At 44.5% G+C, this 60,948-nt stretch overlaps 7 protein-coding genes across 7 annotated transcripts; 3 read left to right on the top strand and 4 right to left on the bottom strand.

Annotated features, from left to right (window-relative positions):
* Positions 1 to 221: 221 nt before the first annotated feature.
* On the top strand, positions 222 to 8,830 carry LOC130109127 (dual specificity tyrosine-phosphorylation-regulated kinase 4-like). The gene is made up of 14 exons (XM_056275868.1): positions 222 to 244; positions 582 to 639; positions 1,532 to 1,703; positions 2,305 to 2,468; positions 2,874 to 3,010; positions 3,618 to 3,758; positions 3,975 to 4,107; positions 4,378 to 4,462; positions 4,750 to 4,922; positions 5,224 to 5,284; positions 5,382 to 5,511; positions 5,862 to 5,980; positions 6,362 to 6,492; positions 8,600 to 8,830. The coding sequence occupies exons 1-14, from the start codon at positions 222 to 224 to the stop codon at positions 8,828 to 8,830; spliced, it is 1,758 nt and encodes a 585-aa protein (XP_056131843.1).
* A 15,428-nt stretch (positions 8,831 to 24,258) lies between these two features.
* LOC130110080 (histone H2B 1/2-like) lies at positions 24,259 to 24,663 on the top strand. The gene has a single exon (XM_056277060.1). The coding sequence runs from the start codon at positions 24,270 to 24,272 to the stop codon at positions 24,642 to 24,644; it is 375 nt and encodes a 124-aa protein (XP_056133035.1). The 5' UTR covers positions 24,259 to 24,269; the 3' UTR covers positions 24,645 to 24,663.
* Positions 24,664 to 25,734: 1,071 nt separating this feature from the next.
* On the top strand, positions 25,735 to 26,193 carry LOC130110058 (histone H2A-like). The gene has a single exon (XM_056277038.1). The coding sequence runs from the start codon at positions 25,754 to 25,756 to the stop codon at positions 26,135 to 26,137; it is 384 nt and encodes a 127-aa protein (XP_056133013.1). The 5' UTR covers positions 25,735 to 25,753; the 3' UTR covers positions 26,138 to 26,193.
* A 655-nt stretch (positions 26,194 to 26,848) lies between these two features.
* On the bottom strand, positions 26,849 to 27,187 carry LOC130110092 (histone H4). The gene has a single exon (XM_056277073.1). It carries the CDS (start codon positions 27,167 to 27,169, stop codon positions 26,858 to 26,860), a length of 312 nt encoding a protein of 103 aa, XP_056133048.1. The 5' UTR covers positions 27,170 to 27,187; the 3' UTR covers positions 26,849 to 26,857.
* Positions 27,188 to 28,661: 1,474 nt separating this feature from the next.
* LOC130110052 (histone H3-like) lies at positions 28,662 to 29,106 on the bottom strand. The gene has a single exon (XM_056277031.1). The coding sequence runs from the start codon at positions 29,092 to 29,094 to the stop codon at positions 28,684 to 28,686; it is 411 nt and encodes a 136-aa protein (XP_056133006.1). The 5' UTR covers positions 29,095 to 29,106; the 3' UTR covers positions 28,662 to 28,683.
* A 943-nt stretch (positions 29,107 to 30,049) lies between these two features.
* LOC130110077 (histone H2B 1/2-like) lies at positions 30,050 to 30,482 on the bottom strand. The gene has a single exon (XM_056277056.1). It carries the CDS (start codon positions 30,469 to 30,471, stop codon positions 30,097 to 30,099), a length of 375 nt encoding a protein of 124 aa, XP_056133031.1. The 5' UTR covers positions 30,472 to 30,482; the 3' UTR covers positions 30,050 to 30,096.
* A 1,408-nt stretch (positions 30,483 to 31,890) lies between these two features.
* Positions 31,891 to 32,663, bottom strand: LOC130110048 (histone H1-like). Its single transcript, XM_056277026.1, has one exon. The coding sequence runs from the start codon at positions 32,616 to 32,618 to the stop codon at positions 32,007 to 32,009; it is 612 nt and encodes a 203-aa protein (XP_056133001.1). The 5' UTR covers positions 32,619 to 32,663; the 3' UTR covers positions 31,891 to 32,006.
* Between the last annotated feature and the right edge of the window lie 28,285 nt (positions 32,664 to 60,948).

The raw sequence follows: 60,948 nt of genomic DNA, 5'->3' as shown, positions 1-60,948 counted from the left end.
TTCTAGAACCCGCGGCAACTATATATAGTTCATCGGAATTTGGTCTTCATACCGACTTTCACCTTCATTGCAAACGCACAAATACTAACTACAGAGCATTGTTTGAGCCTTGTTTGAAAAAAAACCCTGATAAATATCGATCGAGAGACTTTCTTTTTAGTTTTTCTCTCAAAGTCGCACGTGGGATTTTGCAGTTCACAGCAAACCTTTACTTTGGCGACATGAACAGAGAAGAGGAGAAGAAGTAAGTGTTTAAATCTGCCTAGTGGTTCCCTCGGAGAGGAATATGCTACGGGAGTAAAGCCCTTTTCTTGCCCTTTAGTATCTCTCTTTAAGTGGGAGAGTACTGCTGTGTGGCTGCCGCTTACTCCCTCTCGTAGCCCCCCTTCCCATCCACCCCTGTATGTTTGTGCTATGTTTATCTGTTGTCTTGTCTCACCCCGTATATTGTAAAGCCACTCTGAGTGTTAGAAAAGCGCTATATAAGTTTAATTCATTATTATTATTATTAAATGTTGAGGCCATTTAGAAACGTGATCCTTTAAATGTGAAGCCAACCTTCCCGCTTCCTCCCAAAGAAGGTGGAGGAAGAAGGAGGAGAAACTTCTCTACGAGAAGAACGGGCGGTCACAACAAAAGGTTGGTATGCATTCTCACTCCTTTTCTCCATCCGTCACTCTCTCACACTAATTCTCTCCTTTTCACACTTATCTTGTGCACTTTCTCTCATCCACACTCTTTCTCATGATAATGCTGATACCTTTCATTTGTAATGCACATTTCATTACAACTCTCAAAAGTGTTACAGGGTGCCCCGGGTGCATAAAAACAAACTCATTCACTCCACCTTTCTTCCTCTTTCATCCAATTGGGGACCTTAACAAAATCCCTTTGGGCAACATAATGATGCTTATATGGAGCATAATTTAGATTTAAACCTTGACCTGGGTTCAAACCAGGTCATCGTTACAATCAAACAGACATGTTAAGAATCCCACCCTTTGGAGTTGATCACAGGATATATTTCTCTTTAAAACACAAACAGAAACACACATGTGCACACACAAACACACACATACATGCAAACAGTATGAAATAGTCTCTATCTCTCTTTTTTTTATACACAGAAGGAAAAGCGTCCACACTTTGTCCCCATACTGGACTCAGACACTCTGCAGCGTTCCTCAGACCATCAGCAGTCCAGGCTTCTATCCATTATCCAAACTGCTTATCCAACTCAGGGTCGCCGGATGCCGGAGCCTATTCTAGAAGTCATCGGGCGGCAGATCGGGAGACACCCTGGACAGACCACCAGTCGATCACAGTCGAGGCCTGTCTTGCCAAAAATAGACAAGTGCCAGTTGAAAAAGCATCCCAGTGGAAAGCCTGTGGTCAGTGTCATTGATTTTCACTTCACCTGACGTTTTGTCTGTCTTCCTGTCTGTTGCGGTAGTTGTAGCAGCAGTAGCACATCAACATCATGATGATTGTGATTATGTTATCTGTAAATGTCTCAATATTTTGGGGGTAGCAGCAGCACAGCAAGTCGAAGCAGAAGCACAGCGAGTTGAAGCAGCAGCACAGCAAGTCGAAGGCCCCTTGCCCAAAAGAGGAGAAGACAGACTTCAAGCCAAGCTTGGGCAAACAGCGAAAGCAGAAACATCGCTCCTTTATGGGACTCAGGTTGCCCATGTCCCCTGGAGGTAAATTCTCATTTCCAATTCAGGGTCTTTGTAGCACACATTTCACCAGAAAGGTCGGAGGAAGCTAGTAAGCCATGTTGCTAGAGATCTCACACACACACACTCACTCACACACACACTCACACACACACTCACACACACACACACTCACACACACTCACACACACACACACACACACACACACGTGTGCACCTGCTCTAGAGGCTCAGTCTATGTGGGGTTCACACATCCCACTGCTGGTCCAAAAGATTTCTGGATTCTCGGGGGGGGGGGCAACACAAAACAAGAAGTTGTTGGGATAAGAGTTAGGAGGATGAGGTTTCTTTCATAGTGTTAAAGTGTGTAGAGAAGGTGGAAGGAAAGAATACAATAAAACAACTTCAGAGACAACTTAAAACAAATAACTGCATTTGAACAGACTGCCTCTTTTCTATTACAGACATTACATGATTGTTAAGGGTTTTTGATGTGTCACATTTATTAAGAGAAACGTATGTTACTTGTATTGTCAGGGACACTGTAGCTTTGACCTTCCCTTCCTCAGTGTGTAATACACCGAGAAGAGAGTGTCTCTTTCAGTTTTCCTTTCCGTCCTCGCAGAAGTGTTGGAGGCCTTTGGTCATCGCTTGACAGAGTTCGAGCGAGAGGAGATATTGAATTACTCAGAGATCTGGTACCTCGGTCTGCATTCCCCTAAGATCAATGGTTCAAAGAGCTCCCCACACAACAACGGCTATGATGACCCCCAGACGTACTATCTGCAGGTAACTGTTCAGCTGTGTGATGTAGAAAGTGGGTAAATCTTAGACAACAGGGTGTCATGGGGAGCACAGAGGTCATCCTTCGAATGGAAAGGGTTGAGGCCTCCATGACAGTGAGCAATATTCCTGTTGAAGGGTCCCTGAGCAAGGCACTGAATCCCTGCCAACAGAAAGTATGCTAGTTTTGTATGTTATTTGACCATCCTTCATCCCAGTTGGTCTAATCACAAAAATACCTAATTTAGCTGGTGGCTGGTACAGAAAGTTTGTCTACTCTTCCCATAACATTGGCAGGCATAATGGCAACTTGTTGTCTAGATCAATAATTAAAATCTCTTTCCTTGTTGCATGTTTGTCTTTTTCCTTTGGTTTTAGCGATCAGTCAATGAACCAACCTTTTGTCCACAGGTCCTCCATGACCACATTGCCTACCGTTATGAGGTGCTGGAGGTTTTGGGTCAAGGTACCTATGGGCAGGTCCTGAAATGCTGGGACGTTAAGGAACGGGAGTTTGTGGCTATGAAGCTGCTGAGAAGCAAAAAATGGTGAAAAAAAAAAATCGACAACTCTTTCAAATGCTTTTACAACTGATATTGAAAATGCAAATTTTAAGACACGTTTATCAAATGCATTTGTACATGTATGCAAAATCCTGGATAACACATGATGCCCTCAGCAGACCTCGTATGGGGAAAAGCTAATGCATCTGTGGGACTGTGCATGCACAACAGCATATATATTCATGCACAGACACCATATACATTATAAATATTCTCATCAATATCCATATGGAGATTAATAGGTCCAGACATACTGCGGTGTCCCATAGTTAGTTTATCTAACATATCCCTGAACTTGTGTTCTGATAACAAATGGTTCTACTGTTGTATTTGTACACATAGCGCATGTGCATTAGCGAACGTTAGTACGTTCTAACTTATTATTTCATCTATTTACATAATATTTTTACTTTACCCTATTTTTCCCTTTGGTTGTTCTAATGAATGCTGGTATAATGATCCAATTCTGATTTGGACCGGTACCAATTTCAAACTAATGAGCCACAATTAAGATGTTATGATACACATAGTGTAGCAGTCACCTTTATGACCAGAGATCTCATGTTGTTCCCGGTGGTCCTTTGCCGTCCAGCTATTATCAGTTTGGGAAGAGAGAGGTCAAGATCCTAGAAGCCCTCCGAAAGAAGGATGAAATGAACGTCTACAATATCGTCCGTAAGAAGGATCACTTCCACTTCCGGAAACATTTGTGTATCACCTTTGAACTGCTGGGGTGAGCTTAAAAAAAAGATTGTTTGTTTAATTTCTAATGAGTCTGCAGCCTGGCGACTACCCAGCCACACGTCATTTAAGTGTGACAAACGTTGCTCACTGCCGTATGTGAGACATAATGCCCACTGTTTACCTGAACTGCCCCACATAACTGAATCTCCCTTGGGATAATTGATGGTATTTAAACCTGTTTCCAATCTGACTTGTTTTTCCCCAGAGAAACCCTGTACAGGAAGGCCAATGCCGACGAGAGCCTCAGCACAGCAGAGGTGAGGAAGTACGCCTCCTCCCTCCTGAAGTGTCTCTCGCTGCTGAAGAAAGAGAAGCTCATGCACTGTGATCTCAAACCGGTACGGCTCATCGTTACATGTCTACACCGGGAGCACCACTCTTTGGTTTAACACAGCCTGGGTGGTGCTAGTTAACAGAGTAGGATTTGTTTTAGCACGGCACCGACACTTGTGCAACCACGTCTCTGTCCCAAGTTTTAAGCACACATTCAAAAAAGTTGATTAAAATGCAAATCAGGTGCATTACGAACAATTTTAACAATCCTTGCGTTGACTTGCGGACATAAAACAACATGGTCCTGCTCATATGTGTGTATGTTTCTCTTTCAGGAGAACATTGTTCTGTCAAGCAGAAAGCCACACAGACTCAAAGTGATTGACTTTGGCATAAGCCGCTATGAGAAAGAGGCTAGAGGTGCGTGTCCGTTTGTTTTTATGGTCTTGTGTAAATCATGTTGTAAAGTTTAATACGAAACACGGTGGGGAACAGACACAGCACTCTATAGGGGCAGCTGCAAGCACTGGTTCCTTATGGCAGTTACATGGACATGCACTACACAAGGCATGTACGTATACAGTACACAAAATACACATTAAATGAGATTAACAGTCCCGAAGGAGACTTACTATGGAATTACAACACAAAACAATACTCCTTCCATCTGACATCTCTCTCTCTCTCTACTCTTTTCTCTCTCACAGCCAAGTCCTACATCCAGACTCGGCCCTATCGCGCTCCGGAGGCGATCCTGGGCCATGTCTGTAGTGTTGCTGTTGACATGTGGAGTCTAGGCTGCATTATATTTGAACTCTGCACTGGACAAGAGCTTTTCCGGTGTTGGGACAATGCAGAACATCTGTCCCTCATGATAGAGGTAACAAGAAGAGTGGACTATATATACTATAACACTAACTGGTTCCTTGACCATTTAATGAGTTGAGATTCAAGTTCATTTAAATTCATTCTCCAAAATAAAATGTGATCGTGTTTTGTGTTTGTGTTAGATAGGATAGATGAAGCAGGTGAAACAACATTCACATTGCATGCACTTACACCTAACCACACATAGCAAGAGAGGGATGAGTGCCGTATGTGTGAATTGTACGTATGTATACGTATGACAATTGTATTGGTTTTGATGTATCAGTCCCTATTGGTTTAATGTATATTTTCAGGCGCTGGGTACACCACCCCAAGGTCTTCTTGCATCGGCACCAAATAAGAAGAAGTTCTTCGGTGAGCAATTTGATTCCTTGACCTACATTGTGATAAAAGTGGAAGGATTTCCTGCCATCCAGTTGTCAGTGTGTTGACATTGTTACATGTGTATCAGACTCCAAGGGCGTGCTGATTCATAAACAGAAGAGTGAAAAGGAAATGCAGCAGCCCAGAAGAAAAGATCTAGCCAGCATGTTGAGGACCAAGGAACCGCATCTCCTGGACTTCATTAAGCGCTGCTTGGTGTACGTCAGCTCCCTCACAAACACTGTCGATAGAAACTGAAAAGTCTGTGTGCAAACCGTGTATTATTTTCAGATTGTGGGTTAACTTATCATTAGTATCCTTCCTGCACTTTTGTAAGCCCTTCTTCTTAAAGTGTTTGGATTATTACATCCTAAGTGGTTTCCATTCACCTGACAGCAGTTAACATCAGGCCTTTAATAACTTTGTAGTACAAGTGGACATCAAGAAATTCAATGTCCACAGTTCTGAGTGTCTGTAGTTTGTTTCTAAAGGTGTTAAGACTGCAAAACGTATCTAATTATCAGTTTAAGATAACTTGCGATTTTTTTCTAAATGTGTTATCCGCTAGATGGGACCCGAGCAAAAGGATGACGCCAGACAAGGCCATGCAGCATCCTTGGATCTTGCAGCATAAGGAGAGCAGTGGATCTAAGTTCGGCCTCAAAAGACAAGTCACAACAACAGATGGTAAGAGGAGACATCTGAAAAGAAAAGCATGTTTGTAAAACTTTATATATTATTTGTGGAAAAAAGAAAGCATTGCCTGAAGTTCAACATCAATATAGCAATCAATAAATAAAGATCTGGTCTGTAAGCAAATCATCACTTTGTCAACAAGGAACTTGTGATATCCACTATTCCCATTATTCTATTCCAAATAGTGGCCATCTCTTTGTGGAACAAGAAACTTTATTTACAAATACATTTTGATTGTTGTAGGCAATTAAGGTGTCTGATTATCATTAAACATTGCATATATAATAAGTCCCTGACCCAGGTCTCTTGTTTTGTGGTTCTTCTCAAAGCATTTTCAAGATTTGTTTTTATTGACTTGATTTTCTCACACAGTGGCCAGAAACTCTGTTGTTGGCATGGAAGCCGACCTGCTCAGCCGAAGGAAACTGTGCCCTGCACGTCTGCCCCGGTTGGAAGCCACCAAAAAAGCCCAAGTTCAGCAAAAGGCCAACAGGGCAGAGAAGGTGAGCTATGTCGTTTTGAGCCCCCCCCCCCCCAACTAATGGACATCAGGTCATCAGAATACAGCTCTCTCTTCTTCTTTTTTTTGCACGGTGATGCTGGTCGCATGGCTTGTGTCCTGGGCTGTTCCAGTGGCGTCTGGACACTGCTTGGCATCCTGTGCATCATATTCTTCATACATTTTATAATTCCATCTTAATTCTGTTATCCTCTTTCAGTGTTGTATTCTGTAAATTGTGTAAACACAACATCCATTGCACATTGTCCATCTTGGGAGAGAGCTCCCTCCTCTGTTGCCCTCCCTAAGGTTTCTTCCTATTTTTTCTCCCTGTTAAAGGGCTTCTTTTTAGGGAGTTGTTCCTTATCCGATACGGGGGTCTAAGGACAGGATGTTGTGTTGCTGTAAAGCCCACTGAGGCAAATTTGTAACTTGTCATGTTGGGCTATATAAATGAAATTGACTTGACTTGACTCTCCCAGATTCCTCAGGTGGCGGCAGCTTCGGTTGGGAGCTTCAAACTACCCGGGCCGATGAGTGGTAGACCAAACAGAACAGCTAGTGAGATTAAATGCAAAACTCACCCACTGCCATCTTTTGCAAGGGTAGAACAGCCCAACCGCCCACTGCTGCCCAACACTGCAGAGGTGCCAGTCACAACGGTCAAAATCAGCCAGGCAGGAAGTGCCAGAAAGGATGTCACCACAAAAAGAAAGACCCACCTCACCAGCAGAGAGCCATCCCTGCAGATCAGGGGTCACCAACCTTTTTTGCACCGCGGACCAGTTCGATATTGACAATATTCTGGCGGACCGGGGGAGAGACGGGGGTGCGTTAATAACTACGGGGATATAGGTTAGGCTTATAAGTCAGTAGTATCATAACATTTTTTTTTATCACTTTAGTTTTTATTGAAGTTTTTAGGTCAATACAAACATGGCATCCGTATTCAGAAGTAAACATTGAATTATCTACATTTACTTGCACACAAGCCCAACAGGGCAACTCAAAACAAACAAACAAAAAAAACACACAAAAAAATGAACTAAAAGAGCTTCCTGTGGGTCTAACTTTCCAGTCTTAAGTGTTGTCATGAATTATGTTGTCACGTGTTTGCTCCTTAAACCATGTCCATTTCTTCCACTGGTCTTCCATCCGAGGTACTGTAAGTCTCAATCAATGAGTCAGTTTTTCCATCGTATGAATGTCCTCCTTTTGTGTATAGTCTTTTTCCTGAGATGTTGACTGTAGATGTTGACACTGGTGTTTTGCGGGTACTATTTAATGAAGATGCCAGTTGGGGACCTGTGAGGCGTCTGTTTCTCAAACTAGAGACTCTAATGTACTTATCTTCTTGCTCAGTTGTGCAACGCGGCCTCCCACTTCTTTTTCTACTCTGGTTAGAGCCTGTTTGTGCTGTCCTCTGAAGGGAGTAGTACACACCGGTGTAGGAAATCTTCAATTTCTTAGCAATTTCTCGCATGGAATAGCCTTCATTTCTAAGAACAAGAATAGACTGTCGAGTTTCAGATGAAAGTTCTCTTTTTCTGGCCATTTTGAGCGTTTAATTGACCCCACAAATGTGATGCTCCAGAAACTCAATCTGCTCAAAGGAAGGTCAGTTTTGTAGCTTCTGTAACGAGCTAAACTGTTTTCAGATGTGTGAACATGATTGCACAAGGGTTTTCTAATCATCAATTAGCCTTCTGAACCAATGAGCAAACACATTGTACCATTAGAACACTGGAGTGATAGTTGCTTGAAATGGGCCTCTATACACCTATGTAGATATTGCACCAAAAACCAGACATTTGCAGCTAGAATAGTCATTTACCACATTAGCAATGTATAGAGTGTATTTCTTTAAAGTTAAGACTAGTTTAAAGTTATCTTCATCGAACAGTACATTGCTTTTCCTTCAAAAATATGGACATTTCAATGTGATCCCAAACCTTGGAACGGTAGTGTAAATTAGGTACCGAGAATCCCCGAGCCTCAGGTGTCCAGAGCCTCAGCTAACCATTGTCCCAGAGCCTCAGCTGCCCAGTGCCCACGAGTTCGAGAATGGTCGGCATGTTGGCCGTCTTTGCCGACATGTGGTCTGTTCCCAGGCTGTCGGCCGCCCTGCCTCCAAAGCCTGCTCCACGAGCCGCTGCCTGGCCGCCTCCAATTCTGCTAACCGAGCAGTTGCCCCACCGCCTCCGAAGCCTGCTCCCCAGGCAGCTGCCCCACCGCCCCTCCTGCTCCTTCAGCGGCTGTCCCGCTGCCTACGAAGACCCCAAATGGCTTCCCCGCCGCCTCCGAAGCCTGCTCCCCGAAAGGCTGCCTACGAAGTCCCCTAGCGGGTGACCCGCAGCCTCCAAAGCCTGCTGCCCCGCAGCCTCCGAGCCTGCTCCCCGAGCAGCTGTCCACCTCCCACCACCGACAACATTATGTCCATGCTTGATCGTTACTTACTACTGTGCTTGAAAGTCTTAAAATAAACCAGCGGACAATGCATTTACTGAACAAGTTAAACATTTGTCAGGCTGTTAATCAGAGATATAAAAAACAGGTCCAGAAAGAAAATGTCAAACCGTGCATTTGCTTCAACCATGTTACTAAACCAGCTGATTTCATTAACTAGTGTAACAAGTTCTATTTGGGCCAAGATATCTAACCAAGTAATTCTTATCAGGACTCAAGCGGTTAAACAGTCTAGTAAAGGGTTTAAGACTCTAGGTTGACTCTATGAGTATAAAAGGCACACTGACGAGGTTTTAGAAAAAAAAGTATTAAATGCCGGTCTTTTATTATCAATATGATCAATATTCAAATCCCTTCTCAATAAGGTCAACCATATCAAACATAGTATATACAGTACACATTATAATTCATATGACTAAATCGGTTGCAACCTTGAAAATAAAATAAAAGTCAATAAATGTCCCATCTACCCGGGTAGTGTGATTTTGGAAAAGAGCTCAAGTTTGCTTAGCTGGATCCTGCACGTTGTTGCAGCCTGGCGCGAATGATGGTACTGCTCCTGGCGCGTGCAGCGTGCACAGTTGAGAACTTGAACTTGAAGAGAGCATGCAGACTCGAGCAAGGGCGCTCGGGCTCGGGGGTCCTGGCTCGCCGTTCAACACTTTTCAAGTCCACAAAAAAAAAAACCCTGCATATAGCAGGGGTTCAGTTAGGAGTCTTCTCTAAACCTGGACTGTACAGTATAACTTCTATATCAATTATAAATCAATTCAGCATCAACTCACGTTACCTCACATGAACACACATGAACCGAATGCTCAAATGAATCAAATGACTCGTTCACTAACGTTACATAGCTACAGCTTAGCTATCAGCATCGTGAGCTAAACATCATTCAAGAGACTCATATCAAATATATAACTTGGTCTCTGATTGGTTTTTAAATATCTATATGAAATATGAACTTTACTATCATGAATATGAAATGTATATCGCGAAATCAGTAAAAGAAAACAGTAACGGCGCTGCCGTTTGATGAGCTAGCAATACATGAAGCACCCAATATTTTAGCTAGCGTGACTCGTGACATGAGGAACAAATGTAACTCACCGGAGCTTTCGCTCGGTTAAACTCAGAAAGAAAACAATAAAGGGTGGACTGTTCACAGTCGGACACTTCTCCTGTGTTAATACAACAGGTTTTATGAAACAAACTCGAAGTTAAAGGGTTATATTTATCTTAAATCTTTGTCGATGTCTGGAATGAAGTCCTCTACAGAAATCTGCTTTGCTGATCAACTCCAGACTGATGCAACATAGGAAAGGTGACCTACATAAGCGGTCGCTCTATTGGCGATAGGAGGTATTACAAGTAAATAAGTAAAATCATGGGAAATAATACAAGAGGATATTAACTGTAATATATGTGGTGGAAGCCATGTCTAGTCAGTCAACGACGTTTTTTATTCTGTGGTCTCAATACAAACACAGTAACACAACAGCAAAGTTACAGTGCCTCCAAGCAGTCACACTGAGTAATGCACTTCTTATTCAAATACACTACATCTCCTTTTCTCAAGTTTTTTTTTTCTTCTCTACTCAGTCCAGATAACGCCTTGGCACTCTAACAGGGCTTCTACAGCGTGTTGTTCTCACAGGACTGTTTGTGGATACAGTATTGTCAGTCACTACTCTTGGACTATGCGGTACAGTGGAACAGTCTGGAGTAGGGCTGGGTGGATCAGCACTTGGCAGAGTGTCTTGCTCCACATGATATGAGTGCTCTAGTGTGATGTCATCAGGTGTCCCTGGGAATGAAGTCTCTCTTGTTTTGACCAGGTGTTTCCAATATCTCCTGTACATTTCTCCACTTGTGGTTTTAACAATGTATGATCTCGGCTGTATGGGTTTCTGTACCACAGTGGCTGGTTCCCACTTGTTGCCTTGTCTATCCTCACATTTTCACCATCTTGGAGGTCAGACAGTGTCCTGGTTCCGTGGTCAAAGTATTGTTTCTGTCTTTGTTGTCTATACATGAGGTTGCTCCTGGCATTTTTATAGACAGCTGGCTGCACCAATGTCTTTGTCACAGGTAACTTTGATTTGAGCCTTCTTCCCATGAGCATCTGAGCAGGTGAGAGGCCAACCCCACCCAGTGACGTGTTCCTGTATTCAAGCAGTGCTAGGTACGAGTCACCAGCACTGTCCTGTGCTTTTCTCAGCAGGTTTTTTATTGTCTGAACTGCCCTCTCAACTTGCCCATTTGACTGCGGGAAGTTGGGACTTGAGGTGGTGTGTTTGAAACCCCACTCAGCACTGACGTCCACCATCTCTTGGCTCACTAGCTGTCTGCCATTGTCGGATAATAACTCATCTGGCACACCATGCCTTGCAAATATAGACTTCAACCCAATGATGACGTGTTTGCTTGTGGTTCCATTCAGTTTGAGGATCTCAGGAAACTTTGAAAAGTAATCCACACACAGTAAGTACTCTGCATCATTGAAGTGAAACAAATCCACACCTATCTTTGCCCATGCTCTCTCAGGCACTGGATGTGACATAAGCGGCTCTCTGGGATTATTGTTCTTGTGTGTGTTACATACAGCACACCGATCCACGACTTCTTCTATCTGTTTGGCCATGCCCGGCCAGTACACTACATCACGGGCTCGCTCCTTGCACTTAACCATGTCCATGTGTGACTCGTGGATTTTCCTGAGCATTTCACTTCTCAATGTGTGTGGTACTACTAACCTTGAGTTCTTGAATATGAGTCCATCTACATATGACAGCTCTTCCCTAAATGTCCAATACTGTTTGATTTTGTCTGGAAGCTGTCTCTGTTTATCTGGCCATCCTCTCTGAATTGCATTTGCAACCAGTATCAACTCAGCATCCTCTTTTGTTGCTTCTTTGAACTCCTGCAACTTTTCCTCTGATACTGGGAGTTGGTGATTTACAATGTTGACTTCCAGCTCTTCATCAAGGAGTTTCTCATGGTGCTCTTTTAGAAATACTCTGCTTAGAGCATCAGCAATATGCATCTCCTTGCCTAGCTTGTACTTGACCTCAACACTGTACTTTTGTAGTCTCATGAGCATTCTTTGTAGTCTGGCTGGCGCGCTGAGGAGTGATTTTTTGAATATTACTTCCAGTGGCTTGTGATCACTTTCTACATGGACATGTCTTCCACATAGATACTGATGGAATTTTTCACAGCCGAACACGATTGCAAGCAATTTTTTTTCGATCCGTGCATATCGTTTTTGACAGTCAGTTAATGCCCTGGAGCCATATGCTACTGGCTGTCCATCTTGAAGTAGCGCTGCTCCCAGACCCTCAGAGCTTGCATCAACAGATAAGGTAACTGGCTGGCGGACATCATAGTACTTGAGTACTGGTGCTTGGCTGACGAGAGCTTTTAGTTTTTCAAAACTCTGTTGTTGCTCTGATCCCCAATGCCATTCCACATTTCCTTCCAACTTCCTTAGAGGAGCACTCAAGTCTGAGAGGTTGGGGATGAATTTAGAGGGGTATTGCAGTAACCCTGTGAACCTCTGGAGGGCGGCTTTGTCCTCTGGTGCATGCATGTTTTGTATGGCTCTGACCTTTTCAGGATCAGGCTTGAGTCCTTTCTCACTGAGCACATGACCGATGTAACTGATTTCTGTCGTCCTTATCTTACACTTACTTTTGTTCAGTTTCAGATTGATGCTTCTCAGGCGGTCCAGCAGTTGTCTCAAACGACGATCATGCTGCTCTATGCTCTCTCCGCAGACCAGGATGTCATCTATTACATTGACTACACCCTCTAGCCCTTCTAGATGTCTGGCTATGCACCTCTGGAACACCTCAGGTGCTGACGATATACCAAATGGAAGTCTTTTAAACCTGTATCTCCCAAATGGTGTGTTGAATGTACACAGGTGAGAGCTTTCTTCGTCCAGTTGGATTTGCCAAAATCCGTGGTTAGCATCTACAACTGAAAATAATCTGGCATTTGGCATTTCAGCTACCACTTCTTCTATTGTGCGCAGCGGATAATGTTCTCTTTTGATGGCTGTATTCAGGTCCTTTGGGTCGATGCAGATCCGAACTTTGTTAGGTTTTGTTACAGTCACCATACTATTCACCCAATCTGTAGGCTCTGTCTGTTTGGTTATCACACCCAAGTTTTCCATTCTTTTCAGCTCTATTTCAATTTTGTCTTTTAGGGCAACAGGCACTTTCCTGGGAGCATGAACTACTGGAGTGACATCTGGATTTGTCACAATGTGGTATACTCCCGGTATGCAACCTAATCCAGTGAATAAATCCTCATATTCACTTAGAATGTCACTCTCTGTTTTAAGCGCATGCAGTCTTTTGACAAGCCCCATTTCTTCACATGCTTCTCCTCCTAGAATTGCAGGTGCATTGTTCTTTATGACCTCAAACTCCACATCATACTTTTTATCTGTGTACTGACATGTCAACATGATTTTGCCTTTAGCTGGAATGTGGTGGCCTGCATAAGCAACAAGCTTGGAGTGAGATTCGCTCACCTTTTTTATCCAATCTCAGTTTTCTGAGGTCTTTCATGGAAATGACGTTGCAATCAGCTCCAGTATCCAGCCTGACTTTCAAAACTTTCTTGTTGACAATCAGATCTTCATGCCATTTTTCTTTCTTTGCATCCACCGCATTGATTTGTGAGACTGAGTGGTCTTGTTTTTCTGCTTGGATTGAGCAAATAAAGAATTCTTGATCATCTTCCTCTGCCTTGTTTAGATGCTGCACCTTATGGTTGTTTGTGTGCTTGCGTGAGTTGCACATTTTCGCATAACGATGTTTCCCGTGGCAGGCTTTGCACACTTGTCCATAGGCAGGACACTTATTTGGCTCATGCCTGTAGCTGCATCTTGTGCAGTTTCCTTGATTTCTCATCTTTACCCTCTGTGCTGTGGCACCACTGTCTTTCTGTTTGCCACGTTGTTTTTTCTTGGTGACTTTATTAACAGGAATTTCAACCTCCTCATGTAGACTTTTTAGCCGACTCCGACTCAACTCACTGGCTCTGCAAATGTCTATTGCTTTTATTAGCGTGAGGTCCAGTTCTCTCAGTAGTCTTCCTCTCACTTGGTCATCCGTGATTCCACACACGATTCTATCTCGTATCAGTGAGTCGGTAAGGTACTCAAACTCACAGTCTTTCGCTGTATTCTTTAAATCAGTCACATATGCATCAACAGATTCTGATTTTCCTTGCTTTCGAGTGAAGAACAGGTGCCTCAAATATGTCACCTTTTTCCTTGGCTCACAATGTTGGCGGAATAGCTCTTTCAATATATCATAGTCATTTATGTCTTCATCGAAGTCAAGCGTGTTATATAACTTAATTGTTTCTTTTCCAGCCACATGTAGGAACGTGGCTCTTAATTCTGTTATCCTCTTTCAGTGTTGTATTCTGTAAATTGTGTAAACACAACATCCATTGCACATTGTCCATCTTGGGAGAGAGCTCCCTCCTCTGTTGCCCTCCCTAAGGTTTCTTCCTATTTTTTCTCCCTGTTAAAGGGCTTCTTTTTAGGGAGTTGTTCCTTATCCGATACGGGGGTCTAAGGACAGGATGTTGTGTTGCTGTAAAGCCCACTGAGGCAAATTTGTAACTTGTCATATTGGGCTATATAAATGAAATTGACTTGACCTGACTTGACTTGACTCTCCCAGATTCCTCAGGTGGCGGCAGCTTCGGTTGGGAGCTTCAAACTACCCAGGCCGATGAGTGGCAGACCAAACAGAACAGCTAGTGAAATTAAATGCAAAACTCACCCACTGCCATCTTTTGCAAGGGTAGAAGAGCCCAACCGCCCACTGCTGCCCAACACTGCAGAGATGCCAGTCACAACGGTCAAAATCAGCCAGGCAGGAAGTGCCAGAAAGGATGTCACCACAAAAAGAAAGACCCACCTCACCAGCAGAGAGCCATCCCTGCAGATCAGGGGTCACCAACTTTTTTTGCACTGCGGACCAGTTCGATATTGACAATGTTCTGGCGGACCGGGGGAGAGACGGGGGTGCGTTAATAACTACGGGGATATAGGTTAGGCTTATAAGTCAGTAGTATCATAACATTTTTTTTATCACTTTAGTTTTTATTGAAGTTTTAGGTCAATACAAACATGGCATCCGTATTCAGAAGTAAACATTGAATTATCTACATTTACTTGCACACAAGCCCAACAGGGCAACTCAAAACAAACAAACAAAAAAACACACAGAAAAATGAACTACAAGAGCTTCCTGTGGGTCTAACTTTCCAGTCTTAAGTGTTGTCATGAATTATGTTGTCGCGTGTTTGCTCCTTACACCATGTCCAATTCTTCCACTGGTCTTCCATCCGAGGTACTGTAAGTCTCAATCGATGAGTCAGTTTTTCCATCGTATGAATGTCCTCCACTATTTCCATCCATTGTCCTTGTGTGGGGGCGTCCACCTGGCACCATTTTCTTGTGATTGCCTTCTTAGCCGCAATCAGCAGTATCTTAACCAAACATCTATCACTTGGCCCTATATTGTCGTTTTTAAAATTACAGAGATAGAGGGTCATATAGCACTTAGGGAAGTCATATCCAAGTACCTTTTGTATTACATCATGAACCATCTCCCAAAACATCGCTAGCTTATTACATTTCCAAAATATATGCGAGTGGTCTACATCCTCTGTTCCACATTTCCTCCAGCATGACAGTTTGGTGCTGGAGTATCTATTTTTGATTTTTGGTGTAATAAAAAAACGTATCAGATTTTTCCAGGAGAATTCCCTCCATATCCGCGAACTAGTGGAGGATTGATGAACTTTCCACATATTCTGCCAGTCCTCCTCTGTAATTTCTGTGCCAAATTCTAATTCCATTTTTCTTTTATATATGTAGTTGAGTGTTTATTAGTTGTGAGAGCTTGATATAGTACAGATATAGTCCTAGATTTTCTCCCTTTATATGCGTTGATTATAATTTGAATCACACTGTTCACCTCCATGGAGGGTCCTCCCCTGATACGTTTGTTGTAATAATCCCTTAATTGTAAATATCTAAAGAAGTCATGATTCTCCAAATCAAACTTGTCTTTCATACCCTGAAAACTCTCCATCTCCCCCTTTTCCTCTAGAGTGCACCATGCTGTGATTCCCCAGTTAACCCACAGTTTAAAAACTGTGTCATGCCTCGCTGGAGTAAAGTCTCTATCATATGCTACCCATCTCAATAACTGTATCTCATCTTGTAATTTGTTGATTTTAATCAATTTAAACCATAACTCCAGTGTAAATAATGTGACTGAATCCATATTGGTTTTTGTTTTCTTGTATACTTCTTTATCCCCTAAAATATTCTGGATAGGGTACCCAACATATTCCCTTTCCATGACTTTCCACTTGGCCATGTAATCTTGCCTACACCAGTCAATAGCATATCTCAGCTGGGCAGCTTTGAAATATTATTTTAGATTTGGTAAACCCATACCTCCCTTTTCCTTTGAGAGTTGGAGAGTTTCATACCTTACTCTGGGCTTCTTCCCTCCCCAAATAAATCTAGATATTGTCCTATCCCACATATCAAATTGAGCTTGAGTCACCTCTACAGGCAACGATTGGAATAGGTAAAGAAGCCTTGGTAGAATATTCATTCTAACTGTCTCAATTCTTGAGCTGAAGTCAAGTGGCAGAGTGGACCATCTATCAATATCCTTTTGCATCACATCGTTGATCTTGCCGTAATTTGCTTTATGTAATTTAGACAATTCCTTGGTAATGTAAATTCCCAAATATTTGATTTTGTTTAGATTTCAATTAAAGTCAAATTTTCCCTTGAATTATGTGGTTGGAGTATAATTGAGAACTAGCACCTGTGTTTTTGACATGTTAATTTTATATCCAGATAAATGACCATATAGTTCTAGTAGCTTCATTAGTTGAGGGAGTGATGTATGTGGTTGCTCAAGATAGGCTATGACATCATCAGCAAATAGCCCCACCTTGTGGACAGTGCCATTCACTGTCACTCCATTAATTCCTTCATTTTGGCGAATGGCCTCCGCTAAAGGCTCAATGAATAACGCGAACAGTGTCGGAGACAAACAGCATCCTTGTCTTGTCGACCTCTGCAAACTGAACTTGTTCGTTAAACTCCCGTTTATTTTAATCCGAGCATTAGGTTGTTGATATAATGTTTTAATGCACTGTATTGACTTATTACTGAACCCTAGTCGTTCCAATACTGCATACAAAAAATTCCAAGACACCCGATCGAATGCTTTTTCTGCATCTAAACTTACTAATAGTGTAGCTTGTTTTCTCTTACTCGCTTGATCAACAATATGCAATGTCCTTCTGATATTATCATGCGTTTTTCTTTCTCTCATGAATCCTGTTTGAGCTTCATCTATCAAATCACCTATGAATGAGTTTAACCTTTTGGAGATAATTGTCGTATATATTTTATAATCTACATTTAATAATGAAATAGGTCTGTAGTTCCCACAATATTCTTTATCCTTTCCCGGTTTTGGAATGACTGTGATTATTGCCTCTGACCATGATGGTGGTATCTTATTATTGTGAAGTGTCCAATTGAAGGATCTCAGAAGTAACGGTGCCAGCTCTTCCCTAAACACTTTGCACCATTCTGCAGGGTATCCATCGCTGCCCGGGCTTCTATTGTTTTTCAAAGAATTTATTGCATCTATCACCTCTTCCATCTTGATGTCAGCTGTTAATTTGTCATTTTGAGGGTAAATCTAATGAATTCAAAAAGGTATTAATTTCCGCTTCGGGTGCAGGTGTGGGTTGTGAATATAGCTCTTTTATAATATCCCAAAAATATGTCCTCTATGCTTTCTGGTATATTCGTTAACTCATTTGAATGGGGTCTCTGATCTTATGTATATGGCCAACTGCTTGCTGTTTGCGAATACGTTTTGCCAACAGTTTAGTTGCGCGCGGGCCTGTTTCATAATATCTTTGTTTGAGAAACAAGCTTTTTTTCTCAACTTCATCTATCAGTTCTTTATTAATGTCTGACTTAGCCGATTTGATTTGCTCCAACACCACGGGGTTTCCCGCAGTTTGGTATTCCCTCTCCATTTCTCTTAACCTGTCCGTATTCTTTCTGGATATAATTGATCTTGCCTTTTTGATCAATGCTGAACGCGCTATTAACTTTCCCCTGATGACCGCCTTCATGGCATCCCAAAATATTGTTGGGTCTACTTCCCCATTGCTGTTTTCTTCTCGATATGTCCGAATATCCGTCTTTAACATAATCTTACTCTGCTCACTATTCAGTAGACCCACATTAAACCTCCAAACCGTATTTCGTTCTCTACAATTCAAATTAATTTCTAAATATACTGGATTGTGATCTGAGATATCCGCCCCTCCAATCCCACACTCCTTTACTCTGTAAATATCGTCTTTGCTCACAAGGAAATAGTTTATCCTTGAATGAACTTTATGTACAGCTGAGTAATGTGTATAGTCTTTTTCCTGAGGGTGCAATTGTCTCCACACATCATCCATCCCCATCTCTTCCAGTGATATATTTACAAATCAAGTGACCTGTGTTTTAGTACTTTTGATACTGGCCGTATCCATTTTGTGATTCAAAACGACATTCAAATCTCCCCCACAAATTAAGACCCCCCCTCTGACTCGTTTGCTATCTCATCAAACAAAGATTTAAAAAATATTTTATCACTTTCAGCAGGGGCGTATATATTTACCAATGTCACTGGTTTGTTCTCTAACCTCCCCTTCACTATAATATATCTCCCCTCCTTGTCTCCAATCTCCCTATCATAATCGAATTGAGTTTTGTTTGATATTAAAATTGCAACACCTCTCCTGCGCCCTTCCTTGTAGGAGCTATAATATGAATGTCTGTACCCATATTTCTTAAGTTTCCCATGCTCTATCTGTGTTAAATGGGTCTCTTGGAGGAATATGATTTGTACATCCTCCTTTTTTAGCGTAATCATAACCTTTTCCCTCTTCTTTAACATATTTAGACCATTAACATTCAGCGACATTATTTTAGTAGTGTGAACCATCTAGACATCTTGATACTCTTTTTCCATATATTCCCACAGAGCTCCAAACAAAAAAACTACAAATATAAAACACGTTAATCAACAACAAAAATAACTTCCAACTAAAGGGGCCTAACCACCCCGGTCCCCGTTGGTAGGTGAAGGGGAAATCCTTTTCAGAAAGGGCCCCACTCTAGACTTGACAGTTTGCCCATCACATGGGATAGGCCTACAGCCTTGTCTAGGCATGTCCAACGTTTGGCAACCGTATAGCCTACCTCTCTCAGTGGCATGTGATGAAAAAGCCTTTTGTAATGGAGCTCAACTCAGTCAGAACGATACCAATCCTACTTTCTCCGATAGGCCCGGAGCTTCTCTTTCGCTCGTTGTGCAGCTTCACGTCCTCCTTTCGCGCCTTGGACTCGTTGCCACCCTGCTCGCATCCCAGTCGCCTCCACCTGCTCTGTGGCCGTGGTTGCCGTGTCATCGTCTGGTATCTCGATGTCGCAGCCTCTCGTCTTCATGTCCATCGCAGCTTCCCTGGCATTGTCGTATGTCTTCGTTCCGTTGTTCCAGTGGATCCTTATTTTGGCGAGGGGTGTCTGGAAACGAATTCCTTTACCCTTGAGCACTTTCTTAATGCCCAAATATGATTTTCTTTTCCGGACCACTTCAGCTGCGTAATCGTGATCAAAGTAAATACGTTTGTCCCCTATCTCTATCTTATTCTTTTCCCATGCTTTCTTGAAAATCATTTCTTTTATATCAAACTGTTGAAAGGTCACCACTGTTGACCTGGGGGGAGCTGTCGGAGGGGGTTTCTGAGCGAGGGCTCTGTGCGCTCTTTGTATCTGGAGATTGGTCCCTTCTTCTAAGTCAAGTTGAGTATTCAAGAATTGTTCCACATACTGGGTAATGGAGCCTCCCTCCGTTTCCTCTGGCACACCAAAGATTAGAATATTGTTCCTCCTTGACCTCCCTTCCAGGTCCATTATTTTTTCTTGCATCTGGAGCGTTTGGGTCGACATGTCCATCAGTAGTTCTGTCGAGTCCGCCTGCCATTCCTCTAGCTCGGCTATGCGCTTCTGGGCCTCACTCATGTGCGCTTTCTGCGCCTGTATTTCGCCGTTGCTCTCTGCAAACTTCTGTGTCATTTCTTCTCGGAAGCAAGCAATCTCTTCCTTCACTTCCCTTTTCACCTCATCTTTGAGTCTGGCAAAGTCACCTCGTAGCTCTTGTTTGAATTCTTGTATCTCTTTAGCGATAGCTGCTAATCCGGCACGCAATGTCTCAGCTGTGTCCGCCGCCATTGTAGCTTCTTCAGCCTCGTGTTTGCTATTACCTTGCTCCGACTGTTTCTTCGCTCCCTGTGTATCTGGTGCGCTACCCTTTTGGATTGTACGGCTACCTTTATTCGAATTACCTCCTCTTCTCATTTCTCCTTTTTTTGCGTCGAGTTTAGTGTTTTAGGGGATTTATTTTAGCCAACTTGCGAGAGGCAGAAAGTTGTGCTGCTATTCAAGTCGCCATCTTACCGGAAGTCCAGTATCATAACATTTTAAGTAACGTTTGGATATTAAACACACAGCATATATTTTCCTCGCATTAACATAACATACATATAACAACATTGCAACTCACCAGTTTCATCAATTCTCCTTGAAACTGTGGCAGCTGAAAGAGGAACATTTGCCACCTTGTTAGCTGCAGCTTCCCCCAACTGTTCATGGCACGTGTCCTTGGCAACAGGCAGAATCAATTCTTCGCCGACAGTGAAAGGCTTCTTAGCCTTAGCAACACGACTAGCCACTAAGTAGCCTTAGCAACACGACTAGCCACTAAGTAGCCTTAGCAACACGACTAGCCACTAAGTAGCCTTAGCAACACGACTAGCCACTAAGTAGCCTTAGCAACACGACTAGCCACTAAGTAGCCTTACCAACACTACTAGCCACTAAGTAGCCTTAGCAACACGACTAGCCACTAAGTAGCCTTACCAACACTACTAGCCACTAAGTAGCCTTAGCAACACGACTAGCCACTAAGTAGCCTTAGCAACACGACTAGCCACTAAGCATGACACTCTCAGAGCAGCAGCATTTGTAAAGAGATGGTGGCTCTCAGCACGCGCTTTTGTCCCGCTGGCTCGCGTTGTTTTCGCCCAGAGAACTCCCCGGAACAATGCTTTGATGCAAATTTTCACGTTACTATGCTGACATTAAGTATCACTTGTATGTACTCATTTTATTTACTGGTTGTTGCACTTTTGCAGGTTACTGGCACTTACTCTTGTGAGAGGATGACGTTGGCCCATGGTGATGTTCTTCAACATCTTGGATGTGTTGGTCTACAACGTGTTTGTGATGTGGATAGATTGAGGTAAATCCAGACTGGAAGCAAGAAAAAACACAATTATTTGTTATAGTTGAAATAATCCATACACTGTTTTTTTTTTTACTAAAACATTAGTTGCATTAGCTCAGGTCAATGAGCCCTACAGGCCATAAATAGCAAATAGAAGTTCAAAACTTGTAATGCTCACAAGAACTTAAGTTTATATTGATCTAAAAAAAATAGGTGATAATATATGTATTATTATGGATTTGTAATCCGCTATAATGGAGCGGTCATTTTGGACCGGGAACACACAATTAATGTGCAAGGAACAACAGGAAGACTACTCTAGTCCAGCGGTCGGGAACCTATGGCTCGCGAGCCATATATGGCTCTTCCGGTGACGGCATATGGCTCCCAGACAATTTTGAGTTGAAACATTTTTTTTTTCAAAAAAATCAGTTTGGAACTGATTTTAAAATACTTGTGATATTTCTTAATAATACTGTGTCATTTTAAAGTAAACAGAAATTAGTTTTGAAGATAAATTTCACGGGTCACGGGTCACCCGTGGGTCGGGTCGGGAACCAATGGCTCGCGTGCATGTCCGGGTCATTGTAAAGGTGAAGAAATCAATTTTATCAGATAGCCAACTAGTTTATCCGCTTCAACCCTTGTAACGGAAAAGCTGGCGAAAAGAAAAAAAAGACGATGATTACCGTGCATTCCAGGCTGCGTGGACAGAGGAATTTGCATTTGTGGAGAGAGCAGGATCTGCGGTATGTCTAATATGCAATGATAAAATGCAACGATAAAACGGTCAAATATAAAGCGGCACTTCGATACGCACCATGCTTCATTTGCACGGAAATCTCCAGCGGGGGACAGACAGCAGGAAAAGGGCATGCGAGGAGCTACAGCGGAGAGTGCAGACGAGTCAGCAGCAACTACGTGTGTGGACCAAGCAAGGTGACGGGAATTCCGCTAGCTTTGCGGCTGCTTTGGCAATAGTAAGGAATGGAAAGTCATTCACAGATGGCGAGTATGCCAAAACATTCATGCTTGATGTGGCCAATGAACTGTTTGATGACTTCCCAAATAAAGACAAGATTAATCAAACGAATAAAAGACATGCCCCTGTCAGCAAGAGCTGTGCACGATCGTAGCATCATGATGGCAAATCAAGTCGAGGTAACACAAATTAAGGAAATAAACACCGGGACATACTTTTCTCTCGCGTTAGATGAGTCAACAGACGTTAGCCATCTATCTCAGTGCAGTATCATTGCCAGGTATGCTGCAGGTGACACACTGCGTGAGGAAAGCTTGGCTGTTTTGCCAATGAAAGGGACAACAAGAGGAGAGGATTTATTCACGTCTTTCATGGAGTTTGCTAAAGAAAAAAAAACTACCGATGGATAAACTTATTTCTGTCTGTACTGATGGCGCACCCTGTATGTTGGGGAAGAACAAAGGATTTGTAGCGCTTCTCCGTGAACATGAAAAGAGCGCCATCCTAAGTTTTCATGGCATCCTGCACCAGGAGGCGCTTTGCGCTCAGACGTGCGGCCAGGAGCTTGGTGAGGTGATGTCGCTGGTCATTCGAGTGGTCAACTTTATTGTTGCCCGAGCTTTAAATGATCGCCAGTTTAAAGCTCTGTTAGAAGACGTTGGGAATCATTATCCCGGTCTGCTTTTACACAGCAACGTGCGTTGGTTGTCAAGGGGGAAGGTGCTCAGCCGTTTTGCAGCTTGTCTGAATGAAATCCGGACTTTTCTTGAAATGAAAGGCGTCAAGCATCCTGAGCCAGACAACACTGACTGGCTCCTGCAGTTTCACTATCTCGTGGACATAACTGGCCATCTGAACCAGCTCAATGTGAAAATGCAAGGTACTGGAAATACAATCTCATCCCTTCAACAAGCAGTGTTTGCATTTGAAAGCAAGCTGAAAGTCTTTCTCAGGAACATTGAAACAGGTCGTCTTCTGCACTTTGAAAGACTGCAACAATTTAGAGATGCATGCTTAGCAAGTGACTCCACTCAACATCTGGATCTCCAGCAGCTAGCTGGCTTTACGTCCAATCTCCTGCAGTCATTCAAAGCACGTTTTGGAGAATTTCGTGCGCGCACTGGGCTTTTCAAGTTCATCACTCATCCACATGAGTGTGCAGTGGACAAAATCGACCTGACATGCATCCCCGGGGTCTCTATCGGAGACTTTGAGCTGGAAGTTGCTGACCTGAAGGCATCAGACATGTGGATTAGTAAGTTCAAGTCACTCAATGGAGAGTTGGAAAGTCTTGCGCGACAGCGAGCAGAGCTGGCGAGGGAACACAAGTGGACAGAAATGAAAAATCTTCAACCTGAAGACCAGCTGATTCTTAAAACTTGGAACGAGCTTCCTGTGACATACCACACAATGCAGCGTGTGAGTATTGCCGTATTGACCATGTTTGGCTCTACATATGCATGTGAGCAGTCATTCTCGCATATGAGGAACATTAAGACCAACCTACGCTCACGTTTAACTGATGGAAGCCTCAACGCCTGCATGAAGCTCAACCTCACCACGTATGAACCAGACTACAAGGCCATCAGCAAAACCATGCAGCACCAGAAGTCGCATTAAAAGTAAGACATATTTAATTTATTATACGTTAAAAATACTATATGGCTCTCAATGAAATATATTTAGAAATATTTGGCTTTTATGGTTCTCCCAGTCAAAGAGGTTCCTGACCCCTGTTCTAGTCCAAGGAGTCACGCGACACGGAGCATGCGCAGTCAGCTGACAGTATTTGACCAATCTTACACGAGGACCAGCACAGTAAAATTTGCATCAATTGTGTAGAAATACAGTATCTGAGCGAAACCGCCATCATTACTCTTGTAGAATTACGAGTGTAGCGTCATGCCTGAACCCGCCAAGTCAGCGCCCAAAAAGGGCTCCAAGAAAGCCGTGACCAAAGCCGCCGGCAAGGGAGGAAAGAAGCGAAGAAAGACCAGGAAGGAGAGCTACGCCATCTACGTGTACAAGGTCCTGAAGCAGGTGCACCCCGATACCGGCATCTCCTCCAAGGCCATGGGCATCATGAACTCTTCCGTTAACGACATCTTCGAGCGCATCGCCGGTGAGGCTTCTCGCCTGGCGCATTACAACAAGCGCTCCACCATCACCTCAAGGGAGATCCAGACCGCCGTCCGCCTGCTGCTCCCCGGGGAGCTGGCCAAGCACGCCGTGTCTGAGGGCACCAAGGCCGTCACCAAGTACACCAGCTCCAAGTAATCTGCCCATTGACACCAAACAAACGGCTCTTTTAAGAGCCACGCACAACCTCACCAGAGAGCTGTTCTGTTATCAGTGGTACTTTATCGTGTGGTGTGACGTCAAGTAGCACTTTCGGCTGCTTCCCGTTAGGGGTCGCCATAGCGGATCATCCGTTTCCATCTCTTCCTGTCCTCTGCATTCTTCTTCCACCTGCATGTCCTCTTTCATCACATCCATAAGCCATTTTGGCCTTCCTCTTCACTGGCAGCTTCATATTCAGCATCCTTCTCCCAATGGATGAAACGGTGCGCAACAGAAGACGCCTACAGGCATGTGGTGAGCATGGGACATTAAAGACAACCTGTGAGTATACAGCTGAAAGACAATGCTCAGCCATATGCTGCACACACAGCACGGCGCCTACCTCTCTCCCTATGCTGAAGAAGGTAAAGGAGGAGCTCCCGAAGATGGAGAGAAATGCCCTCATCCAGAGGGTGACACAGCCCACCGACTGGTGTGCATCCATGGTGCCAGTCTCGAAGAAGTGCACAGCTTCTGTGTTGATCTGAACGAGGCTGTGAAGACAGAACATGCATATTATAAAGATGCCACAAATACCAAGATATTTTTATTTTTGTTAGCAAGAATACAAACGATACAGGAACGTTGTGTGTGTGTATATATATATATATCATCAGACCAGTCAACTATAAACAACCTTACACCTTTACATGGTCATTACAAAAGTAAATAAAGAAAATGAACTGTAGTATTAACAATAATGATGATAATGTTAAACAAAAACAAAGCACTTTTGCCAGAGTAAATTTACAGTGTATATTAAGAGAACATTTTATAATATAAGCACAAATACCAAGACGGTCGAGAGGCCGAATCTGTTAGAGTGACGTTATAACACCACCAGCTCTGATTGGTCTAAACGTTAAGCGCTCGTTTAACAGATTCTCTATAGCTCATTGGCGAAGACCTCGCGCCAATTTCATCAGTTAAATACTCTTCTCTGATTGGACCGTGTTTTATTTTCGCGTAGCTCCGTGTATAAATACCGCCTGCTGACCGGACGCGACTTTAGCTTTCAGCATTTAACTGAACGAAGAGAATCAAACATGAGCGGCAGAGGAAAGACCGGTGGAAAGGCGAGGGCCAAGGCCAAGACCCGATCCTCCCGTGCCGGGCTCCAGTTCCCCGTGGGCCGTGTTCACAGACTCCTCCGCAAGGGCAACTATGCCGAGCGTGTCGGTGCCGGAGCCCCGGTCTACCTGGCGGCTGTGTTGGAGTATCTGACCGCTGAGATTCTGGAGCTGGCTGGAAACGCGGCCCGGGACAACAAGAAGACCCGCATCATCCCCCGTCACCTGCAGCTGGCCGTCCGCAACGACGAGGAGCTCAACAAGCTGCTGGGCGGAGTGACCATCGCTCAGGGCGGCGTGCTGCCCAACATCCAGGCGGTCCTGCTGCCCAAGAAGACCGACAAGCCCGCCAAGAAGTAGATCCACATACAGCCTTCAGCCCAACACAACAAAGGCTCTTTTAAGAGCCACACTAATCTGATAGAAAGCAGTGCTCCTGTTTCCATGCCATGTTGCTACCATTTCACAGCAGATCACAAACTGGTGACTGTTCTCTTATTCAACTAGAAGAGAATCTGGGAAAAACGCTGACTTGAACCAACTTCTCAAGCTATTCTATTTAAATGTTGCAGCCACTTATCGAAAAAAATAACTACTTTCAAGTGTCCGAATAACGTAAAGATGTCATCACATTCAAGATGTACATGACAGGTGCTTAAAAGGATTTATTGAGAATTTTTTAAAATGGAAGGTTTGATGATCCCAATAATCTTTAAGTAGTAAATTTCTCTCGAATGTGTCCAGATGAACTGATTCAGCCTTAACTTACCGTCACTTTCCATGCCTAACATCACTAACGTCTTCCAAAACAAAATCAATAGTATGATCAGTCAGTCAAAGCAGAATTCAACTGTTTTCAGTCAAAAAGCTTATTGGTTTAAGAAAAATATCACCTTTAAAAAGTAAAATACAAATAACGCTTCCATGTTTATATAGCCAGTTGTGGCATATTGCCATAACCACGGTGCCGCCTTAAAACGGATCTATCACAAACAAATATTACATTTACAATCGTAAGGAAGTCTCTCGAGGACGTGGGCGGCTCTTAAAAGAGCCTTTGTGTGGGTTTGGTTTCTCAGTTTAACCGCCGAAGCCGTACAGGGTGCGTCCCTGTCTCTTCAAGGCGTACACCACGTCCATGGCGGTGACGGTCTTTCTCTTGGCGTGTTCGGTGTAGGTGACGGCATCACGAATCACGTTCTCCAAGAACACCTTCAGGACACCGCGGGTCTCCTCGTAGATCAGACCCGATATACGCTTCACTCCGCCGCGGCGAGCCAGGCGGCGGATGGCGGGCTTGGTGATTCCCTGGATGTTATCACGAAGGACTTTGCGGTGGCGCTTGGCGCCTCCTTTACCCAGACCTTTACCTCCTTTACCACGGCCACTCATCTTTATACTGGACTGCTCACCGATGAATACGACAAACTAAGCACGTCGCTGTAAGGGTCCGTATACTTAAACCTCATCTGCGGACGTGATAGAGGCGGAGAGCCTCGTGGGTTGGTCCGGTGTAGCCCCTCCCCCTTCAGGAAATCAAGACGCTGGTGACGATGTGAACGGCCCCATTGTATTTCAAATTACATCGACAGATACATTCATTAAACTGAAATAAAAACTTATTGTAGAATTGCTCTTTAAATAAATGCTTCCTTTCCTTAACATTTCCTTCTTTCCCTCCCTACGTTCTTGTAAAAAAAAAAATAATAATAATAATAAAAAACACTTTCTTCTTCTTTACCAAGTGGCAAATAATCCGCTTCACCCACAGAAGACCGAAACACAGCAGGCTGCTGATGTGGAGATGGCAAAGTCAGCGCATCAGGCCAAAGAAGTGAAATCAGACATTTTCCTCCAACCACCTCTTTCAAAACCCAGCAACGATTTCAACCAGAGTGCTTATATCAAAAGTTGGGTAGTATTTGATCCAGATAAATTAGTGAAAGTCACGTCCAAAGCTGAATTCTGCTTGGCCTATGACTATTTGCTCACACCACCACCGCTTTTGTTTTGGAAGACATTAGTAATGTTAGGCATGGAAAGTGATTGTGAGCTGTTAGTAAGGCGACTCAGTTCATCTGGACACAACATTTATTGAGAGACTTTTATGACGTTACTTGGAGACATAAATACTCATGAGCCCCTGAAACGAGATCCAGGCAGTGGTTGCAAGAAAAAAAGTGATAAGATCGTCTGAAGGTGTTAGAACAGGGCAATGCTACTGACAGAAATGTGTACCATAGATTATACCCAGGGGAAGCGACAACTATTTAGTTTATTATTTAGTTTTATTGGTTTAGATAAGTGTGTTCTGGTAGTTTTTGGATGTGTTTTTGTGTTTGTGTTGTACTGCTGTGGGCTGGGGAAAAGGGCATTTCGTTTCATTTCATGTACACAAGTGCATGAAGTGAAATGACAAAGTGAGTGTTCCTGATGGTTTACCTAAGATAAATAAACAGGATGTGCCATTGGGGTCTATTGTTAGTATGATTAACTCAGTGACCCATAACATCTCTAAGTATCTGGCATCTATTCTTAAACGGTTGGTAGGCAGTAATGAACATCACATTCAGAACACTGGAGTTTGTGGATGAGGTGAGGGACATCATTTCATGGAGGTTGAGACAATGGTCTCGTATGATGTTACGTCTCTTCATGTACGTCCCTGTTGATGAAGCACCTGGTTTTTACACCTCTGCCCATCTGTGGTTTATATCTTAAATGTGATGACACATTTACATTATCCAGGCTTAAATGGTTAGAAAACACAGAAAGTAGCTGCAACATTTATATAGAACAATTGTCTTAAGTTGAAGTCAGCGCCCCCCAAGGTTGTGAACAAACGCTCTTCAGTGACATGTGTGTGGCTCTTAAAAGAGCCGTTGCGGGTTGTCAGGTGACGGGGCTTAAGCACGCTCTCCGCGGATGCGGCGAGCCAACTGAATGTCCTTGGGCATGATGGTGACCCTCTTGGCGTGTATGGCGCACAGGTTGGTGTCCTCGAACAGACCGACCAGGTAAGCCTCGCTGGACTCCTGAAGAGCCATGACAGCGGAGCTCTGGAAGCGCAGGTCAGTTTTGAAATCCTGAGCAATTTCCCTCACCAGCCGCTGGAAGGGCAGCTTACGTATCAGCAGCTCCGTGGATTTCTGGTAGCGACGGATCTCTCGGAGAGCGACGGTACCGGGCCTGTAGCGGTGAGGCTTCTTCACACCGCCGGTAGCCGGGGCGCTTTTACGGGCGGCCTTGGTAGCGAGCTGCTTCCTGGGGGCTTTGCCACCGGTGGATTTACGGGCGGTCTGCTTTGTTCTAGCCATAGTAGACCAAAGTCTCACTTCTCCTTACTAAAGACTTACTGGCACGCTGCAAACGCCGTGGTTATATAGCCAGAGCCGGAGTCCAGCCACACGCTGATTGGTCTTGGCCAGGAACACGTGCTCTCTGACAGATCCTTATTGGAGCAGAGTCGCTTTGAAAAACCCGCGGAACATTCAAACTAAAGGGCGCCTCCTCACGTCAGCTTCTCATAACCCAACCAAGTCTGAAACAGAAGCAAATAAAAACCATCTCACATTAATATATGTATAGATTATTAAATTATTGGTCGATGAATAAAATGCTAAAATATAGATTATCTAGTAGATTATATGAATATGTAGGTTATAGTTTAGAATATGGATTGATCAGTATGTTTATTATAACCGATTGTCTCGCCAATGACTGGCAGTGAAAAATCAAATAGGCACACACATTTACCCTAAATTTAATAAGACTGGTAAGAAAACAAGGTTTTAAAGATTTTGAAGAAAAATATGAGTAAAAAAAAAACTTTAAACTGATCCTTTAACAAAGCTCAGGTTGACTGGTGACAATGGAGGAACATTTGTACACATGTCCATAGATCTGTTGGAAGACTTCAAAGGTTTACTTACAATTATCAAAAAATAAATACACATTGAGTAATTAAACCATCACCCAATAAACTTGCAAAAAATGTAAGTATTTTTAGATGCGACTCTAAAAAAGACCAGACTCGAATTCGTAACTGATCGGATTTCCCTTTGATGCATGCATGAGGGACATGAGAATGTGGAGGCTTCAGATCACTAGAGGGATCGGACTACCCAATTTCCCTTGTATCCACTAACAGCTAACAAATCAAGCCCAGCCAACTTTTATTTCTATAGCTGTGTGAGAATTAAACTGTTCCGGTGTTGGACGTCACAGCACATGATAAAGTATCACTGATAGCAGAACAGCTCTCTGGTGAGGTTGTGCGTGGCTCTTAAAAGAGCCGTTTGTTTGGGCCAATGGGCAGATTACTTGGAGCTGGTGTACTTGGTGACGGCCTTGGTGCCCTCAGACACGGCGTGCTTGGCCAGCTCCCCGGGGAGCAGCAGGCGGACGGCGGTCTGGATCTCCCTTGAGGTGATGGTGGAGCGCTTGTTGTAATGCGCCAGGCGAGAAGCCTCACCGGCGATGCGCTCGAAGATGTCGTTAACGAAAGAGTTCATGATGCCCATGGCCTTGGACGAGATGCCGGTATCGGGGTGCACCTGCTTCAGGACCTTGTACACGTAGATGGCGTAGCTCTCCTTCCTGGTCTTTCTTCGCTTCTTTCCTCCCTTGCCGGCGGCTTTGGTCACGGCTTTCTTGGAGCCCTTTTTGGGCGCTGACTTGGCGGGTTCAGGCATGACGCTACACTCGTAATTCTACAAGAGTAATAATGGTGGCGGCTATGCTCAGACGCTGTATTTGTACACAATTGATGCAAGTTTTACTGTGCTGGTCCTCGTGTAAGATTGGTCAAATACTGTCAGCTGACTGCGCATGCTCCGTGTCACGTGACTCCTTGGACTAGAGTAGTCTTCCTGTTGTTCCTTGCACATTAATTTTGTGTTCCCGGTCCAAAATGACCGCTCCATTATAGCGGATTACAAATCCATAATAATACATATATTATCACCTAATTTTTTTTAGATCAATATAAACTTAAGTTCTTGTGAGCATTACAAGTTTTGAACTTCTATTTGCTATTTATGGCCTGTAGGCCTCATTGACCTGAGCTAATACAACTAATGTTTTAGTAAAAAAAAAATATATATATATATATATGTATATGTATATATATATACTAGTAGTAGATATTGTTTTAAAGTAAACAAAAAAATTTAAAGTGGTTATGAGAAAAAGAAAAAAGGTATCACGTTCAGCAAGCAGGAGCTATTTTTTATGTATAAAAAAACAGGCGTGTGACTCATCCATAAGTAACGGCTATACGGGTTCAATAATCTTCTATTTTTCAACGTGTAAGGAACGATTTTATGAATAATTGTGTTAAACTGTTTTTATATTCTCATTTAATGGGCGCTTTTAACCCAGGCCATTTACAATAGCCAATCATTAGCAGATTGTTGATCTATTGATTGCTTATTTGTCAATCTGTCACTGCCTGTTGCATTATGGCGTGCCAGTCTTTTATTTAATAAACTTTATTGCAAAATATTGAAATGTACAAATATAGCAGACATGTATTCCACAAAATTGTACTGAGAAATGACTGAATAAACAATTACAAAACAAATCTACTAGGGATTATGAAAACGAGAAAACAACTCATACAAAGAGAAAGAAAATAAATAAGAGAAAAATCAAACAAACAAAAGAAACAAGTGACATCATTCCTCTGAAAATATCCTTGTACAGTTTAATGGTTTTGTTACTTTAAAACTTACTGTAAAACTGTCATTATGTATTTTAAACAGGGCATGTCAGTCTGCAGCAGTTACAACACCAACAGTGACGTCACTAAATCAACTACAGCTATAGGATATAGAGAATTAACATAGACTTGTAGCTATACGGTCATGCCCCCCCCCCCCCCCCAAAACAAAGCTGTCTTCTAGTCAAATACTGTGTCTGGTCTAACCAACCACTGGAGAACTGAGGTGTTTTGTGTCATTTCAGAGTAATAGTGTGTGACGAACGATGAAGTCGTAACAATCCATTTCAGTCATTTTATCGTTTCTAGGTAAACTGTCGATAAACATTGTATCCAAGATGAATCGGTTTAAGTTTGTGTCATGTTCTTAGCTGGATGATCTATTGTAGAGCATGCATCAAGACGTTTATAGGTGAGGTTGTGTTGTTGCGAAATGCTCTTTCATTGTGATTGTGGTTGGCTCTTAAAAGAGCCTTTGGAGGTGTTTCATCAAGACGACGTGTCCATCTACTTCTTCTTGGCGGCGGCCTTCTTTGGCTTGGCCGCCTTCGGCTTGACCGTCTTGGGCTTAGCAGCCTTCTTAGCTGGGGTCTTCTTGGGGGTGGCGGGCTTTTTGACCGCCTTCTTCGGGCTTTTGGCGGCCTTCTTAGGGCTCTTGGGCTTCTTGGCTGCCGCAGGTTTCTTGGCCTTCTTCGGGGACTTCTTGGCGGCTGCGGGTTTCTTAGCTGCCGCCTTCTTGGCGGCTGCGGGTTTCTTGGCCACGGCTTTCTTTGCTTTTACCGCTTTCTTGGCGGGTTTCTTGGCGTCTTCCGCTTTCTTATTGATTTTGAAGGAGCCCGAGGCGCCGGTTCCTTTGACCTGCACCAGAGCGCCCTTGGTTACCAGGCTCTTGACGGCCACTTTGACGCGGGCCTTGTTCTTCTCCACGTCGTAGCCGCCGGCAGCCAGAGTCTTCTTCAGCGCTGCCAAAGACACGCCGCTTCTCTCCTTGGACGCCGACACGGCTTTGACGATGAGCTCCCCGACGCTGGGGCCACTCTTCTTGGGGCGGGGGGCTTTCTTCTTTGCCGCTTTCGCCGGAGCGGCGGCGGCTGCCGGTGCGGGAGCGACTTCTGCCATTTAGTCTTTAGTCTTCTTCTTCTACTGTTGGGAGACGCGAACTCAACAGAGCTGTAGGCTGATAGAGGGGAAGGACCGCAGGCACGGATATAAACACAGTGTGAGAACCAGAGAGACTCAACTGCCCCAGTCTGGCGTCTGCGCTGCCGGAGCGCTGCCACACTTGTGTTTTCTCTCTCCGATAAAACACCAAAAATCACCTTCTCAAGTCAAACAATCACTTATAAACAATATCGATCATGAAGGAGACCCTTGGCACCTCATAATAAACCCAGTTAGAGTGGAGCAGACGTTTGCCTTCCGTTTCGAGACATGTGAAACCTCATCTATACACTGCCAGTGACTGCAACACGCTCCAATATTCGGTTTCTAAAACCTTTTAAAAGAATTGGATTCAAATCAACAGTCGTTTACCAGTTGCTTGAGTTGTTTGACAAACATGGACGATCAAAAAAGTCGTCATTTCCAGAGAATTTCATTTTAAAATCACGCTTTCTTCATGTGGGCAAACACACTCTTGGTGGCGATCTGTCGCCTCTTTCAGCTCAGCTTCCTGTGTGAGATGGAAAAGTGGCTGGAAATATTTATCTTATATTGAATGCATTAATAAACTATTACAGAATAGCAACATCTCAATAAATTGGTTTAAATGTATTGATAACAGTTTATTGAAATCCGTATTTAAACTGCTGGTACATTGTATTATATGGTAGTCTGTTGTCCACGATGTCTTGAATGTGCAGTCAATGTACATATAACAGCCATGAAGGTAAAATCCAAAGGAAACATGTGCACGTGTATGGGGAGCTCCAAAAAACACACATTTTACATCAATGTCGCGTTTGTATCTTTTAAGTGTCTGATTGGTTGGATAAACAAGATGAATTATTTTGAAATATACATCTTTAACTTTGTGGGTGACACAAAACTTATCATTAAAGGTCCGTACTACATTCCAGTCGATGTTTTCAATTTGAGAATTCAAAAAAAAATTGCGTGAGGAGTTGTATAATTAATAAGTACGTTCCTAATAGATCTATTATTAGGACCCCCCCTTAATGTCCATACCATTTAACATAATATTCACAGCAAAGGTAGGAGTTTCATTATACATATTACCTTGCTACCTGCCTCTAAGTTTATTCTTTATATAATGGAGCCTGATAACAATAGGGCACCATCGAGGTACTTTATAACGATGAGGCCAGTACCTGAAAGCAGGCCCTAGCATCCTTTTAAGAGAATTGGATTTAGTCTCGGGGGAATTATTTAGTGTTTTGCAATAATAACTGTTATGATTGTCGGTCCCATGTTATGGGTATTTGATTCTCTGCAGGATAACAATATGGTAACCCCCCGTTACATCCTCATTCAACACCTTTCACACCCACCATAGCCAAATTGCCAGACGTAAAGATGACTTCCATGTCTTTTTGTACAGGAGAGATAAGCGTGATAGAGATAGCTGTTTACTAACCATTGACCCTACAGTTCACCCTGGTAGAAGTTTGGTTGAAGTTCTGGTTTAAGTTTGGTCGAAGTAGGCAAAGTTTATTGGTCACGGATAAGTGATAATTACTGTCGTGTCACTACATGTGGAACAGAACACTGGAAAGTGCTAGTTACATACCAACTTACAGCTGAGGACTTAAAACAGTCTGCAGTCTGGTGTCAAAAGGATGGAAAACCCACATGCCATGTAGATGCAGATTGGCCACCAGGACATCAATCACAGATATGTAAAGGTATTGCTAACTCCATAGTTGCCATCCAGACTGTTGAAACTCCTTTAATGTGTGTAAGATGGTTTGATACCTGTTGGGGAAATCTGGCTCTAACTATGAAGAAAGAATGGGCCACCTCTTGTAACTTTACTAATTGTTGGATTTGTTTAAAATTACCTAAGTTGTTCCAATCACCTATGGTAGTTCCAGTACTGCTGTCTGCAGCGGACTTTAGGGTGATCGATATTAACATATTTGATGCCTTACCAGTCTGTTATGTCTCAGGGCTTATTCATAATGATCTACCCGATAGTGAGGTAGAGATAATCTCATTTGTCTTGTCTGAGTTCAAGAAAGGTTACAGGCCACGTGGGTTGAACTATGCGGTATTATGGAAGGTATCCAAATTTGAAACAGTGGTAAATGCAATGCTTCGATATCATGTAGAGTTTCTGGCCATGCCTGCTAATTGTGATAATGATACAGAATGTAAGCCTATGACTGAATCAGAATACACCTATCACATTGTAGCTGGGGTGTGTTCAGCTCCATGGAATTTGCAAATACAATTGACATTTTTACGGTTTACTGTGTATAACTGCTCTAAGCCTATATTCTCTACTAAGTCATCGGCTCGCAACTGTTCATCCACTTGGCCTACTCTGCATGTGCATGCCCTGCCTGATGTTTCTTTGTGTGTACAGGACCCCAGTCATGAAATTGCCGCAGACACTACTCATCATAATCAGACAGTAAAGATAACATTCAGTAAGCAACCTGTACTGCCTGGAAAGGTCTATCTGATCTGTGGTAATCAGGCTTATAGCTGTTTCTCGAAAGACACCCACAGTTGGTGTTACTTTGCATTTCTGGTACCCTTAATCAGACAGGCGTCTGCATCAGAATTATCATCACTCCATTGCAAAGCTGAACGTGTCTTAGCAATGGCTCAGTGCACATTAGGCAAATTGATACTCTTGTATGGTATATACAGTGCATCCGGGAAGTATTCACACCCCGTCACTTTCCCCACATTTTATGTTACAGCCTTATTCCAAAATGGATTAAATTCCTTTTTTTTCCTCATCAATCTACATACAATACCCCATAATGACAAAGCGAAAAAGGTTTTGTAGAAATTTCGGCAAATTTATTAAAAATAAAAAACGGAAATATTGCATGTACATAAGTATTCACACCCTTTACTCAGTACTTGGTTGAGGCACCCTTGGCAGCGATTATAGTCTCAAGTCTTCTTGGGTATGAATCTACAAGCTTGGCACACTTATATTTGGGGTATATCTCCCATTCTTCTCTGCAAATCCTCTCGTGCTCTGTAAGGTTAGACGGAGAGTGTTGCTGCACAGCTATTTTCAGGTCTTTCCAGAGATGTTCAATGAGGTTCAAGTCTGGGCTCTGGCTGGTTCACTCAAGGACATTCACAGACTTGTCCCGAAGCCACTCCTTCGTTGTCTTGGCTGTGTGCTTAGGGTTGTTGTAGTGTTGAAAGGTAAACCTTCACCCCAGTCTGAGGTCCTGAGCGCTCTGGAGCAGGTTTTCATCAAGGATCTCTCTGTACTTTGCTCCATTCATCTTTCCCTCGATCCTGAATAGTCTCCCAGTTCCTGCCGCTGAAAAACATCCCCACAGCATGATGCTGCCACCACCATGCTTCACTGTAGGGATGGTATTAGCAAGGTGATGAGAGGTGCCTGGTTTCCTCCAGATGTGACGTTTGGCATTCAGGCCAAAGAGTTCAATCTTGGTTTCATCAGACCAGAGAATCTTGTTTCTCATGGTCTGAGAGTCCTTTAGGTGCTTTCTGGCAAACTCCAAGCGGGCTGTCATGTGCCTTTTACTGAGCAGAGGCTTCCGTCTGGCCACTCTACCATAAAGGCCTGATTGGTGGAGTGCTGCAGAGATGGTTGTCCTTCTGGAAGGTCCTCCTGGAGCTCTGTCAGAGTGACCATCGGGTTCTTGGTCACCTCCCTAACCAAGGCCCTTCTCCCCCGATTGCTCAGTTTGGCTGGGCGGCCAGCTCTAGGAAGAGTCCTGGTGGATCCAAACTTCTTCCATTTACGAATGATGGAGACCACTGTGCTCTTCGGGACCTTCAAAGCCATGGAAATTTTTTTTGTACCCTTCCCCAAATCTGTGCCTCGATACAATTCTGTCTCGGAGGTCCACAGACAATTCCTTTGACTTCATGGCTTGGTTTCTGCTCTGACATGCACTGTCAACAGTGGGACCTTATATAGACAGGTGTGTGCCTTTCCAAATCATGTCCAATCAATTGAATTTACTACAGGCGGACTCCAATCAAGATGTAGAAACATCTCAAGGATGATCAGTGGAAACAGGATGAACCTGAGCTCAATTTTGAGTGTCATAGCAAAGGGTGTGAATACCTATGTGTAATGAATGAAAGGTCACGTGTTTAACTTGACCTACTCACGGGTGTACGTGCAGTGCGTGTGACGTATACAGGAAGTGAGAAGCGCATGTTATGAAGGTTGTATGTCGGATGAACGCTAGTAAAAGCTACACAGTTAAGAACCTACGAAGTCGGCTCGTTCTTGAATTATTCTTATGTCAGTAAGACAAGGCGTCTACGGACATTACATGGTGTCAGAATAGTCTGTGTATCTGAACACGAGCGGTCATGCCGAAGTTTAATCCGCCGAGTGAATTCAAGTTTGACTGCCCCGTTGAATGGCCGGAGTGGAGACAACGGTTTTCGCGCTTCAGGCTCGCGACAAAGCTGGATAAAGACGACGGGGAGATTCAAGTGAGTTCGCTGATTTATGCAATGGGCAGCGAGGCTGAAAAGATATTCAGCTCGTTTGACTTCGCGGCGGAGGGTGATAAAGTGGACTATGATATCGTACTGAAAAAGTTCGACGACTACTTTATTCCCCGCCGTAACATCATACATGAGAGGGCGTGCTTCTATCAACGTAGCCAGCAGCCAGGAGAGACAGCGGAGATGTACATCCGGACATTGTATGAGCTGTCTGAACACTGTGAGTTTGGGGACAAGAGGGATGAACATATCAGAGACCGTCTGGTAGTGGGCATAAAAGACAAAGTGCTCTCCCGTCAGTTCCAGCTCACAGCGGACCTTACTCTGGTGAAAGTCATTGAACAAGTGCGCCAGGCGGAGGCAATAACAAAGCAGCTCAGCCTCCAAGTTAAACAACCAGAGGCCCAGCTGGCTAACGTCAATGTTGTCCGATGGCGGGACGAACGCCAAAAAAAAAAGGGCGGACAGCGTCATGGTTGCAGCAGACCTGCAACCAACAAAGTAGATGAATGCGGGAGGTGCGGCAAGACGCAGCACACCGATGAGCGGAAGTGTCCTGCAACGAACAGTAAGTGCAACAAGTGTCATAAAAAGGGACATTGGGAGCGTGTATGTCACTCTAAAGCGGTGAGAGAAGTCACTGAAGAGGTTAAACAGCTGTACTTTCTGGGAGAAGTTGGCAAAGAGAGCAGTCAGGAAGATTGGACTGTTAGTTTAACAATAAGTGATGTACCAATAACCTTTAAAATTGACACGGGGGCTGACGCTACTGTTATCAACCAAGGGACATTTAAAAAGCTGAAGCCAAACATAAAACTGGGACCTCCTGACACATGCTTCATAAGCCCAGGTGGAAACATCAGCTGCATAGGACAGTTTCAAGCCACAACCAACTACAAGGAGAAACAATACTCCTTTCCAGTGTATGTGATCAAGGGGAGAGGCAGCTGTCTGCTGAGTCGTCCAGAGGCAGTGGAGATGGGTCTAGTGAAGCGGATGAATGAGGTCAGTGGAGTTTTCGGTTCAAGTGGACTGCTGAAAACAGACCCAGTGAAAATAGCTCTGGTGGAGGGTGCCCAGCCATATGCGGTGCATACAGCCAGACGGATACCGCTGCCACTTGTACCACTGGTTAAGAAAGAACTGCAGCGCATGGAAAATGAGGGCATTATTGAAAAAGTGACTCAGCCCACAGAATGGTGCGCCGCTATGGTGCCGGTGCTGAAACCGAACAAGAAAGAGGTTCGCTGCTGCGCTGACCTCAGGAGGCTGAATCGAGCGGTGAAACGTGAGAAATACGTGCTGCCCACTATGGAGGAAATAATGCCAAGGCTCGCAGGGTCAAAGTTCTTCACAACGTTGGATGCAGCAAGTGGGTTTTACCAGATCCCCTTGCATGAAGACAGCAGGGGGCTCACCACTTTCATCACCCCATTTGGGAGGTATGCTTTCTGCCGCCTTCCATTTGGTATAACGAGTGCTCCAGAGATTTTCCAGAGAAAGATGGCGGAAACTCTGACCGGGCTAGAGGGCACAGAGGTGTACATGGATGACATCCTTATACATGGAGAGACTGAGGAAATCCATGACCGGCGCCTAGCAGAGGCGCTGGGGGTCATTGAAACAGCAGGTCTCAAACTGAACCAAGCGAAATGCAAGTTCAAACAGAAACAAGTCCGCTTCCTTGGTCCTATCATCAACGAGGCAGGCATCAGACCTGACCCGGACAAAGTGGCCGGAATAGAGAACTTTCCTCAGCCCCAGAACGTGACGGAACTCAAGAGGTTCCTCGGGATGGTGAACTATTTGGCAAAATACGTCCCAGAACTGTCCACTGTAGGTCAGCCGCTTTATGGACTGCTTAAAGCAACGACAGAGTGGCTGTGGGGACCTGCACAGAACACAGCATTCCAAGACCTTAAAGCAGCACTCGCCACCGCCCCGGTACTCACCTTTTACGACGTCACTAAGGCTACGGTGGTGTCAGCAGATGCCAGCAGCTACGGGCTGGGAGGCGTTCTGCTCCAGCAGCACGGGGAACACTGGAAGCCCGTGGCCCACTGCTCCCGACGGCTGAGTGACGCAGAGACAAGGTACGCACAGATCGAGAAAGAGTGCTTAGCCAGCGTCTGGGCATGTGAAAGGTTCGAGAAGTACTTGTTTGGGCTTGACAATTTCAGACTTGTCACCGATCATAAACCACTAGTGCCTCTCATGAACAGCAAAGACTTGGATAATGTGCCCATTAGGTGCCAGAGACTGTTAATGAGGCTGATGCGTTTCAATGCAGTGGCTGAATATGCACTAGGCAAAACTTTAGCTGTGGCTGATGCACTCTCCAGAGGCCCAGAGCAGTGCTACGGAGATGGTGCTTCTCATGATGATGTTGCAGCGCACATTGATGCCATCGTGTGCCAGGTGCCTGCCACACCTCAAAGGATGCAGGAGATAAAACAGAGCACGGATGGGGATCTGCAGCTCCAGACAGTGTTGGGCTTCATCAGACACGGCTGGCCTGAGTATGTCGATAAAGTGCCGGAGACAGTCAGAGACTTTTATCAGGTGAGAGGGGAGTTATCTGAGGTAGATGGTTTAGTCATCAGAGGCAGTCGTATCGTCATTCCCACAGAGATGAGGGAGGTGATCTTAGACAGAATACACGACGGGCACCAGGGGATAGTTAAGTGCAGAGAGAGAGCTAGCCAGTCAGTGTGGTGGCCCAAAATGACAGAGCACATTACAACAAAGATACAGCAATGTCAATTCTGCAGAGAACACAAGAACACACAGAGAAAAGAGCCTTTAATGTCAAGCGAGCTCCCATCCAGACCATGGCAGAAAGTTGGCATAGACCTGTGTGAGTACAAAAAGCAAAACTACTTGATAGTGTCTGACTATTATTCCAGGTTTTTGGAGATCCTAAATCTACCAACAACTACTAGCAGTCAGGTTGTAGCTAGGCTGAAGGCTACATTTGCACGTTTTGGTATCCCTGAAATTGTAGTTAGTGATAATGGGCCACAGCTAGTTTCAGAAGAGATGAGGAGGTTCAGTGAGGATTATGATTTCATCCATGTGACTTCAAGCCCACACTACCCCCAGAGTAATGGACAGGCAGAGAGGGCTGTTCAGATAGCCAAAAGCATATTAAGGCAGGAAGACCCTCTCCTCGCCCTGTTGACATACAGAGCTACACCCTCTTCTTCCACTGGAGCCAGTCCAGCGGAATTGCTCATGGGTAGGAGACTCAGAACCACCTTACCCACATTGCAGCATAACCTGAAACCGGCCTGGCCCAAAGAGGAACTGATCAAAACCGCTGACGCCGCAGCCAAATCGAGGCAGGCTTTCTACTACAACCGCAGGAACGGCGTGCGGACACTGCGCCCACTGAACTCGGGTGACGCAGTACTCACCAAACCTGATGGACAGAAAACATGGACAATGCCAGCAGTTGTTCACAGTCAGAGCTCCACTCCCAGATCCTACATAGTGGAGACAGCTCAAGGGGAACATTACAGAAGGAACGGGCGCCACCTGTTGGCCACACCTAAAACACTCACCTTTGTCAGCAGGGATCCTGACCATGTCACTCCAGGGGAGAATGGAAACATGGATGAGTCCCGAGCAGCAGAAAGGCCAACTTCCACACCATATGTTACTCGCTCTGGCAGGGTGAGCAAGCCAGCAATCCGGCTGGATTTGTGAGGCGTATGGACTTGTGTACTGTGGGGGATTTTTTATTTTTTTTGTGAAAAGGGGGGTGATATACAGGTTAGAAAATCATCTTAGAGGGGGAGATGTAATGAATGAAAGGTCACGTGTTTAACTTGACCTACTCACGGGTGTACGTGCAGTGCGTGTGACGTATACAGGAAGTGAGAAGCGCATGTTATGAAGGTTGTATGTCGGATGAACGCTAGTAAAAGCTACACAGTTAAGAACCTACGAAGTCGGCTCGTTCTTGAATTATTCTTATGTCAGTAAGACAAGGCGTCTACGGACATTACACTATGTACATGCAATATTTCAGTTTTTTATTTGTAATAAATTTGCAAAAATTTCTACAAAACCTTTTTCACTTTGTCATTATGGGGTATTGTGTGTAGATTGATGAGAAAAACAAGGATTTTAATCCATTTTGGAATAAGGCTGTAACATAACAAAATGTGGGGAAAGTGAAGGGGTGTGAATACTTTCCGGATGCACTGTAGATGCAGAAAAAGAAAAAAAACCGTAATACATAGCAGTACAAGCTTGTTTCGTGTGTCGCACAGTCATCAGCTGCCTATATCTATCTATATATCTATCTATCTATCTATCTATATATCTATCTGTCTATATATATATATACTCACTGGCCACTTTATTAGGTACACCTTGCTAGTACCGGGTTGGACCCCCCTTTGCCTTCAGAACTGCCTTAATCCTTCGTGTCATAGATTCAACAAGGTACTGGAAACATTCCTCAGAGAGTTTGGTCCATATTGACATGATAGCATCACGCAGTTGCTGCAGATTTGTCGGTTGCACATCCATGATGCGAATCTCCCGGTCCACCACATCCCAAAGGTGCTCTATTGGATTGAGATCTGGTGACTGTGGAGGCCATTTGAGTACAGTGAACTCATTGTCATGTTCAAGAAACCAGTCTGAGATGATTCGAGCTTTATGACATGGCGTGTTATCCTGCTGGAAGTAGCCATCAGAAGATGGGAACACTGTGGTCATAAAGGGATGGACATGGTCAGCAACAATCCTCAGGTAGGCTGTGGCGTTGACACGATGCTCAATTGGTACTAAGGGGCCCAAAGTGTGCCAAGAAAATATCCCCCACACCATTACACCACCACCACCAGCCTGAACCGTTGATGCAAGGCAGGAAGAATCCATGCTTTCATGTTGTTGACGCCAAATTCTGACCCTACCATCCGAATGTCGCAGCAGAAATCGAGACTCATCAGACCAGGCAACGTTTTTCCAATCTTCTATTGTCCAATTTTGGTGAGCCTGTGCGAATTCTAGCCTCAGTTTCCTGTTCTTAGCTGACAGGGGTGGCACCCGGTGTGGTCTTCTGCTGGTGTAGCCCATCTGCCCCAAGGTTTGACGTGTTGTGCGTTCAGAGATGCTCTTCTGCATACCTCGGTTGTAATGAGTGGTTATTTGAGTTACTGTTGCCTTTCTATCAGCTCGAATCAGTCTGGCCATTCTCCTCTGACCTCTGGCATCAACAAGGCATTTTCGCCCACAGAACTGCCGCTCACTGGATATTTTCTCTTTTTCGGACCATTCCCTGTAAACCCTAGAGACGGTTGTGCGTGAAAATCCCAGTAGATCAGCAGTTTCTGAAATACTCAGACCAGCCCGTCTGGCACCAACAACCATGCCAAGTTCAAAGTCACTTAAATCACCTTTCTTCCCCATTCTGATGCTCGGTTTGAACTGCAGCAGATCGTCTTGACCATGTCTACATGCCTAAATGCATTGAATTGCTGCCATGTGATTGGCTGATTAGAAATTTGCATTAACGAGCAGTTGGACAGGTGTGCCTAATAAAGTGGCCGGTGAGTGTATATATGTGTGTGTGTGTGTGTGTGTGTGTGTATATAACTTTGTTAAAAGAAACACTCAATGGTAGGGAAAGTGCTCAACAAATAAGGAGCAAAATAATCCAGTGACTATTGTTTATGGCATGAAACAGGTTTGCAATGTCTCGTATTGTCTCATAAAGAATTTACTTGTCTCACTGGATACACACACACACGCACACACACACATATATATTTGGTCATATATTTTTATTATATTTTCTTGTCCTTTTTGTAATGTATAGTAGATGAATTAACTTCAGAATAGGTGTAAAGAGGTAGGAAAATATACGTGTATACTTCCTCCTACTCCTTTTCGAACATCGAACATGTAACAAATAATCTGATGTATATGGAGATTTGTTTGCTGAGTTTGATGTAGGCATTTGTTGATCACTTCAGATTATTGGAAACAGATTATCTGTAATTATACCCTGCTTGTTTACATGTTAGATATAAATCATAATTAATTCATTCATTCAAGTAAACCATTACTTTCATTCGCAAAATTCCCACTTATATGGTTCAGACAAATGGCCAGGATACATGGGGGGGGGAGGACATAAACAAAGCCTTCTAAAAGTGCCGCTACGTCCCCCTGGCGAAACTCCTCACTGTCAGGTGAAAAGAAGCGGCTGGCGACTCCACATGTATCAGAGGAGGCATGTGGTAATCCGCAGCCCTCCCCAGATCGGAAGAGGGGGCGGGTCAGCGACCGGGACAGCTCAGAGAGCGGTGTGATTGGCCAGGTACAACCGGGGAGAAAAGGGGGAAAATCCAAACCCCCCCCCCGAAAAAAAAAAAAACAGCTCTTCAGCTGACTGGTTCATGTAATGCTGGGCGGTGTGGCTGAAAATGTTATCATGATTAAAACATTCAGGGTAGACACTAACCATTTTTCATTCGGAACAAGATTAAGTTTTAAATTTAAGATGAGGAGTCATCCAGATTAAATGCCCATGACACCATGTTTTAATTGCCAGACCATTGACATTCCAGTACAATTCTACATTTGTAATAAAAACAAAACAACACAAGACTTAGATTTGACCAGAAATGTAAAGCACTTTGAGTGGCTGTTGCGGCTAGAAAAGCGCTATATAAAATGCAATTTGACTGACTGACTGACTGATTTAGAGAAAGCATATGACAGGGTGCCAGGAGAGGAGGTGTGGTATTGTATGAGGAAGTCGGGAGTTGCAGAGAAGTATGTAGGAGTGGTGCAGGATATGTATGTGACAGCGGTGAGGTGTGCGGTTGGAATGACAGATGAGTTCAAGGTGGAGGTGGGATTACATCAAGGATCGGCTCTGAGCCCTTTCTTGTTTGCAATGGGGATGGACAGGTTGATGGACAAGATCAGGCAGGAGTCTCCACGGACTATGATGTTTGCGGGTGACATTGTGATCTGTAGCGAGAGTAGGGTGCAGGTTGAGGAAAGCCTGCAGAGGTGGAGGTATGCACTGGAAAGAAGAGGAATGAAAGTCAGTAGGAGCAAGACGGAATACCTATGCGTGAATGAGAGGGCGGACAGTGGAATGGTGAGGATGCAAGGAGCAGAGGTGATGAAAGGTGTATGAGTTTAAAAATGTGGGGTCAACTGTCCAAAGTAACTGGGAGTGCAGAAGAGGGGTGAAGAAGAGAGTGCAGGCAGGGTGGAGTGCGTGGAGAAGAGTGTCAGGAGTGATATGTGACAGAAGGGTACCAGCAAGAGTTAAAGGGAAGGTTTACAAGATGGTTGTGAGACCAGCTATGTTAGATGTGTAGCTGGCATAATAAGCCACGCCTTGTAGGGATAGTAATAGTACCTATTTATCTTGAAAGATTAGGTTAATGAAAGGATCTGGATCCCCATTCCCAATGCAGTTAGTCTCACTACCTACGTGGGTAAGTATGTGGATGCCTATCCTGCTGAACAGAGTGGTTAGTACGTTACACCCTATAAGATATCTTGAGGTGGGCTTCACGCTAAGGTATTTGACACGGCGGCCCCTGACGTGTAGAGTATATTGTAATGTGCATGGATAAGTAGACACATTGGCCGCTGGCTGACGGGTCTGATCCTTTAGTCGAGCAGTTAGCGATGTCTCCCGCGGCGCGGGAGATACGGGTTCGCGTCCCAGCCGCGGCAGTTCCTGTGGTTGCCCTCCGAATTCGTTACAATATGCTGTGCTATGGGTCCAATTCATCATAACCCTCCCTCCCCAGACCTAACAGGACAGTTGAGACGCCCCTACTCCAAGGTAAGTACACAACTCCCAAATATGCATAAACCCTCAGGTTAAGTATTGTAATAAGCCCTAAACTTCAACCACAGTAAAGATGAATCAATAGCCACCAACAGTTTAGTATTAATTGAATGCAATACTATAGGATGACAATAGTAAAAAAATAAAATGCAAAAAAACATAGTTTGACTTTCTTTGTATACATAGTATCTCTTTGTATACACAATATCAACACAACCTCAAATGAGAAACTCACTCTAAATGTTGAGTATCAAACCCAATGAAGGTTCAGACATAAACATTCCAGTTCGTTTTTTTAATACAGTCTAGTAATTGACACAAATACCAATCTGATGAATCCTGGGCACACGAGATGAGCCGCTGGAGAGACGACGGCACGGCAGGGCAAACCACGTGACGTGCGTGTAGTCTACGTCAGTGGTTCTCAACCTTTTTGGGGTCCTGGACCCCCTGCGTATTTTTGATCTACCCTGAGGACCCCTCCACTTGATCTTGGGGGAGGGGGGTTGCAATTTGATAGAAACAGTAGAACTGCATTTTAAATTGCATTATAGCATTTATTCACTCTTTGGGGCAAAAATAAGAGCTTTCAGTTGTAACTTAGATAAAGTTAACAAAACAGAATTCTTATGCAGTAACTTTCAGATATATGTAACAAAACAGAATATGTATTCAGTAACTTTCAGATATATGTAACAACAGAATTTTTATGCAGTAACTTTTAACAATGCAAACGGGAGCGAGATCTCTTATTAAAATACAATAAATTACACTTGTGAAACAGATGTAATTAGAGAAAAAAGTCCTGTTACCCTTTATAGTTTAGGAAGATAAAGGTCTCAGTCACATTTGAGTAAAATAATCCTATTTCTATAAATGTCATAGGATCTTTTTTTAAATATATTTTATTTTCACGGACCCCTTGCAATTACACCACGGAGCACTAGGGGTCCGCGGACCCCCGGTAGAGAAACACTGGTCTACGTGACTCACTGTAGAAGTCAGATGGCGCCAACAGCAATGCAAAGCGTTCAACGTTCACACTGCTCTTGAAATAACTTTCACTCAGGCAGCAATCTTCCGTCACAAAACTAAAAAAACACGACTGTCCTCCAAGTCCTCTTCTCAGCATCCAACAGTTCATCCGAACGCACGCAGTCCCGGTATTGAGAACTAACGAGCCAGTATGACCAGTGAGCTAGCTAACTTCACTGACAAATAGACTAACGTTAGTACTGTAACCGAGGGTTTGTAGATGTTGCCTATACTGTATGAAACTATAAAATAACAAATACGGAGGTTCCACTTTCACACGAGGACCACTTTATTTGGATTCTTCCCCCAACAGAACTCCACAGCAACAACACTGCGTACAGCACTTCCGCTCTCTCTTCAGCCTTCAAAATAAGAGCTCAGGGCATATACTGTGGCAACAGCTTATAACAGGAACTTAAAATCACTAACAGGCTAAGTCCAGAAAAATAGGTTACGTACCTCCCCTCCTACAAAAAGAAACGTCCTCGTTTCAAAACAGTAACACTATAAGTGCAAAAAAACACAGGCTTGTCCAAAACATTATCAACCTGTCCTCCTAAATATACATATATAAAGTAGAAAACACACACTGAAACCAAAAAAGTGCATATCAATCTGCGAACCCCAGAAGGAACCCAACACCATAAAACAAAATCTTAACAATAACATTATGCATGTTATCCCTCACGTCACTGCACAGTCTCAATAAAGTATGCCACACTATGCCCCACGTACACCGGAAAGTTCTGATACACCATAGCATCCAGACATACTATATACATATGAGAAGAAAAAAAAAATGTACCATCACAGTAAAAAAACATGTCAAGTAACCCCGACAAACATTCAACAGAAATTCCAACAGTCATATTGGCTTGTCTGTGATGTTTTTTGTTTTTTGTTTTTCAAACAGCTAACCAAACGTGACAAAGTCCTTGAAACGAAGTGGTTTTCTCAAAATCCTCCCAGAACGAGCAACAGTCTGTAGTGGCTCACTGGTGCCTGTAATCCGAACAGTCCCTGTGTCACCAGAGGCCAGCGGCTCCTCAGCCACAAAGTCCCTCTCTGGCAACCCCTCGTCCAGCAGCGAGGGAGTATGAAGAGGAGAAGCCGGCAGGCTATCTGAAAAACCAGCAGCCACCGGTAGTGTGTATGGTTTCAGTCTATCATAATGGACGACCTGCCCCTGTCCATCAAAGTCCAAAGGGCTGCCAATATGATAGGTGAGTCCAGGTTTACCCTCAGAGCCCAACACAGACAGGACCCTGTAGGGCCCCTTCCAGTGGGGAGGAAGTTTCATACGGTCCTCTGTCGGATTATGCAGCCATACCAAATCCCCTTCTGCATACGGCTGGTGATGGACCGTTCCATCATAGTACAACTTCTGCTTCCCGTGAGCGTCAGCGCCACCCTGCCTGGCACCAGCAAAAGCAGTCTCCAGCCTCTCTGCCAGAGAGGCCACAAAGTCAGCATGAGAAAGAGGTAAGTCCGAACGCACCAACTGAGATGGTACCAACACATCCACTGGAACAAGAGCCTCCTGTCCGTGAGTTAGATAATACGGAGTGTAGTTGGTGCAGGCATGAACAGATGTTTTATAGGCGAAAGCCACCTGTTTCAGATAATCGTCCCACTCACCACCACAGGCGAGCAATGATTTGGCCAGCTGGTCAATGAGGGTGCGATTGAAGCGTTCAACCATTCCGTCCGACTTGGGATTATAAGGTGTAGTGCGTGTTTTCTTAATTCCCAGGAGCTGACACAGTCTTTGAACAATCTCAGCTTCAAATTGCCAGCCCTGATCACTGTGGACCACTTCAGGAACGCCATGCACCAGCACATAGTCTTCAAACAAACACTGTGCTACTGACTGGGCCATTTGGTTAGGGAGAGCATACAGATTCACATACTTGGTAAAGTAGTTTTCCACTACTAACACATACCTGTTTCCCTTAGAAGTCACTGGCAGTTCAAGGATGTCAGTTGCCACTCTCTGGAATGGCCGAGTTGCTCGGATGCTCCCCATCGGTGCATGATGCTTAGGCACCGGGGCCTTGCGGGTTTGACATGGGATGCACTGCTCACACCACTGTTGAATATCTTTGAACATGGAAGGCCAGTAGCAAGTTTTCCTTGCACGTTCCCACACACGTTCCACTGAGAAATGTGCCGATGTAAAGCCCCCATGCAGATGCTGCAGCACATCAGGGACCACCGAGGAGGGCGTGACATCCTGACACAGAGCATCTCCGGTGAGGGGAGAGTTCACCGCCCTGCAGAGTAGTCCATTAACAACAGAGAGGCGGGGATATTCAGTCCATAATTTTCTAAGCCACCGGGAGCTACCTCTCATCCACCCCCTAGGTGGCCGAGAACCACTCCTCTCCATCCAGTTCAATACCTGCCTAATATCTGGGTCAGCCCGTTGTAGCTCCCTCATTTCCGTTCCATCATGTGACAGTGCATGCATGAAAGACAAATCCTGCGTCTCACTGCTCCTCTCCACACGCTGTTCCCCTGCGTCGAAGTCAGAGGTCTGGGGGTTCCCAGTGGGTGCTTGAAGCAGCTGAGTGTCTGTTTGGGGAACACTTGGCCCTTCCTCCGAGCCTATGACATTCACTTGTTTTGGCTGCCGCGTGGTGACATTTACCACCCTGAGCTCAGAGTCCTGAGGACGCCGTGAGAGTGCATCAGCATTAGTATGCCGTTGCCCGTCCTTGTGCTGTATAATCCAGTTATAAGGGTCTAGTTCCAATACCCATCTCGCTCTGCGTCCCATGGGATCCTTGTCAATAGAAATGCCGCGCAGGCCCAGCAGAGGCTTGTGATCAGTTACGATGGTAAAGGCAGCTGATCCAAAGTAATGTCTGAATTGGCGTATAGCCCACAGTTCTCTGTCAAATGTAGACCAACGCCGTTCCGGGGAAGTGAGGGATTGGCTAGCGTATGCCACCACTCGCTCCAGTCCGCCCCTGTCCTGAGCCAATACAGCCCCAACTGCTTCCATGGAGGCATCCGTGTACACTTTAAAGGGGATGTTAAAGTCAGGCATGGTGACAACCGGAGCAGATGAAAGCACCCCTTTCAGGTACTCAAAGGCTGTGTTACACTCAGTTGTCCATCTGAAAGGTGTGTCTTTGCAGGTGAGGCGATGCAGAGGAGCTGCACGCTGAGCAAAGTCCTTAACAAAGTGTCTGTGGTAAGAGCAAAGGCCCACAAATGCTCTCACTTCGGTTGGATTCTGTGGTGTGGGCCAGGTTCTGACATTATCTGTGTTTCGAGGGTCGAGCTGTAAGCCGTGGCGAGAAACAACATGTCCCAGGAACACTACATGATCTCGAGCCAGGTGACACTTCTTAGAATTCAGCCTGAGGCCGGCTGCCTGAATCCTGGAGAAAACTTCGCGCAAACTGGAGAGATGGTCCTCAAAGGTGGGGCTGTATATTAGAATGTCATCGAGGTACACCATACATACCTGCCATGGGAGTCCTCTGAGCACCAGTTCCATCATGCGCTGGAATGTTGCAGGTGAGTTAGTAAGGCCCATTGGCATCGACCGCCACTGATAGAGGCCCCGGCCCGTTGTGAAGGCAGTTTTCTCGCTGTCTCCCTCAGCGACCTCGACCTGCCAGTATCCATTAGAGAAGTCCAACGTGCTGAACCACAGGGAGCCCGCCAGTGCATCCAGGGTCTCGTCCACGCTGGGGAGAGGATGAGAGTCTTTCACGGTTATACTATTCAGGCGACGATAATCAATGCAGAACCTCCACTCACCATTCTTCTTCTTTACAAGGACAACAGGCGAGGCCCAGGGGCTGCAGCTTTCCTCAATTACCCCGTCAACCAGCAGGGCGGCCACCTGCCTGTCTTTTTCCTCTCTCTTTTCTGGTGAAGTCCGGTAGGCGCGCTGCCATAGAGGAGGATGATCACCGGTCTTGATGTGTTGTTGGATAACTGTGCATTTGCCAGTCCCTCCTTTTGATGTGCTGAATATCTCCTGATGCTCTGCCAGCAGTGCAGCCAGTTGTGCTTTCTGTTGCTGACTAGCGGGAGACTCCTCCAGTGACACAAAAGGCACATCACTGGATGAAATGGCAGAGACAGTCTCCGTCGGAACCTGTGGGAGTGACACGATTTCGGACTCATCCACAGAGAAAAACTCCCCCAGGTGCACGCCTTGCCTCAGTATAATGTCCTGATTTGTAGGGTTCAACACACGGGCTATGGTGACCCCTTCTTTCACAGATGTCACTGTGTGAGCTATGACACACTCACTTTTGCCTTTGAGGCTGGGTGATAAGTAGCCCATAAAGTCAGGGAGCTGGTCAACGGGCCCAGGTGGGGACACACTCACAGGCACCAGCATCTCGGTGAGGGGGGGCAGTGTCATGACAGTGGCGATGGAAACATTACAACACTCAGGAATCAGGTCTTTGCCACTCAGAAGTGGAAGTACAGTGTCCCATAGGTGCAGTTTGCCACGGGCATAATCCAGGAGGGCGTGATTTGTGACAAGAAAGTCCAGGCCCAGCAGCGCTGTTTGTGTGGACTCCCTAATGACGTGGAAAACATGCTGCCGGGAGGTCTTCCCCAGACGCAGTGTGACTGTTATGGTACTCAGTGTGTCAAGCATCTGTCCATTCACTGCCCGCGCAGCAATAAAGTCCGCTGTTAGGGGCCGCTTGTGCAGGGCTGGAACAGACATGCGGAAATTGTCATTGATAAACGACTCGGTTGCCCCTGAATCGACCAATATGTTAATTTCCGTCCCTTCAATGCTTCCCCTCACGTATGAGGTTCGCTGCTCTGTCTCATCTGGTGTCATGGCATTACTCAGGGAGGGGATAAGCATTCCTCCCTCCAGAGGGCCCATAGGCTCTGTAGCTGGTGTTTGGGCCGCAACATCAGCTACATCTCTTTTCCCGACTGGTTTGCTGAGTCTTCCCTCTTGGGGGAGAGAAAATGTATGCCTCGCCGTCTCTGTGTTTCCTCATTAGAGGGGCTCCTAGCAGGTCTGGGACCCCGCCAACTTGTGGAGTTGGCTCGGTTGTTGCAGGGGGTCCAGTAGTCCTGTTTCTCCCTGGGGCCTCCTTCTGCTCGCCGCTCGCGCCAGCCACGGTCAGGTGAACGCCCTCTCTGTTCACCCCATGTGCGAGACCGACAGCCCTGCTCCCCACAAGTACACTGACCTCCACATACTGGGTGAGGGGCTTTCCGTTCATCTCTCCAGCGGCTGGATCGCAGTCGGTTGTTTTCCTCTGCCATTTGTTTCATTTCCATCCTCATTTCCCTCATATCTGCAGTAAGTCTATCCATAGCTCTGTACAAACCACTCCCATCAGATATGGAGTGCGCCATAGCCGCTGCACTGCTTTCAGTGGGAGGCTGGTGTACGTGGGTGTTGACATAGTCCATCTTTAGGGCCTCTCGGGCCATCTCACACCGGCCAGCAATGGTCAGGGCCTCAGCCAAATCAGTAGCTCCCTGGTCGTGACATTTAGCTCTCAGCGCCGGGTCAAGTCCAGCCAGAAATCTGCGAAATTTCTCCTCTTTCTGAGCTATATCACCATAGCCTGGGAATGCCTCTTGAACTAGCTTGCTTATTTCTGCTGCATATACTTCCAGACTCTCTCTGGGAGCACGGAGGCGGGCAGAGAGGTTTGCTCTGAAACAGTCAAGAAAATGTCTTTGTCCGAAAGCCTCCTGCAATTTCTCCTTTACCTTAGCGTAATCCGCCTGAACGGCAGCTGGCAAGCTATCCCATAGCAGAAAAGCAGCCTTTGTTAGACGCGTTGGTAAAATCCTCACCAGTTCATAGTCAAAGTCATCGCCGGTGCCTCCAACCAGCGCCTTCACCACCACTTCGTATTGTCTGGCCCAGCAGGGGAAACTTTGTTTTTCCTCCCCGGAAAATGGCGGCGGGAGTTCAATCCTCACGTTGCTGGCGAACGGCTTTTCTCCACGTCGCTCTCTGTAGTTATAGTCCAGCGGATCCTCGTATTTCCACATGTTGCTCCTCAATTATCTCAGAAGACAGCATCAAGATGAGTGAAGTCGTCGTGCACACACCGCGCCGGGTTTCCGACACGACGAAGCTCCGCCGTTGCTAGCTGAGGCTAACTGAGAAGCTAACTGACTCTCCGAACCTTTCTTTTCGGTAATTTAAACGTCTTTCTTTTGAGGGACGTTGGCACAAGCATCCCACCGCTGCCACCAATGTAACCGAGGGTTTGTAGATGCCGCCTATACTGTATGAAACTATAAAATTACAAATACGGAGGTTCCACTTTCACACGAGGACCACTTTATTTGGATTCTTCCCCCAACAGAACTCCACAGCAACAACACTGCATACAGCACTTCCGCTCCCGTCAGCCTTCAAAATAAGAGCTCAAGGCATATACTGTGGCAACAGCTTATAACAGGAACTTAAAATCACTAACAGGCTAAGTCCAGAAAAATAGGTTACAGTACTATAGGCTTACCCAGTGCGGTACTAAGCTAGTGCTGGAGAGAGTCCAATCACTAAACACTAATTTCTGTCCAGAATCCTCTTCGTGCCTCATGCTCACTACAACAATGGCAAATGTTCCTCTGAAACTCACGGCACCGACGAAGCACTGACTTCCACGTCCTCAGTCTATGACCATTTCCAACACTCCACTGCTAGTCGGGGGAATTCATGCTAGCTGGTGGTCACTCGCAGCCTCCAAGCAGGACACCTTCTCCGACGCACCCAAGGAAACACGAATTCGTCCCAAAGGATTCTTGTAGTCGGTAACACATTCACTCCACGTACAGTGTGTGTCTGTCTCTCTCTCTCTCTAGATTTCGTATTTTTTTCTTTTAGAAAATAAATTTGTTCAGCGACCCACACACAACCGCAAAGCTCTCGCACACCGCCTCTCCTTTTTCCCCTCTTCCCCTCGGTGTGTTAGAGAGCCTCACTCTGATTGGCTACAATGGAGGAGGCTTGCCTGACGCGTACCCTACATATACCATAACATCGGTACACAAAAGAGCCACTCATATCTAGGGCTCTGTTAGCGACGGGCGTTGGTAAACATCGGATCACAAAGAGCCACGCATATCCATAGCTCTGACAACGACTCCTAGAGGATAAATACTGAGTCTCATCACCAGACCAGCTTGGTCTAGTCAGAAAGGCACGAACTGAGGAAGCCTCTTGGATGAGAGGCAAAACGTCTTCACGGATATATACCAAGTCCAGTTGCACTTGATTCAACTCCTTTGGATAACCATGGCCTGGATGAATGAGAGCATTCACAGACACACTGGTCTACCGAAGGCCACGCGAATGAGCGATAAAACTACATCATCGTACACACTTAAAGCATCCGTTTCAAATGAAAAGCCCTGTAGCATTATGCGGCCCAGCCGCTGGATCGGGCTTTTATTTGAATATTGCATATCATATTCCTTGCGGCCCGGTAGCAAATGCTTTGCGGCTCAGTGGCGTTCCGTGGCCCGGTGGTTGGGGACCCCTGTATTAGAGGGACCGCTCAGGTTGGACGGTTTGGAGACAAAGCAAGAGAAGCAAGATTGAGATGGCTTGGACACGCGTGGAGGAGAGATGCTGGGTATACTGGGAGAAGGATGCTGAATATGGAGCTGCCAGGGCAGAGGAAAAGAGGAAGGCCAAAGAGGAGGTTTATGGATGTGTTGACGGAGGACATGCAGGTGGCTGGTGTGAAAGAGGAAGATGCAGAGGACATGAAGAGATGGAAACGGATGATCGCTCTGGCGCCCCCTAACGGGAGCAGCCGTAAGTAGTCGTAGCAGTAGTTCCTTAGCAGATGCGACGGTCTAAGGACAGGATGTTGTGTTGCTGTAAAGCCCCTTGAGGCAAATGTGTAATTTGTGATATTGGGCCATACAAATAAAATTGACTTGCCTTGACTTGAAGCCCTTTGGGTGTCTAAAACAGCGCTATATAAATGTAATTTATTATTATTATCATTATCATTATTATTATTAAGTACGTGTGGTTTTTATGTGTGAATTATTCAAAAAGTTGAGTCGGCTTCTATTAAATACACATTTTCGATTCCATAATTTATTTAGAAATCATTTGTTGGGGACGGGGCAACTTTATGATTTTCAGAAGTTGGAAGGGACACCGTGTCTCCCTGTGTCTGCGTGGGTTTCCCCCGGGCGCTCCGGTTTCCTCCCACAGTCCAAAGACATGTAGGTCAGGTGAATCGGCCATGCTAAAATTGTGTGTGTGTGTGTGTGTGTGTGTGTGTGTGGGTGTGAGTGTGTGTGTGTGTGTGTGTGTGTGTGTGTGTGTGTGTGTGTGTGTGTGTGTGTGTGTGTGTGATGGCCTGGCGGCCTGTCCAGGGAGTCTCCCCGCCCGCCGCCTAATGACTGCTGGGATAGGCTCTAGCATCCCCGTGACCCTGAGAGCAAGATAAGCAATTCAGATAATACACTGAAAAAAAAAAGTCTGTTGGATTTACATAAAAACAATTATGGACATGGGTTGCACATATTAAAGTTATGCTTTTTAAAAATAATCTATTTATGTTTATGAATGAATTTATTTATGTGTACTTATGAATAATATTATATATACGAAATGCGTTCTTGTAAATTGTAGAACGCGCGAGAGGCATGTCCGGACATGCCCGGACGCGATATTATGAACCCTACATAGGCCTCGCCAAAATCCCGTTTCTGGCTTTGTCACGTGTGCGCCACCGTAGCAACGCGAAAATATGTTGTTATGGGGTTAGCGCTCATCAAGGAAACGCTGTACACCCACAATTTAACCTGTCTAAGTTATCCACAATCAACATTAATATAATACCAATAACGTATCCAAGGAGCAGAGGCAGACCTTGTAACCTAAAATTGTTAGGTTAGTCAACTTAAGGCTATTCTTTCCCTCACAATCATAATTTCAACCCCATGGTTCACTTTTTAGACGATTCATAAGTTATGTAACTTAATATTTTGATTATTTTTAATCAAAACCAAAAATAATCTAGACTTCCTGCTTAATTTCGTTTTCAGGGCAAACACTTAAATCATAAGACAAACATCCTAGTCATGTCTTTCACTTCATTTACCAGGAAGTTTACATTTTCTACTATTAGCCTAGGCCTATAGTGTATAGTGCACAGTGTTGTATAAAGAAGGCCTGCTGAAAAGCTATAGGCTACTTGGGTAAAAGTAATGAAGTATCAGACATCGAAACTACTCAAGTTTCAATGAGCAATGAGGATCATGAACAGAGGAGAGCACATAAGACTGCCATTTTAATTATTATTTTGCCACTAGGGGGAGAAATTTACTAACTTTGGCGACCAAAATTGAAGGTAGCTAACGTTAGCTTTGCTTCGCACCGAGTTGATAGTTGATTGTTTCCTTAGCAACGCAGCGGAAATCCGGCGTCCGTTCGCGAGATTTGGGACAGGGTACGGGATTTTGGCGAGGGCTATGTAGGGTTCATAATATCGCTGCCCGGACATGCCTCTCGCCTTTTTTCAGCGCGGAATGGAACGCAATGAAATGGACACGCCCCTTCGCCTTTTTTCAGCGCGGAATGGACACGCCCCTTCGCCTTTTTTCAGCGCGGAATGGAACGCAATGAAATGGACACGCCCCTTCGCCTTTTTTCAGCGCGGAATGGACACGCCCCTTCGCCTTTTTTCAGCGCGGAATGGAACGCAATGAAATGGACACGCCCCTTCGCCTTTTTTCAGCGCGGAATGGACACGCCCCTTCGCCTTTTTTCAGCGCGGAATGGAACGCAATGAAATGGACACGCCCCTTCGCCGTGTGACTATAAGACCGATGCGCTCAGCGCGGGCCCTCAGTGTTCGCAAAGTCGTCGTTGAGAGAACGACGTTCGAGACAACGCATGAGTGCGATAGTGACATTTCACAATGCTACAACCAATTCTAATTCTAATTCAGCTTCGATGCGGTATGTCTGCATGCTCAATAACCCAGGTAAGAAAATCACACAAAGTTTCATCACTCGGTTGAGACTGACGAGGTCATTTGGATGTGTGATGAAACGTTTCTCCCACTAAACGTTGTGTCCATATGAACTGATTCACCTTTCTACGATTTCTATTTTATAACTTTTTTTGTTCAAAATACTAGAACGTGACATTTAAAACATTATCTACTCATATGTTTTCGGAATGTGTGTGTGTGTGGTGTTAGTATGTGTGTGTGTGTTAGTGTAGATAGCGGGACCGAAAACTAAAGCACTTATGATCCTAATTCTTTTTGGAGGTGGTAGGTATTGTCTCAGAGAGTAAGGGAAAAATCCCAGACAATTAAAATTATGCATAATTATGCATCTACTACTACTACTACTTTCGGCTGTTCCCGTTAGGGGTCGCCACAGCGGATCATCCGTTTCCATTTCTTCCTGTCTTCTGCGTCTTCCTCTGTCACACCAGCCACCTGCATGTCCTCCCTCACCACATCCATAAACCTATGCATAATTATGCATAAATATGCAAAATATGCATTTTTGTAGAAATGGCTAAAAAAAAACACTTTTCTCGGCATTTCAGATGATTCTGACCATCTTTAATTTTTTCACCTATATAAAAAAAAATTTTCTGGGACGGAAATGTTTTGGCATTATGCAAAATATATGCATTTTTGCAAAAATGCACTTATGATCCTAATTTTTTTTGGAGGTGGTAGGTATTGTTCCAGAGAGGACCAGAAAAATAGCAGAAAATTAACATAATTATAATAATTATGCAAAATATGCAAAATATGCATTTTCTAAAAATGGCTAAAAACCACTTTTCTCAGCATTTCAGATGATTCTGAGCATTTGGGGGGAGGGAGTTGGAGTGGGGGGGTAAACCACTTTTCTAGGCATTTCAGATGATTCTGAGCATTTGGGGGGAGGGAGCTGGAGTGGGGGGGTAAACGACTTTTCTCGGCATTTCAGATGATTCTGAGCATTTGGGGGGGAGTTGGAATGGGGGGGTTTAGGGGCAGGGGGAAGGCGGTTAGCTGGCAGGATGAAGAGGAGGGAGATTTAGACGGGTGAATAAACAAACCGCTACATTGTAGCGGGGTTCTTCTAGTATATATATATATATATATATATATATATATATATATATATATATATACACATAAAAGCACGAAACCGTACAGACCCACGGTGCCCCTGATGGGAGTTGCGAGCGGGTTCTACTGTGACGTCACAATATCGAATGCGGAATCAGGAATCAGTAACACTTTGTCATTTCAAACGAAACACACACATACACACACACACACACACACACACACACACACACAGACACACGCACGCACACAGACACACGCACGCACCCATCAGAGCAAACCAAAACATCTAAGCATACGGCAGCAAACAAATGACACTCAATTGATGAAAATAATGGGTATTGCGTTATCACTTTCTGACGACATTGTGCTGTCCTAGGTGTCAATATCACTGGTGTCTTATCAATAAGAATACGGCTGATAGGTAACGTTTTGTCCTCTTTTTTATATTTTTTTTCTAGCTTCAATGCCTGTCAGTGATAGCCTTAGATCTCCAAGTGAGTCTGTTGCTTCTGCTGAAGCAGGTACAAATCCCAGCGTAAAGTTACATCTTCCTCATGGTTGTCCAATATTTAGTATATTAAGTATGAAAAAGAGAAGTTAATAATGTTTGTTATCCCCCCGTCTAGCCCTCTCAATGTCCGATGTCATTGAAGAGATAAGAAAGGCTTTTGAGCAACTCCACATCAGCACCCCAGAGGACACTAGACAGGAAAAGGCAGTGAAGACACGGAAACAGAATGACAGCTCTTCTTTTCCAAAACCAGCTTCCACAATCTCTAAAACAGTCACCATTACACCCACCGAGTGCATCAAGTGTACAATCCCAGAAGAATCTGCTTCCGTTTCTCAGGTCAAGACTCAGGAAAAGAATCAGCAGCAGGGTGAACAGGTTGATAACAAAAACCATACGGATGCCACAGTGCGTAGCCGAGGGGCTTCCCCTGAGGCTGTAGTGGGGATCAAGACACAGGAGGAGAAGGTGGCCAGGAGCCAAGCTCTACAGTCCCACAAATTAAAAGATGTGGAGAGCTCTGTCACTGAAGAGACGTCCAGGCTGCTACACATCAATAAGGCTGCTTCCCTTGGTAAGACAGCTCTTCAGCTGACTGGTTCATGTAATGCAGCCGGGTTATATGGCTGAAAATGTTATCATGATTAAAACATTCAGGGTAGACACTAACCATTTTTCATTCAGGACAAGATAAAGCTTTAAATTTTAGATGAGAAGTATTCAAGGTTAAATGCCCATGATACCATTTTTAATTGCCAGACCATTGCTCTTAACTGCAATTTTTACAAGTGGACACAGAAAACAGCTTAGTTAATAAGACTGGATTTAAACTGTCTTTCCATTTAAATCTGACCAAACTCCAAACACAATATATCAGCACAGGGCACATACCTTAAAGTCTGACACATGGTGTTGATTATGGGGCTAAAATGGTTTCACACTAAAATTTTCATTTTATGTAGTGATACTTGTTCTACACAACTGATAGTAATTCACTTGGCAAATATTGTTGATGTTTCTTCTGGAACAGGAATAAGCAACCGTGTGCCATGCAGTGCCATGAGTATGTGGTTTTCCATCCAGCTGAATACGCCAATGATTTTGACTGATTAATACAACGTCAACCAAAAAGACAGATTGGCTGGATGGAAAACTTGCATATCATGGCACTCCATGGCACATGGTTGCTTAGACCTGTTTCAACTGTTTGCTTTACACCTGTTGCTACCTGTAATAGTTATTACAATGTACTAATAGAATGAAGTCAGTGAGTGGTGAATTTTCCTTAAACTTGTAGATGTCCAAACTGGAGGTGACCCTCATAACAGACGCAATTCGGCTGAGAGTCTTGATGAAAGTATGGAATGGGAAGACTCAAGAGCGACCACTCGAAAAGTCTCAAGAGCGACCGATCGAAAAGACTCAAGAGCGAGCGACCGAAAGGACACAAGAGCGACCACTCGGGAAGACTCAAGAGTGAGCCCTCGAAAAGAGTCAAGAGCGAGCCCTCGAAAAGACTCAAGAGCGACCGCTCGAAAAGAATCAAGAGTGAGCCCTCGAAAAGAGTCAAGAGCAAGCGATCGAAAGGACACAAGAGCGAGCCCTCAAAAAGACTCAAGAGCGAGCCCTAGAAAGGAGTCAAGAGCAAGCCCTCAAAAAGAGTCAAGAACGAGCCATCGAAAAGACTCAAGAGCGACTGCTCGAAAAGACTCGAGCGCGACCGATCGAAAGGACTCAAGAGCGACCGCTCGAAAAGAGTCAAGAGCCAGCCCTCAAAGAGGTGAGAATGATTAAACACGGAATTCTACTCAGTGGTGACTCTTATGTTGAGTTGTTGAACATAAGGCTTAGTTGTCTACCCACTTAATTTTACTAAACTAGAGTCAGGATATTGGCATGTTTGTGTCAGTTAGTAGATTTTAGGTGTCACATGGCTTGGGACATATTTAGAGTGTGAATGATATCAGAAGAGTTATGACTTTTTAAAAACAACATCTTAAAATCTGAGAAGTTGTGTTTATTATGGGGCTAAAAATTACTTCAAACCAAAATGTTCATTTTTTATAGCGATATTAGTTCTCCACATTAGATAGTCTTTCACTTGGTAAATACTGTTGATATTTCTTTTAGAGCGGGAATAAGCAACCGTGTGCTATGGAGTGCCATGAGTATGCAGTTCTCCATCCAACTGAACACCGCACCAAGGAATTAGACTGATTAATAAAACTTCAACCAAAAAGACAGATTATCGTGAAATGGCAGGATGGAAAACCTGCATACTCATGGCACTCCATGGCACTTGGTTGCTTAGACCTGTTTCAACTGTTTGCTTTACACCTGTTGCTACCTTTAATAGTTATTACAATGTACTAATAGAATGAAGTAAGTGAGTGGGGAATTTTCCATTAAACTTGTAGATGTCCAAACTGGAGGTGACCATCATAACAGACGCAGTTCAGCTGAGAGTCTTGATGGAAGTATGGAATGGGAAGACTCAAGAGCGACCGCTCGAAAAGACTCAGGAGCGACCGATCGAAAAGACTCAAGAGCGAGTGATCGAAAGGACACAAGAGAGACCACTTGGAAAGACTCAAGAGTGAGCCCTCGAAAAGAGTCAAGAGCGAGCTGTCGAAAAGACTCAAGAGTGAGCCCTCGTAAAGAGTCAAGAGCAAGCCCTCAAAAAGAGTCAAGAACGAGCCATCGAAAAGACTCAAGAACGAGCCATCGAAAAAACTCGAGCGAGACCGATCGAAAGGACTCAAGAGCGACCGATCGAAAGGACTCAAGAGCGACCGCTCGAAAAGAGTCAAGAGCCAGCCCTCAAAGAGGTGAGAATGATTAAACACGGAATTCTACTCAGTGGTGACTCTTATGTTGAGTTGTTGAAGATAAGGCTTAGTTGTCGACTCACTTAATTTACTAAACTAGAGTCAGGATATTGGCATGGTTATGTCAGTTAGTAGATTTTAGGTGTCACATGGCTTGGGACATATTTAGAGTGTGAATGATATCAGAAGAGTTATGACTTTTTAAAAACAACATCTTAAAATCTGAGAAGTTGTGTTTATTATGGGGCTAAAAATTACTTCAAACCAAAATGTTCATTCTTTATAGCGATATTAGTTCTCCACATTAGATAGTCTTTCACTTGGTAAATACTGTTGATATTTCTTTTAGAGCGGGAATAAGCAACCGTGTGCTATGTAGTGCCATGAGTATGCAGTTCTCCATCCAACTGAACACCGCACCAAGGAATTAGACTGATTAATAAAACTTCAACCAAAAAGACAGATTATCAGTGAAATGGCAGGATGGAAAACCTGCATACTCATGGCACTCCATGGC

The sequence above is a fragment of the Lampris incognitus genome, chromosome 3, assembly GCF_029633865.1.
Source record: "Lampris incognitus isolate fLamInc1 chromosome 3, fLamInc1.hap2, whole genome shotgun sequence".
Classification (NCBI taxonomy): domain Eukaryota; kingdom Metazoa; phylum Chordata; class Actinopteri; order Lampriformes; family Lampridae; genus Lampris; species Lampris incognitus.
This window is presented reverse-complemented; position numbering and strand designations above follow the sequence as displayed.

Excerpts from the sequence above, each read along its gene's own strand:
- LOC130110080 (XM_056277060.1), top strand. The coding sequence starts at position 24,270 with ATGCCTGAACCCGCCAAGTCAGCGCCCAAAAAGGGCTCCAAGAAAGCC.
- LOC130110052 (XM_056277031.1), bottom strand. The coding sequence starts at position 29,094 with ATGGCTAGAACAAAGCAGACCGCCCGTAAATCCACCGGTGGCAAAGCC.
- LOC130110048 (XM_056277026.1), bottom strand. The coding sequence starts at position 32,618 with ATGGCAGAAGTCGCTCCCGCACCGGCAGCCGCCGCCGCTCCGGCGAAA.
- LOC130110058 (XM_056277038.1), top strand. The coding sequence starts at position 25,754 with ATGAGCGGCAGAGGAAAGACCGGTGGAAAGGCGAGGGCCAAGGCCAAG.
- LOC130110077 (XM_056277056.1), bottom strand. The coding sequence starts at position 30,471 with ATGCCTGAACCCGCCAAGTCAGCGCCCAAAAAGGGCTCCAAGAAAGCC.
- LOC130109127 (XM_056275868.1), top strand. The coding sequence starts at position 222 with ATGAACAGAGAAGAGGAGAAGAA. Across the intron at positions 3,011-3,617 it reads CTGCTGAGAAGCAAAAAATG|CTATTATCAGTTTGGGAAGA; the intron begins GTGAAAAAAAAA and ends TTTGCCGTCCAG. Across the intron at positions 4,463-4,749 it reads CTATGAGAAAGAGGCTAGAG|CCAAGTCCTACATCCAGACT; the intron begins GTGCGTGTCCGT and ends TCTCTCTCACAG.
- LOC130110092 (XM_056277073.1), bottom strand. The coding sequence starts at position 27,169 with ATGAGTGGCCGTGGTAAAGGAGGTAAAGGTCTGGGTAAAGGAGGCGCC.